The sequence below is a fragment of the Triticum aestivum genome, chromosome 1B, assembly GCF_018294505.1.
Source record: "Triticum aestivum cultivar Chinese Spring chromosome 1B, IWGSC CS RefSeq v2.1, whole genome shotgun sequence".
Classification (NCBI taxonomy): Eukaryota; Viridiplantae; Streptophyta; class Magnoliopsida; order Poales; family Poaceae; genus Triticum; species Triticum aestivum.
The window spans coordinates 613,754,008-613,825,951 of record NC_057795.1 but is presented as its reverse complement, the minus strand read 5'-3'; the positions used below and the strand labels follow the sequence as shown (position 1 = coordinate 613,825,951).

At 47.1% G+C, this 71,944-nt stretch overlaps 3 protein-coding genes and 1 pseudogene across 4 annotated transcripts; 3 read left to right on the top strand and 1 right to left on the bottom strand.

The window, feature by feature from the left end:
* The first annotated feature begins 4,279 nt into the window (after positions 1–4,279).
* On the top strand, positions 4,280–7,044 carry LOC123080573 (uncharacterized; annotated as a pseudogene).
* A 5,257-nt stretch (positions 7,045–12,301) lies between these two features.
* On the top strand, positions 12,302–54,567 carry LOC123080566 (BTB/POZ and MATH domain-containing protein 2-like). The gene is made up of 3 exons (XM_044503498.1): positions 12,302–13,178; positions 31,260–31,266; positions 54,301–54,567. The coding sequence occupies exons 1-3, from the start codon at positions 12,358–12,360 to the stop codon at positions 54,565–54,567; spliced, it is 1,095 nt and encodes a 364-aa protein (XP_044359433.1). The 5' UTR covers positions 12,302–12,357.
* A 1,358-nt stretch (positions 54,568–55,925) lies between these two features.
* LOC123142453 (BTB/POZ and MATH domain-containing protein 2-like) lies at positions 55,926–57,461 on the top strand. The gene has a single exon (XM_044561362.1). It carries the CDS (start codon positions 56,012–56,014, stop codon positions 57,107–57,109), a length of 1,098 nt encoding a protein of 365 aa, XP_044417297.1. The 5' UTR covers positions 55,926–56,011; the 3' UTR covers positions 57,110–57,461.
* A 456-nt stretch (positions 57,462–57,917) lies between these two features.
* On the bottom strand, positions 57,918–61,344 carry LOC123142436 (uncharacterized). Of its 2 annotated transcripts, none has more exons than XM_044561351.1 (7): positions 61,182–61,344; positions 60,536–60,654; positions 60,356–60,438; positions 59,957–60,078; positions 58,900–59,064; positions 58,328–58,421; positions 57,918–58,248 (listed from the first exon to the last, which is right to left on the bottom strand). In XM_044561351.1, exons 1-7 carry the CDS (start codon positions 61,210–61,212, stop codon positions 58,041–58,043), a joined length of 822 nt encoding a protein of 273 aa, XP_044417286.1. In that variant the 5' UTR covers positions 61,213–61,344; the 3' UTR covers positions 57,918–58,040. The 2 variants fall into 2 exon arrangements, with proteins under 2 accessions (XP_044417286.1, XP_044417292.1); XM_044561357.1 differs by having other exon boundaries at positions 58,900–58,983; positions 61,182–61,326.
* Positions 61,345–71,944: the final 10,600 nt, after the last annotated feature.

Genomic DNA, 71,944 nt, shown 5'->3' with positions numbered 1-71,944 from the left:
CCCGAAATGCGAAGAAGAATAATTCAGGTTGTGTGGAGGTGCCCGGTTAGGGATGACTTCGTTTGCCAAAGCGCGCCACCATGATGGTGTCGCCTGGGCAATCGCCGCCCTAGCTCTACCAGCTCAAGCCGTCCTTCTACTATGCCTCCCAGCACCTTGGTCTGGTCGACATGCAACAACCGTCGCAACAATTTGCGTCCTCCTTCACCTCCGCCCATTGAGTCTTGTTCACCGTCGACCTCAACGTCGGCTACTTCTTCACAGTCATGGTAACCGAGTCTTGTCCGGTCGCAGATGTCGGTTGTGGACCACTCGTCCGTTCGTGCCTGACCATTGTTTGTCAAAATGCCTCATTACGGTGTCATGGCTCAGATTCCCCGAGCTACCAGAAGCCAACCCATTAGGTCGGGCTACACCGGGAGCAGGCGTCCCGACAAATGGACCCTCTAGAAGGAAGAACCTGGAGTACTTGGAGTGTATCACAAGGAAGCCGATACCTAGCAGTAATCTTCCACCGTCTTAGGTAAGTTGGGATACTTGTAACCCTAGCCCTGGGAGCCCTTTATATAAGGTGGGGCAGGGTTGGTCAATAGACAACCTATCTCATGCCCCCTCGATCACCATTGTACCATGTACAACCATATTCATCAAATCTAACATGAGAAGGAGAGGGTATTACCAGATTACTGGTGGCTTATGGCCTTGAGGAGCCACCACAGCTTGCCGAAAACGGAAACCACTAACTTGCAAACAAACGAAACAAGTATCCAGTCGGTACACACGCGTCTTCTCTCCACCATGGTCTCCGGTCACTTCACTAAAGACCCAAGCAAAGAACGAAGCAACGTTGATCGCCCCAATCAGCTTTTCTCTTTGAAATAAACATGCATGCGTGCACGCATCTCCTCCCAAATTCTTGTGCGCCATGGCATCTGTACTATGTTTATATTGCTTGCTCTGTTCTATAATGTAGTGCGCATATATTTTGACCAAGTTAACAAAGTCTACGACCAAGTTTATTAAAGACTACATCTACTATATCTAAATAGCTAGCCCCCACTATTAGGAATTCTCTTGCTTCTCCTTAAGCCACGTCATCCAGATTAATTTAGCCGTTGGATATACTAAATCAATCAACAATATCCGTCCGATCTACACATTGAGGGCCGCTGCACCAACCACACATGTAGTAATTGACGCATATGCATGCATGTAGTAACTCCTGCCTATGAGTGTTTTAATCAAGAAAGAAGTTGACCCATGCATGCAACTCATACCCTCATACTTGAGTGTTGTATGAAAGAAAAGTGAGGCGTGCACGTGTATTTTATTTTGTTTTCGTCCAATTTTAAACTTATACATAGATATATGCATTTATTCATTTATTTGTAAAATATTGATCAATTGATTATCTTACTACAGGAGAAACTATAAATACACTAGCTAGGTTGATTAGTTCAATGCAAATTTTATTTCATACATAGTCTCGCCGCAACGCGCGGGCCATCGTCTAGTTATGAAAAAAAAGGAGTACGTACCTATACTCCCCGGTGTCTTTTTTACTCTGCATATGAAATCAAACTTCATAAAGTTTGACCATATTTATGAGGAAGAAATATGAACAGGTACAATACTTGTTCCGACCCATATTAATTGTCGCTGCTTTAGTACAAGTTTGTACTCAAAATGGACCGGAGGGAGTACTAAAGTTATACAGTATGAAAATTAAATTTAGGACACATCTAATGATAATGATTTCATATTGTGAATGTTGATATTATTTCAATAAAGTTGGTCAAAATTTACAAAGTTTAACTTTAGATAAATCTTATATCCGGAGTAAAAAGAACCGGCGGGAGTACTTATTTGAGGGAAAAGTTCCAATTTATTCATCAAATATCATGACAACACGTAGAACATCATAAGCAATATAAATAAATTACATCCATACCCGTAGGCTACCTTGGGCGACTACGCATGTGTTTGCTAACACGGCAAGCATGACAAGTATGGTTAGTGACCTTCTTACAAGTGAAAGAAAAAACTACGAAGAATATGACGAAGTGTGGCGTCATTAGGATGACCCAAACGAGCGTGCTAGAGGTCCACACCGGCGGAGAGGGCGATGGGAGCGGCGTCGGGGGAGGATGGTGGGTGGACCGGGTAGAGTTCATCCGGGCTGTCACATCGGTGAAGAACCATCCGGGAACGGGCGTCCTTTAGAGAAAAACCACAACTGTCAAATTCAACAGTAATTGGATTTTCACGAGTAAGACGGCGAACAGAGACTAGATTTTTGATTAAGTCAGGGAAAACTAAGATATTAGACATATGAATAGGTGTACTAGATGATGGAAAAGAGGTAGAACCAATATGTGTAATGGGAAGGGAAGAACCATCGCCAAGAGTGATGCGAGTGGAGGTGTTGGTGGGAGAGTAAGAGATTAGGTTACCCAGGTTAGAAGACATGTGAGCGGTTGCCCCGCAGTCCATGAACCAATCGCCACCACCGGTGTAAGAGTTAGGGGTGGGGCCGACTGCAGCGCAGCTAGGAGGGCCGGATCCCAAGGCAGCGGGGCGGGCGCCGTGTTGTAGTAGTCGGCGCCGGGCTACTGCGGCGCAGGGGCCGGCACCGGCGGGTAGGCCGGGTATGACCCGGGCTGCGGGGACGCCGCGAATGCCGCAGGTGGCTGTTGGATGGCGTGGTAGGCTTGGTGCTGCGCCGGTCGAGGGCCCAAGATGCCGCGAACGGTCGAGCGAAGGACCGGCATAGAGTATGCATGGACTACGCCGGTCCAAGGGTTGTGCCCGTAGGCCCACGGCGCGACGGGCTGTTGCTGCTGCTGGACCCGGGGTGGCCCGGCGGGGTTGGCCGCCCGCTGCTAGCCCTTGCGCCCCCTTGCCGCGGCGACCGCTGCGTTCGTTGGGGGCAGCAGGCGTCAGCGCTCCCTGTTGAGGAAACGGGAAGGGCGGCTGGACCGGCTGGAACGGGCCCGCCAGCTGTTGTTGAAGAGGTGCGTCGTGCGATGTGCCGTCGGCGAGGGCAGTGTGGACTGCCCGTGCCCTTATCTTCTTCATCCTGCATTTCTCCAAACGTGGGTAGGCGACGACCTTGGGGAAGGTCGGGTTGGTGATGAGTGTAAGGTTGGCAGCCGTGTGAGTGAACTCCTTGTTGAGGCCGCGACGAGGGTGCTAAGAAGAAGATCGTCGGAGACTTTCTCGCCAATGTCGCGGAGCTCGTCGCAAAGACGCTTTAGGTGCAAGCAAAAATCATCCACAGAGGAATTATTTTGATGGCACCCAAAGAATTCTTGCTGAAGGAAGACGAGCCGCTGGAGCCGATTGTCGGTGAAGAGACTATTGAGCTTCGTCAAGACAGCATGTTCATCATCATCATCCTGCACCACCGTGTAGAATAAGTCCTTGGAGATGGTTAAGAGAAGCCAGCGGATGATTGTCACCTCGACGGCCGACCACTCGGCGTCGAACGCCATGGTCTTGGAGTCAACGGTGCCATCGATGTGCTCCTGGAGATGAAACTCACGAAAAACAAGATGAAATTATGTCTTTCATGCATAGTAAGAGGAGTCCTCCTGGGAGAGACGGATGGGCACATGGGCGAGGATGTCGGCATTGCGGATGTCTTCGGTGGGGATGGAGTTGGGGCCAGTGAACGGGTTGGAGTGTTTCGTGGCGTCGGACAAGGGGGAGGAAGAGGAGTCGTAGGAGGCGAACGACATGGTGTTGAAGGGAGGTTAGGGCTAGGGTTGGTTCGGGTAGAGGGAAAAGGAGGGGTGTGTGGCGGCGGTAGGAGAAGGCAGCGGCCGGGATGGGGTGCGACGGCAGGGTGGGCGGGGGCGGCAAGGAGGCAGCGGCGGCGCAGGTGCAGTGGCAGCGACGGAAGTGGTAGGAAAGTTACGCGGTATCTGATACCATGCGGTATATAGAGTACAAGGGCAAGAATATCTCAACCGTATCCGCTATATATGGAAAGGACCGGGAAATACCGTAGACTAGGAAACAATAAAAGAAGATCCTAGCTGCCTAATGTACATGTGATCATGAGTATCTCAACACTTCCGTCTAGTCACGCCCTTAGTTTAGAAGTTTGAGACGAGACTGGCCTGTAACTTGACAAAACCTGACCGCCCCAAGCTAGCTTAACTAGACCACGGTTTGCAAGCTGAATCCAACACAAACTCCTGCAAATAACACGGACACGCGCTGCTACAAATATTTATGCCCTGCAGCTGATAGAACGGACGGAATCGATCAGGGCTGCCGCAGGGTTCGTCCGATAGTCGCCATGTCTTTCGCAGGCGGCAAACTATGCCCCTCCCGGTCGGTCATCAACGACGCCGGCGCCGCCAGCGGGTACCACCTGTTCGTGGTAGAAGGCTACTCGCGCAGCAAGGACATGGGTGACATCAAGTCTCGCCGTTTCAGAGTTGGAGGGCATCTCTGGTTTCTCGAGTACTGGCCCAGCTGTTGTCGGACAGATGGGAGCGCCATATCTGATGCCATTCGCCTTCATCAGGACGTTGCAGGGCCTGTAAAGGCGCAGTTCAGGTTTAGTTTCATTGACCAGCCCGACAAGCACAAGTCAAAATACAAACCTTACTTCCCTGGCAAGTATGGTATGAGCTTCTCTGATCTTCTAGAGAGGGATGACTTGGAACAGTCAAAACATGTCGAGGATGACGGTTTCACCATCCGGTGTGATATCATCGTCGAGGACGTCATCGACGCTGGGGCCGAGGGCACCGGTACCGCTTCACCGTTCATTACGGTGCCGCCGCCAGACATGCAGCAGCACTTTACCGATCTCCTGGCCGCCAAGGAAGGCATCGACGTGAAGTTCGAGGTTGGTGGTGAGATATTCAACGCACACCGGTGCATCCTTGCGGCCCGGTCTAGAGTCTTCAAGGCCGAGCTCTTGGGCCCGATGAAGGAGGGCACGGCCACTGCAGACGCCATACATGTAGAGGACGTGGAGGCTCCAGCATTCAGGGCAATGCTCAAATTCATCTACAGTGACTTGGAGCCGGAGATGGAGAAGGAAGATGGTGAAGACCCAGTATGGCAGTGGCAGAACCTGCTCGTGGCGGCTGATAGGTACGATCTCCAGCGGCTGAAGCTCATGTGTGAAGATAAGCTGTGCGGGTTCGTCGACGTGAGCACCACGCCCAGCATCCTGGCGCTAGCTGAGCGCCACTGCTGTGACGGGCTGAAGACGGCATGCTACAACTTTCTCGGTGCATCGGGGAATCTGAGGGCTGTCGCGGCCAGTGATGGCTTTGACGATCTCATCACGAGCTGCCCCTTTGTTATGAAGGAGCTGATCAACATGTTTATGGCTTAGGTTTATGACTTCTAGACTTTATATAAGTATGCTCTCTGGTCCATCATGATGTTTTAGTTTCCCTGATGATAGGATGCTTTTGGAGTATGTTTGGTTTCCCTGATGATAGATGCTTTTGGAGTATGTTTTCTTGCAAATTTTGTAAAAAAATATTTAAAATAATTTTATAATTCTCTTTAAAGTTTGGGACCTGATAAATACTACACGTGTGGTACAAACACATGGCAACTTCGATTGTTTTTCATGACAAATTTAATGACGCAAGAATAACAATTTTTGTTGTCATGCATGAGAGTTTTTTTTGGTTAGTTTTCTCTTTTCGGATAGCAACTTTAGTTATAAATAAAACATCAGGGTCTCTGTGCTTCGTACCACCCGCGTGTCATATATCATTTGGATAAATTATGTTATTGTAAAGCTTGCAAACCATTCCCGTTTTCTCACAGGATGTTATAAATGAACGATGCTCATTTTACGGGAGGAAATCAAGCAGGATATTAACTCCGTAATTAACTCCATGCCTTCCTCCCGACTAAAATACCCAGCCATGAAGATCTTCCTCCTTCCATATCTCCAATCTTCCTCCTTCCACTAGCTCGTTCGTTCCCCAGCCGGGGCCATGTCTTTTGCAGGCGTATCCTTGATCCGCGACGGCAAACTATGCCTTTCCCGGTCGGCCATCAACGACGCCGGCGCCGCCAGTGGGTACCACCTGCTTGTGGTTGAAGGCTACTCGCGCACCAAGGCCGACGTCCCCAACGGCGATCACATCGAGTCTGCCCCTTTCAGAGTCGGAGGGTATCTCTGGCTTCTCAGGTATTTCCCTAATGGATCGGTGTCAGACAGGGCCCGCTATGTATCTGTTGCCCTCATCCTCGCTCAGGATATTGCCAAGCCTGTGAAGGTGCAGTATGGGTTCAGTTTCCTTGGCCAGTCGGACAAGCAGGACTCAACATACATCCGTTCCGCTCAAGTACGCCACTTCCCTCTCAAATCTCGTGGTTGGTCATGCACCACTTTCATAAGCAGAGATGACTTGGAAGACTCACGACATCTGAGGAACGATAGTTTCACCATCCGGTGCGATGTCGTCGTCATCGAGGCCGCCGTCGACACCAAGGGAACCGGCGCCGCCTTGCCGTTCGTTACGGTGCCGCCGCCCGACATGCACCGGCACTTCATCGATCTCCTCACGGCCAAGAATGGCACCGTCGTGAAGTTCAAGGTTGGCGGCCAGACATTCACCGCTCACCGGTGCGTCCTTGTGGCCCGGTCTAGGGTCTTCAAGGCCGAGCTTTTTGGCCCGATGAAGGAGGGCACGGCCACCGCCAGCGCCATACACATCGAGGACATGGAGCCTTGAGTTTTCAGGGCAATCCTTGCGGTCATTTACAGTGACTGAGCCGGAGATGGAGAGGGAAGATGGTGAAGATGCGATGTGGCAGTGGCCACAACTGCTCGTCGCGGCGGATAGGTATGATCTGCAGCGGCTGAAGCTCATGTGTGAAGCTAAGATATGCGGGTTCATTGGGGTCAACACCACGGCGACCATCCTGGAACTAGCTGAGAACCACCACTGTGACGGCAATCTGAGGGCTGTTGCGGCCACTGCCGGTTTCGACGATCTAATTACGAGCCACCCCTCCGTCATGAAGGAGCTGATTGCGATGCTTGCATCCTAGTTCATTGCTTCTAGATTTTAGTATCATCGATATGGTCTATGTGAATTGAAAGGAATGGAAAAAAAGAAATCATCTAGATTTCATTATCATTTGGTATCTTCCAGTTAAAAACGGAATACTGGACTTGCAAGTTGCAACTCTTATGGTCCTGATTTTTTTTTACTTTCTCATGCTAAAGTTCTTTTGCTTAAACTTCCTGTGCTGCAAGTCATCTTGCTTAGTTTCATTTCCCCTATGATAAGATGCAATGCAAGATAAGTTTTTGTCTTTACTTAGTGATAATGCAAATGAGGTGTGCTGTCAAATCTCAAATGTGTAGAATGTTCTTCACCCACTCGTAATTAAATGCAGCAACCCTGCAGCACAGATTATGCATGGTGCATTCGGCTAACGACCGCTGTGGCGCTTGAGCTTTCCTACTTGCGTGCTTTGTTGCCTCATCGCAAGCTTCTTACCCAAATTGGCAAACTATTTGGGACTCCAAGATGAATATCTTTGGGTGGCTACTCCATCTGAACAAGCTTATCACTAAAGTCAATCTCCTTCCCAAGAACCTGGTGAATGCGGCTGTTTGCCCGTGATGCATGCACGGTGAAGAGGAGTGGAAGCAATGGCGGAGCCAGAATTGAAGCAAACCCTAGGGAAAATGATAATTTCGTCAACATGGAAAACGTTGGAACTTATCACACCAAAAAATATCCCATAAGAGCTACTCTAGACGATCCCCTGTCCGTTAGAGCATCTCCAGCCGAGCCCCCAACACGGCCTCCCCATGCGATTTCTTCGCGCCCGCGCCCAAAAAACGGCCTAGTCGCGTCCCAGGAGCCCGTTTTTCGCCGGTTTGAGCCGAAATTAACGCCGGCAGACCCAGGCCGAACTTGGCGCGCTGGGGAGCACCTGGGGTGCCGGGGGACGTGATTTTGGTGCGAACGAGGATGGGCCCGCCGAGTCAGCGAGACGCTGCTTCGTCGCCCTCACCGCCTTGGTTCCCGCGGGAATCAATGCCAAGGCTGGCCAAGGCTGCCGCGCCGGTCAGCCTCCATTGATGCTCCATTGATGCCTCATGGGCGACGCAGTGAAGGCGTCGCCGACGCGCATCCCGCCTGCTCCCGCCACGTGTCGCACGGCATGCAGCCTCTCACCGCCCCGGTGGGGCTATAAAAGGCGACCCCTCCCCGCTGGTGAACGCCACAACCCCCCTGCATCCGCCTCGCAAAGCAGCCCTCTCCCCCCTTACCGCCGACGAGCAAAAATAGCCGAGAGATTTCCAGGCGACGGCGCGGCAGCGAATGGCTTCGGCCGCCGCCATCTCCAAGAGCCGGAGGCGCGCCTCCTCTACGTGTGCCGGGGGCGTGGAGGCTGAGCGCCGGCGGCGTCCCGGTGCCACCGGTGCCCGAAGGGGCGGCACGGTGGGCTGAGATCATCTGCATCCGCTTGTCCCTGACGGAGGAACAGTGGAAAGAGCCGAGGTACGCGCCTGACAGCGAAATGCTGTGGATGATGTACTTCGAGCGCCGCCGCGAAGAGCAGATCGCCTCCGTCAACGATGTCATTCCCCGCGACCTCCTCAACACCGAAGGACGGGCGCGAGTGGTGGGGCGTCCCAGGCCGCACCCTCGAGGCCGTCCTCGACCACATCAAGACCGGCAATGTGTCGCGCCTCGAGTACCCGGCGCGACCGTCCTTCTCTCGCCGCCGCGGCAGTTCCTGGACGCCGTGGCGAATGGAGTCGACGTCCTCCTTGTCGGGCTCCGGCTCGCCGGCTCTCCGTCCAGTCAAGCCAGAGCCGGAGGAGACACCGCACCCACAGTGGGCCCTCGTCATCAACGATGGTACTCGCCCCTCCCCACGCTCCCTTCGCCTGGTCCGGCCGAAGCCCGAGCCGGGCCTGCTCCCCGTGAAGCCGGAGCACGTCGACATGGTGGCCCCGACGACGAGGCCACCCTAAAATGGGCGAAGGAGGACTACATCCGCGAGCAGGTGCGCCGCCAGCGCCAGGCATATGCGGAGCTCTAGGCCCGGCGCCGCGGGCGCAAGGAGGGCGGCGTCATCGTCCTCGACGGCGACGAGAAGGACGAGGCCGGGCTGTCCAGTGCCCCACCGCGCGTTGGCGACCCTGGGCAGGGGTGCAACAGGGACGGCTGTGGCTCCGGCGGGGTGCGCGACGACGACGACGACAGCGGCGACAACTACACCCGTTTATACAGGCTTCACGGCATGTAGATGGTGGGCGGTGGACGCGGCGCAGTGGCTAGTGTGGCGTAGTTTGCCGTAGTTTGCATGTTTTTACTTTTTTTTTTCAAATTTCAATGAACACCGAGTTTGTACCAGATCGTCGAGTTTGCACAAGTTTGTACGTAATTTTGCCGACCTCGTGCGATATTGGCAGCGACCTGGTGGGCGACGACTGGGAACGAAGTCGTCCCCACGCGCCAAACTTGCGCCGGTTCGCCCCCGGCGGCTTTTTTTCGCCGCCCTGGGGGGCCGAACGGCTGGAGATGTTCTTAGAGGAGTAAATGGCCAACTATCTTTAGAGGATTATCCTCCTCTAACAGTGGTCGGACCTAACCGATCCTCTATATTTAGAAGAGGATATATTATTTTTATCATTTTTTTTGCCTAGACGCATAACTTCAAACAACTGCACATAATATCATCAACCATTTGAATATTTCAAAATAAACATGCAAAACATATAAATCATGAACAAGAATATAGTTGCATGGATTGAAAATTTCAAATTTAAACATGCAAATAGTTCATCTAAAAGGCATCATATTGATCAAGTTTGATCTAAAATCACCACAACATAGCATGTTTTATGTTGCGGATCAAGCCCAATCAAGGACACACATGAACTCAAACACAATCCTCGAAAAGAAATGACCAGCAACATGACCACCATCTCCACGGCCAACAACATCCACAACCACCACCATCACGACGACCACCACCACCACCATCCACACGGCCACCACTACCGGTTACATTGGTCCTGGATGGTACCCCAATGATGCCTAAGAGAGCCTTGGGTGCGGCTTCGTGTGACATCCACGATGTTGTTGTAGTACTCGGCAATTCTCCCCCAAAATTCTCCACCATCGACAAGGCCACCACTACCGGTTGCATTGATCTTGGAATTTTTAGGATGTAAGAAACACATAGGTCTTAAGGCAATTAATACCCGACACGCCAACGGTCATCAAGAACATCATCGATAGCCTAACTCTATAGTCAAGACTCTCGACGTTTGAGTGGTTCAAGGCAGGAGCTAAGTGCTTCGGCCTTTATTTGATTATTAGTCATGGTCTTCCCTTAGTTTTGTCTTATGTGTGTCTTCTCTTTTGTTTCTGGTCGATGAGAGTTGGTTCCCTTTGTGTTATTGTTGTATCTAAAGATTCTGTATTTCTTTTCTCGCCTTCTATCGAGAAAAGGCTTTCACCCTGTTTTATAAATAAAGTAACCACTAAATCCACAAGGTCCAACAAATTACAACAAGGTTCACGCCGCACACACACGCACATGCACACACAAGACGATTCTGCTGAGGGCACAACTCAACAAGCCCTGAAGGAAAAAAACGAAAAAACAACAGACGGACATGCGACACACATAAGGAGCATGCGACACATGCAGCTACATGGTTATTGATCTCATGCAGCTGCATGGTTAAAAAAAACATTGGCTAAAAAGTCTTGAGCGTTAAGGGTCATGTTGGCTTGTGGCGTGATTATCTCGTCTCTTGCGAAATGACTGCTAAACTTTGTGGGCATTACTGTTTGAATGAAGATTCAGGTGGGGTGCCTTTCCCCCTTGAAAATTCAAAATGCTTTTTATTGTAATAAAAATTGTTCTGTATTATTTTATCGGTACCGGTTTTATTTTGCCTCTCAAGGTTTTTTGTTTCTATTTTTTCTGTTATGGTATTTATAGTGGATACTTGGATTTTGATCTAAAGGTTCAAAAGTAACCAAGAATTAGTTGTTTTTACCCACTCCATGCATATGCAATTTATATACTTTGTGTGGTAAAAATGACATAGACAAGTCATCCGTGCTCGGCAGCAGCACCTCGCGTGTGCTCAAGGAGGTCCACGGCATCCGCCTCTTCGCTGGCTTCGTGGTTGGCATGAAGTTGATCACGCTGGCGTCCATTACCGTCCTGGAGCGCATGCTCAACTTATACACGGAGCCCACAATGAAAGATTCTCCGGCTATTACTCGAACAAGGTGAGATTGCACAAGAACATACCATCGTCAGAGTCATCGGAAGCTAGCCAATCGTAGTCGTATCCAAGATCACATGCCCTGTCTTCGTTCTCCTCAATTGAATTCCAATTAGGTGCTGGATGCAAGTCTAGATCAATCATTTCTTTTTGTTGGCCACGTACTGGAAGAAGGGGAAATGAAAAAAAAAAACAGGGGGAGTTGACTCATTTTATACACGAAACACAATTTAAAATCTTCATTGTGTTAGCGCCAAGCCACTTCGCTCCTTTTTTCTGATGGCCGCGTGCGTACATGGGTACTAATTTTTGTATAGGAGGCAAGACAGTTATTTGCATCCCTGATTTGTTGGGATACGCGGGTCAAATCAGTGGAGGCTCACTTCCAAAGTTAAACCAATATCAGGGGCAGTATTGTCCCAGATGCTCCAAATATTGCTGCCTTGGTCATCGAGCTGAAAATAATGCACCCTAGATAAAGAAATGGAGGTAGTACCTATTAACCAAGCTCGGAAAAAACAATGGCAAGCACGTGTCATGTAGAAAATGACATGGAAAGTTTAGCACTATGCATGATACATTTCCTAGGTTTAGCATCATATATACTTTAGCAATTTATTTCCTTATTTTTATAAAGGGAAAGTCCATATTAATCGTACATGATAGTTGTTCATATCTTAATGTCAAAAAACGTCTTACATTATAGGACGGAGGGAGTAGTATATAATGCATATTATTCCTTAATGCATAGTATTCCTTAATTGGGAACATCCTACATTTCTCATGTACTAATAACTTGACTAAACCCCCAGATTTTCTTGTAAACTCCTTAGTGAACGATGTAACAATTTTGCCAAATCAATAAAGCTAGCCATGCATGATGACATTTTCTTAAAAAAAAACTTGACTAAACCTTCCCTGATAAAAAAAAAACTTGACCAAACCTGATCCAAAGTCAAACTCAACTAATAAGAGGTAAACAAAAGTCAAACTCAACAAGGACCACGTACACATAAAACCCTAAGACGAAAAGCCAACCGCCGCCAGACGTATACGTACGTAACGACGGAGTTCATCGATCAGTCCCCATGTCGTTCGCTGGCGTATCCGTGATCCGCGACGGCAGACTCTGGCCTTCAGCATCGGTCTTCAACTGCACCAGCGCCGCCAGGGGGTACCATCTCCTTGTGGTCGAAGGCTACTCACGCACAAAGGCCGACGTCCCCAACGGCGATCACATCGAGTCTCGGCCTTTCAGAGTCGGAGGGTATCTCTGGCTTCTCAGGTGCCATCCCAACGGTTCGTCGTCGGCCAGGGCCGGCTATGTATCTGCTTCCCTCCTCATCGCTCAGGATGTTGCCAAGCCTGTAAAGGCGCAGTTCGAGATTAGCTTCATTAACCAGTTCGGCAGGCAGCGCTCAGCATACATCCGTTCGGGTTCAGTACGTCACTTCCGTGGCAAATCTTGTGGTACGTGCTACTCCAATTTCATAAGCAGGGATGACTTGGAAGACTCGGAGCATCTCAAGGACGATAGTTTCACCATCCGGTGTGACATCATCGTCATCGAGGACGACGATGCCAAGGGAACCGGCGCCACCTCATCGTTCGTTACGGTGCCACCGCCAGACGTGCAGCAGCACTTCACCGATCTCTTCATGGCCAAGGAAGGCAACGACGTGACGTTTGAGGTTGGTGGCGAGACAATTTCCGCGCACCGGCGTGTATTGGCGGCTAGGTCTAGAGTGTTCAAGGCCGAGCTCTTCGGCCCAATGAAGGAGGGCACATCTACCGCTAGTGCCATACACATAGATGACATGGAGCCTCGAGTTTTCAGGGCAATGCTTGCATTCATTTATTGTGACTCGGAGCCGGAGATGGAGAAGGAAGATGGTGAAGATGCGATATGGCAATGGCTGCACCTGCTCGTCGCGGCCGATAGGTACGATCTGCAGCGGTTAAAGCTCATATGTGAAGCTAAGATATGCGGGTTCATTGGCGTAACACCACGACAACCATCCTGGAACTTGCTGAGAACCACCAATGTGATGGGCTGAGGAAGGCCTGCTACAAATTTCTGGGCGCGCCCGGGAATCTGAGGGCTGTCGCGGCCATTGATGGTTTCGACGATCTAATTAGAAGCCAACCGTCCGTCGTGAAGGAACTGATCATGATGCTTGCGCCCTAGTTCATGGCTTCTACGGTAGATTTTAGTATCATCTATCCATTCGAATTGAAAGAAATGGAAAAGGCAATCGTCTTCATTGTCGTTTGGTCTCTGCAGGTTAAAAATTGGTTACTGGACTTGCAACTTCTCTGGTCCTGAATTTTTAGTTTCCTCGCGGTAGAGCTCTTTTGGTGGAAAGTTGAGTGTGGCACGTCATCTTGCTTGGTTTCGTTTCCCCTACTAGTAAGTATGCACGTGCAATGCACGTATAATCGTAGAAAAAATTCTCAGACATCCTAGTTAGGCCATAATTATCTCAATAGAATGAATGAGTGTAATAATGTAGCTCAAATCTTAATTTGAACTAAATATAGCTTTGTAGATATAGTTCTTTTCATACGAGCAACATATCTCATATCAAGCATGCACACACAATGGACTTCTAAACCCTGAACATACACAAAATGCGTAGTCAATTTCGTCCCACGGAGCATATTTCACCTATTCTCGTAACTCCATTCTTTACAAAAGCGACACCATGTGTATTTAAGTTTCTTATATAATCATTGTTCTTCTTATATCTTAAGCCTAATCATATCTTACTTGCTATTATGCACCTTCAATGTAAACCACTAAATTAGACACTGTCAAATCATCAATAAATGGGACACACAATTAACCTTGCAAAGATGCATCACCATGTATCACAAGCTATACATGCAACTTGTGCTACAATGACTTTGTGTAAAAGTGTTGGAAATATGCCCTAGAGGCAATAATAAAAGGATTATTATTATACTTCCTTGTTCATGATAATTGTCTTTTATTCATGCTATAATTGTATTATCCGGAAATCGTAATACACGTGTGAATACATAGACCACAATACGTCCTTAGTAAGCCTCTAGTTGACAAGCTCGTTGGTCAACAGATAGTCATGGTTTCCTGACTATGGACATTAGATGTCATTGACAACGGGATCACATCATTAGGAGAATGATGTGATGGACAAGACCCATTCCTAAGCATAGCACAAGATCGTGTAGTTCGTTTTGCTAGAGCTTTTCCAATGTCAAGTATCTCTTCCTTAGACCATGAGATCGTGTAACTCCCGGATACCGTAGGAGTGCTTTGGGTGTACCAAACGTCACAACGTAACTGGGTGACTATAAAGGTGCACTACAGGTATCTCCGAAAGTGTCTGTTGGGTTGACACGGATCGAGACTGGGATTTGTCACTCCGTGTTACGGAGAGGTATCACTGGGCCCACTCGGTAGTGCATCATCATAATGAGCTCAAAGTGACCAAGTGTCTGGTCACGGGATCATGCATTACGGTACGAGTAAAGTGACTTGCCGGTAACGAGACTGAACGAGGTATTGGGATACCGACGATCGAGTCTCGGGCAAGTAACATACCGTCTGACAAAGGGAATAGTATACGGGGTTGCTTGAACCCTCGACATCGTGGTTCATCCGATGAGATCATCGAGGAGTATGTGGGAACCAACATGGGTATCCAGATCCCACTGTTGGTTATTGACCGGAGAGCTATCTCGGTCATGTCTGCATGTTTCCCGAACCCGTAGGGTCTACACACTTAAGGTTCGCTGACGCTAGGGTTGTATGAATATGAGTATGCAGCAAACTGAATGTTGTTCGGAGTCCCGGATGAGATCCCGGACGTCACGAGGAGTTCCGGAATGGTCCGGAGGAAAAGAAAACTATATAGGAAGTGCTGTTTCGGCCATCGGGAAAGTTTCGGGGTTACCCGGTATTGTACCGGGACCACCGGAAGGGTCCCGGGGGTCCACCGGGTGGGGCCACCTATCCCGGAGGGCCCCATGGGCTGAAGTGGGAGGGGAACCAGCCCCTAGTGGGCTGGTGCGCCCCCCTTGCCCCCCCTGCGCCTAGGGTTGGAAACCCTAGGTGGGGGGGGCGCACCACTTGCCTTGGGGGGCACTCCACCCCCCCTGGCCGCCGCCCCCTTGGGAGATTGCATCTCCCAGGGCCGCCGCCCCCCTGGGGGCCTATATAAAGGAGGGCAGGGGGGAGGGCAGCCGCACCCTTGTGTCTTGGCGCCTCCCTCCCCTGCTACACCTCGTCCTCCTCCCGCAGCAGCTTGGCGAAGCCCTGCCGGAGTTCTGCTGCATCCACCACCACGCCGTCGTGCTGCTGGATCATCATCAACCTCGCCTTCCCCCTTGCTGGATCAATACGGAGGAGACGTCACGCTGACCGTACGTGTGTTGAACGCGGAGGTGCCGTCCGTTCGGCGCTAGGATCTCCGGTGATAGGATCACGACGAGAACGACTACCTCAACCCCGTTCTTTTGAACGCTTCCGCACGCGATCTACAAAGTGGTATGTAGATGCATCTCTCCTTTCACTCTTTGCTTAGATGAACTCATAGATGGATCTTGGTGAAACCGTAGGAATTTTTTTTATTTTCTGCAACGTTCCCCAACAGTGGCATCATGAGTCAGGTCTATGCGTAGTTCTCTATTGCACGAGTAGAACACAAATTTGTTGTGGGCGTAGATCTTGTCAACTTGCTTGCCGCTACTAGTCTTTTCTTGCTTCAGCGGTATTGTGGGATGAAGCGGCCCGGACCGACCTTACACGTACGCTTACGTGAGACAGGTTCCACCGACTGACATGCACTAGTTGCATAAGGTGGCTAGCGGGTGTCTGTCTCTCCTACTTTAGTTGGAGCGGATTAGATGAAAAGGGTCCTTATGAAGAGTAAATAGAAGTTGACAAAATCACGTTGTGGTTATTCGTAGGTAAGAAAACATTCTTGCTAGAACCCAATTGCAGCCACGTAAAAGATGCAACAACAATTAGAGGACGTCTAACTTGTTTTTGCAGCAATTGTCATGTGATGTGATATGGCCAGAAGTTGTGATGAATGATGAATGATATATTGTGATGTATGAGATTATGTTCTTGTAATAGGAATCACGACTTGCATGTCGATGAGTATGACAACTGGCAGGAGCCATAAGAGTTGTCTTTATTTTTGTATGACCCGCGTGTCATTGAAGAACGCCATGTAAATTACTTTACTTTATTGCTAAACGCGTTAGCCATAGAAGTAGAAGTAGTCGTTGGCGTGACAACTTCATGAAGACACGATGATGGAGATCATGGTGTCATGCCGGTGACGAAGATGATCATGGAGCCCCGAAGATGGAGATCGAAGGAGCTATATGATATTGGCCATATCATGTCACTACTATATAATTGCATGTGATGTTTATTATGTTTTATGCATCTTGTTTACTTAGAACGGCGGTAGTAAATAAGATGATCCCTTATAATAATTTCAAGAAAGTGTTCCCCCTAACTGTGCACCGTTGCTAAAGTTCGTCGTTTCGAAGCACCACGTGATGATCAGGTGTGATAGATCCTTACGTTCACATACAACGGGTGTAAGACAGTTTTACACATGCAGAAACACTTAGGGTTAACTTGACGAGCCTAGCATGTACAGACATGGCCTCGGAACACAAGAGACCAAAAGGTCGAACATGAGTCGTATGGAAGATACGATCAACATGGAGATGTTCACCGATGATGACTAGTCCGTCTCACGTGATGATCGGACATGGCCTAGTCGACTCGGATCGTGTAAACACTTAGATGACTAGAGGGATGTCAATCTGAGTGGGAGTTCATTAAATAATTTGTTTAGATCAACTTCATTATCATGAACTTAGTCTAAAACTTTTGCAAAATATGTCTTGTAGATCAAATGGCCAACGCTCATGTCAACATGAACTTCAACGCATTCCTAGAGAAAACCAAGCTGAAAGATGATGGCAGCAACTATTCGGACTGGGTCCGGAACCTGAGGATCATCCTCATAGCAGCCAAGAAAGATTATGTCCTAGATGCACCGCTAGGTGAAGCACCCATCCCAGAGAACCAAGACGTTATGAACACTTTGCAATCACGTGCTGATGATTACTCCCTCGTTCAGTGCGGCATGCTTTACAGCTTAGAACCGGGGCTCCAAAAGCGTTTTGAGAAACACGGAGCATATGAGATGTTCGAGGAGCTGAAAATGGTTTTCCAAGCTCATGCCCGGGTCGAGAGATATGAAGTCTCCGACAAGTTCTATAGTTGTAAGATGGAGGAAAACAGTTCTGTCAGTGAGCACATACTCAAAATGTCTGGGTTGCACAACCGCCTGTCCCAGCTAGAGATCAACCTCCCGGACGAGGCGGTCATTGATAGAATCCTTCAGTCGCTCCCACCAAGCTACAAGAGCTTTGTGCTGAACTACAATATGCAGGGGATGGTGAAGACCATTCCTGAAGTATTTTCAATGCTGAAATCAGCAGAGGTTGAAATCAAGAAAGAACATCAAGTATTGATGGTCAATAAGACCACTAAGTTCAAAAAGGGCAAGGGTAAGAAGAACTTCAAGAAGGACGGCAAAGATGTTGCCGCGCCCGGTAAGCCAGTTGCTGGGAAGAAGTCAAAAAATGGACCCAAGCCTGAGACTGGGTGTTTTTATTGCAAAGGAAAGGGTCACTGGAAGCGGAACTGCCCCAAATACTTAGCGGACAAGAAGGCCGGCAACACTAAAGGTATATGTGATATACATGTAATTGATGTGTACCTTACCAGCACTCGTAGTAACTCCTGGGTATTTGATACCGGTGCCGTTGCTCATATTTGTAACTCATAGCAGGAGCTGCGGAATAAGCAGAGACTGGCGAAGGACGAGGTGACGATGCGCGTCGGGAATGGTTCCAAGGTCGATGTGATCGCTGTCGGCATGCTACCTCTACATTTACCTACGGGATTAGTTTTAAAACTCAATAATTGTTATTTAGTGCCAAGTTTGAGCATGAACATTGTATCTGCATCTCGTTTGATGCGAGATGGCTACTCATTTAAATCCGAGAATAATGGTTGTTCTATTTATATGAGAGATATGTTTTATGGTCATGCCCCGATGGTCAGTGGTTTATTCTTAATGAATCTCGAACGTAATGTTACACATATTCATAGTGTGAATACCAAAAGATGTAAAGTTGATAACGATAGTCCTACATACTTGTGGCACTGCCGCCTTGGTCACATTGGTGTCAAGCGCATGAAGAAGCTCCATGCTGATGGACTTTTAGAGTCTCTCGATTATGAATCATTTGACACATGCGAACCATGCCTCATGGGCAAAATGACCAAGACTCCGTTCTCCGGAACTATGGAGCGAGCAACCAACTTATTGGAAATCATACATAATGATGTGTGTGGTCCAATGAGCGTTGAGGCTCGCGGAGGATATCGTTATGTTCTCACTCTCACTGATGACTTAAGTAGATATGGGTATGTCTACTTGATGAAACACAAGTCTGAGACCTTTGAAAAGTTCAAGGAATTTCAGAATGAAGTAGAGAATCAACGTGACCGAAAGATAAAATTCTTACAATCGGATCGTGGAGGAGAATATTGAAGTCACGAATTTGGTACACACTTAAGAAAATGTGGAATCGTTTCACAACTCACGCCGCCTGGAACACCTCAGCGTAACGGTGTGTCCGAACGTCGTAATCGCACTCTATTGGATATGGTGCGATCTATGATGTCTCTTACCGATTTACCGCTATCATTTTGGGGATACGCTCTAGAGACAGCTACATTCACTTTAAATAGGGCACCGTCTAAATCCGTTGAGACGACACCATATGAATTATGGTTTGGGAAGAAACCCAAGCTGTCATTTCTAAAAGTTTGGGGATGCGATGCTTATGTCAAGAAACTTCAACCTGAAAAGCTTGAACCCAAGTCGGAAAAATGCGTCTTCATATGATACCCCAAAGAAACCATTGGGTATACCTTCTACCTTAGATACGAAGGCAAGATCTTTGTTGCCAAGAATGGATCCTTTCTGGAAAAAGAGTTTCTCTCGAAAGGAGTAAGTGGGAGGAAAGTAGAACTCGATGAAGTACTACCTCTTGAACCGGAAAGTAGTGCAGCTCAGGAAAACGTTCCTGTGGTGCCTACACCGACTGGAGAGGAAATTAATGATGATGATCAAGGTACTTCTGATCAAGTTGCTACTGAACTTCGTAGGTCCACAAGGACACGTTCCACACCAGAGTGGTATGGCAAACCTGTCCTGGAAATCATGTTGTTAGACAATGGTGAACCTTCGAACTATGAAGAAGCGATGGCGGGCCCAGATTCCAACAAATGGCTAGAAGCCAAGCAATCCGAGATAGAATCCATGTATGAAAACAAAGTATGGACTTTGACTGACCTGCCCGATGATCGGCGAGCGATAGAAAACAAATGGATCTTTAAGAAGAAGACGGACGCGGATGGTAATGTCACCATCTATAAAGCTCGACTTGTTGCTAAGGTTTATCGACAAGTTCAAGGGGTTTACTACGATGAGACTTTCTCTCCCGTAGCGAAGCTTAAGTCCGTCCAAATCATGTTAGCAATTGCCGCATACTATGATTATGAGATATGGCAGATGGACGTCAAAACGGCATTCCTTAACGGCTATCTTAAGGAAGAGCTATATATGTTGCAGCCGGAAGGTTTTGTCGATCCTAAGAATGCTAACAAAGTATGCAAGCTCCAGCGATCCATTTATGGGCTGGTGCAAGCATCTCGGAGTTGGAACATTCGCTTTGATGAGATGATCAAAGCGTTTGGGTTTATGCAGACTTATGGAGAAGCCTGCGTTTACAAGAAAGTGAGTGGGAGCCCTGTAGCATTTCTCATATTATATGTAGATGACATACTTTTGATGGGAAATGATATAGAATTCTTGGACAGAATTAAGGCCTACTTGAATAAGTGTTTTTCAATGAAGGACCTTGGAGAAGCTGCTTACATATTAGGCATCAAGATCTATAGGGATAGATCGAGACGCCTCATAGGTCTTTCATAAAGCACATACCTTGATAAGATTTTGAAGAAGTTCAAAATGGATCAATCCAAGAAAGGGTTCTTGCCTGTACTGCAAGGTGTGAGATTGAGCTCGGCTCAATGCCCGACCACGGCAAAAGATAAAGAAGAGATGAGCGTCATCCCCTATGCCTCAGCCATAGGATCTATTATGTATGCCATGCTGTGTACCAGACCTGATGTAAACCTTGCCGTAAGTTTGGTAGGAAGGTACCAAAGTAGTCCCGGCAAGGAACACTGGACAGGGGTCAAGAATATCCTGAAGTACCTGAAAAGGACAAAGGACATGTTTCTCGTTTATGGAGGTGACGAAGAGCTCGTCGTAAAGGGTTACGTCGACGCTAGCTTCTACACAGATCTGGATGACTCTAAGTCACAAACCGGATACGTGTATATGTTGAATGGTGGAGCAGTAAGCTGGTGCAGCTGCAAGCAGAGCGTCGTGGCGGGATCTACATGTGAAGCGGAGTACATGGCAGCCTCGGAGGCAGCGCATGAAGCAATTTGGGTGAAGGAGTTCATCACCGACCTAGGAGTCATACCCAATGCGTCGGGGCCGATCAAACTCTTCTGTGACAACACTGGAGCTATTGCCCTTGCCAAGGAGCCCAGGTTTCACAAGAAGACCAGGCACATCAAGCGTCGTTTCAACTCCATCCGTGAAAATGTTCAAGATAGAGACATAGAAATTTGCAAAGTACATATGGATCCGAATGTTGCAGATCCGTTGACTAAACCTCTTCCGCGAGCAAAACATGATCAACACCAGAACTCTATGGGTGTTCGATTCATCACAATGTAACTAGATTATGTAACTAGATTATTGACTCTAGTGCAAGTGGGAGACTGTTGGAAATATGCCCTAGAGGCAATAATAAAAGGATTATTATTATATTTCCTTGTTCATGATAATGGTCTTTTATTCATGCTATAATTGTATTATCCGGAAATCGTAATACACATGTGAATACATAGACCACAATACGTCCCTAGTAAGCCTCTAGTTGACTAGCTCGTTGGTCAACAGATAGTCATGGTTTCCTGACTATGGACATTAAATGTCATTGACAATGGGATCACATCATTAGGAGAATGATGTGATGGACAAGACCCTTTCCTAAGCATAGCACAAGATCGTGTAGTTCGTTTTGCTAGAGCTTTTCCAATGTCAAGTATCTCTTCCTTAGACCATGAGATCGTGTAACTCCCGGATACCGTAGGAGTGCTTTGGGTGTACCAAACGTCACAACGTAACTGGGTGACTACAAAGGTGCACTACAGGTATCTCCAAAAGTGTCTGTTGGGTTGACACGGATCGAGACTGGGATTTGTCACTCCGTGTTACGGAGAGGTATCATTGGGCCCACTCGGTAGTGCATCATCATAATGAGCTCAAAGTGACCAAGTGTCTGGTCACGGGATCATGCATTACGGTACGAGTAAAGTGACTTGCCGGTAACGAGACTGAACGAGGTATTGGGATACCGACGATCGAGTCTCGGGCAAGTAACATACCGTCTGATAAAGGGAATAGTATACGGGGTTGCTTGAACCCTCGACATCGTGGTTCATCCAATGAGATCATCGAGGAGTATGTGGGAACCAACATGGGTATCCAGATCCCGCTGTTGGTTATTGACCGGAGAGCTATCTCGGTCATGTCTGCATGTCTCCCGAACCCGTAGGGTCTACACACTTAAGGTTCGCTGATGCTAGGGTTGTATGAATATGAGTATGCAGCAAACTGAATGTTGTTCGGAGTCCCCGATGAGATCCCGGACGTCACGAGGAGTTCCGGAATGGTCCGGAGGTAAAGAAAACTATATAGGAAGTGCTGTTTCGGCCATCGGGAAAGTTTCGGGGTTACCCGGTATTGTACCGGGACCACCGGAAGGGTCCCGGGGGTCCACCGGGTGGGGCCACCTATCCCGGAGGGCCCCATGGGCTGAAGTGGGAGGGGAACCAGCCCCTAGTGGGCTGGTGTGCCCCCCTTGGGCCCCCTTGCGCCTAGGGTTGGAAACCCTAGGTGGGGGGGGGGGGAGGGCGCACCACTTGCCTTGGGGGGCACTCCACCCCCCTGGCCGCCGCCCCCATGGGAGATTACATCTCCCAGGGCCGGCCCCCCTGGGGGCCTATATAAAGGAGGGCAGGGGGGAGGGCAGCCGCACCCTTGTGTCTTGGCGCCTCCCTCCCCTGCTACACCTCGTCCTCCTCCCGCAGCAGCTTGGCGAAGCCCTGCCGGAGTTCTGCTGCCTCCACCACCACGCCGTCATGCTGCTGGATCATCATCAACCTCTCCTTCCCCCTTGCTGGATCAAGACGGAGGAGAAGTCACGCTGACCGTACGTGTGTTGAACGCGGAGGTGCCGTCCGTTCGGCGCTAGGATCTCCGGTGATAGGATCACGACGAGAACGACTACCTCAACCCCGTTCTTTTGAACGCTTGCACACGCGATCTACAAAGTGGTATGTAGATGCATCTCTCCTTTCACTCGTTGCTTAGATGAACTCATAGATGGATCTTGGTGAAACCGTAGGAATATTTTTATTTTCTGCAACGTTCCCCAACAAAAAGTAACCAGAACAATCGTGAAGCTCCCAATGCGCTATAATCCACGAATCACTCAAGTCCTTATTAGGTCGAAAATGTACATTAACAAAATGAAAATGAAAATAGAAGAACCGGAAGTAGCCTTCAACATGGTGAGACCTTGTACCTGCTGCACAAACATGAGAGGTAAATCTGAAAGAAAAATTGTCAAACACATTAGACCATAAGAAACAAGGGATAAATTTGGAAGTAGCCTCAAACATTTTTATCCATCAGAAATGGAATAGAATATTAAACCCAATAGCGGAAAAATGTTCTGAAATACTTATTATAGCATTTATATAGGATAAATTAATTTCATTCTTGCAGTGGTGCAGACTGCAATAGAGGCTACAAAAAAAGAAATATCCAGGGAACACTAAGATAAGATTATCTCTGCAACATAGTATATGCCTAATTTGACTTCTTATATGTGGCTTGTTAGTGAAATATAATTTGGGATAATTTATTATGCTGGTACATGATTCCCCTGCAACCGCACAAGAACAATAGAGGTTTATTATCCTGGGTAAAAAAGTCTCACCAGGATCAAGTCTACATCAAGTTTAGTCACATATCCAAAAAACTGGTTCTATATACAAATACAATATATAAACAAGATATGCTTTCGAAATGACATGTACTTGATTCTTAAAAGGGAATCAAATATCATAGAATATGATGTATGTGTTTTCTTCTAACTCCACACCATTACTTTCAACTTAAAAAGAATCATACCAACTGCCTACATATAGTATGACACAACATAAATCTGTCCTATGATACCATGATTCCATCGAACGCACAATGAACTTGTTAACTAACATTTTAATATGGTTTGAAAATTGTGCAATGAAAACGGGTAAGTTAATCTTAAAGCCCATAAAAAAATTCATAAGTGAATTAACCTGCAAGATAGGTTTGGCCGTCGCACTATAGGTGATCCCCCTGGCTCGAGCATGATGGATTGGTGCAGACTCGAGCATGATGGATGGGTGCAGACTCGAGCATGGTGGATTGGTGCAGACTCGCCCTCGAGCCAGAAAAACTGCATTCAATTTCAGTAAGGACATAGATTAATGGAGGATCAAATACTCACCTCTATGCTTTTTTGGCATGGCCGACATGGAAGGAAAAGAGCATTGCTATCGAGGATCAGATATTAGCAATGTAAGCCGCAAATTCCAGGAAGAGAAGAAGAATTTAGTGGCCCCACAAAATAAATACTAATTCTTAGAGATAGTGAATTCGAATTTCTATGCAACCTACCAAATTTAACTATTTAAGCATGAGGTCACAATCAAGAAATATGATGCTAGTCAACTAAAAAGATTAAATTCAGAATTGTGAGACTATAGTGCAAATAATAAGCAGTACATGACAACTGTCAAAGCAACATCCCAATAACTTGAAAGAAAACGGGATATGTTAAAATCATGTGCGGACACCAATAACTTGAAAGGTTAAAATCATGAAATTTAACTATACATTCAGAATCTGAGACATAGTAAATAAACTGCACTAGATAGTACAGACCTCGCATTAAAAGATGGGTGTTGATCTGTAGAGTATGTTTACATTCAGTACAAAGGCTCGTGGCTTTATTTTGTCTGCATCTCTGTTAGCAAGTGCAGACCCAAGATCAAGTGTTACAGAAATAAATCGTGTTATATCAGTGCCTTCTCTAATTAAGACAATCACACCTGCAAGAACTTTAATAGGCAGCATGTTTGTTTGTGGTCACACTGAACATACAGAAACAGTAGGCATAAAAATCTCCTTTGAAAGGATAATTTACTCACTTCAATAGCTACCATCCTTAATCACAAATGAAGTACAACTGCTGCTACCTGGAAGATGGCTTTCCCATACATGAAGTACGAATGCAGACGAAGAAAGCTCCCGATGCCAGATCTTGAGGTCCCTTACTCCAGGAAAAGAAGAGGAGACATTCGGCACAACGCCACCATATCCTTTGTCTGTCTAAGATCTCTGAAGCTATGGGGAGAAGGAGTGAGATCGAGGCCTGCAAAAGTTTCCTAGGGTCAGATGGGATCAAGAAGGGAGACTGTTGGGGATATAACTATTAGGTATGACCCGCTCAGTAGGGCCGGGTTATACCTATGGCGAGTCAAGATATGAAGCCCAAGACGACACGTGAAGATGGCGGTTCAGTTAAGGGACCAAGCCCAAAGGCGACTCAAGGCCCGTAGAGATAAACCACCATATGTATGTAACTTGTGTTGTAAGGCTAGAATAGACAGAGACCGAGCCGGACACTGTTTATGAGCCGGCCGGGACTCTGAAAGCCGCTGGACATCGACCTCTGTATATAAAGGGACGACCCGGCGGCGGTTCAGGGCAAGTAACATCAGATCGAGAGCTAGGTCAAGCGATTTCGCTCCCTTGTAACCGAGACATAAGCAATCCCACTCAAAACTGGATCATAGGCTTTTACCTTCCCCGTAAGGGGCCGAACCAGTATAAACCCCATGTCCTTTGTCCCGATTAACCCCTTTAAGCTTCCTAGTTGCGATGGCTCCACGACTAAGTCCTTTCACTAGGACATCTGATGTGACAATTCCACGACAGTTGGCGCCCACCGTGGGGCCAGCGCATGGTGGATTTCAGTTCTTGAAGGGAACTTCGAAGGGCTCAAGGGATACGCTGTGGATGACCAAGAGTCGTCACGGCAAGCTCTACATTGACGATGCAGGCTGGGGCCCCGACGTTGGCTCAATTGAGTACGGGTACCGGGTCCCCTTCGGTGGAATCCATGTCTTCATCGGCAAGATCGGCGAGCCGGGCCCTGAGCCGGACATCTGCACCGACCTCGTCGAGACGGCTCAGCATGCGAGACCCGCCCGAGCTCAGCCTGCCATGAAGCGTGCCTTCGTGGGATGCATCCACGGAGGGGACCTTTCTGAAGGATCTGTGTTTGGCGGTGAGACGGCCATCTATTCTGATGGTGAGTCATCCACGGGTGAGACAAATTCATTGTATCAATTGCAAGACGGCGGACTTGGGGGCTGTTCCGATGGCAGTAGTATTCCGGACCTCCTTGAGCCGCCGAGCAGAGTTGGGATCTTCATGGCTGGCACGCAGCCCGTTCAGAACTCTACGGCTGCGGCAGTGATAACCTCCAGGTCAGCGGCAGCCGGGGTAGGAGGCCATGTGCGCCCGCTGGCTCAGGTGCTGATGGGTCTCATGGATAAGATGATAGCTCTATTAACCATCGTGGTTAACCCGGCGGATCAAGCTCAACATGATGCGGAAGTGGTGCAGCTAAAACAGGATATAGTGCAGGCTAAAGAAGACCTGGCGGCGGAAGACGTCAGGATGACCGCAGAGCGGGTGGCTCTGGACGCTCAGGCTCAGCGGATTCAGTCGCAGGCTTTCCAGCTCATGTTGGATCAGAATGCGTCAAATGAGGTCATGAGGAGGAGGTACCAGAAGACTCAATCCCGTCTGCCTCCGGTTTATGATCTTTGAAATCCCTTCCGTATACCCGGTTTAGGGCCGAGTAACCTGCCGGAGGTAAACTAGGTCGCAACACCCGAGGCTGGGACGCCGGTTCAGCCACGTGTAATGGAACCTCCTCAGATGAATACTGCTCCACCTCATTATGTACCAACAGGAGAACATGATTGCGGCGGCGACACGATTGGCGACTCTCCCGGTGGAGGGCGACTCTCCGAGAACGGTTGAAACTCGGAGGGTCAGAGAACTTCTTCAGACGGCTTTGGCGCAGCAAGAGGCATACTCGTATTGCCGAGACAGGATTCATTCAACCCCTCGCCCAAGCTGGATCCCGAGTTATAGCAGGCACATGGATTCAGCGGCCGTCTCAAGCAACACCTGGCGTCGTGACCAGCCGTGCGGGCATGACCCGGCGCGTGATGGAGCTCTTAACTTAGTTGATCAGGACAGGATACGTCAAGAGGCTGAGTGGGCGGCTCAGCAGGTGGCTGAGCAGGCGGCTCAACGGGTGGCTTACCAGTCTTTTCCAGTTTATCCGATGACTTCTATTGAGACAGGCCTGACCACTAGGACCGGAGGTGTCCCTTGTCTGGTGCCGGCTTTGAGTAACGAGCGTTTGCCCAAGGATTTCAAGGGGCCTCGAAAGGTGCCTAATTATACGGCCGACTTACAGCCTGGGGCATGGATTGAAAGCTATGAGCTACTGGAAGTCAGTGATGCTGCGATGGCCAAATACTTCACCATTATGTATGATGGGACGGCCCACACTTGGTTGAAGGGGATGCCGCCTAATTCCATCGGGTCATGGGCAGAGTTAAAGGCCTGGTTTATTCAGAACTTCAAAGATATGTGCAAGCAGCCCATGTCTATTATGGATTTGACTAATTGCAAGCAAGAGGAGGGTGAGTCCACGACCCAGTGGGTGCCGGGTCAAAGCCATAATACATTTGTCTGATAAGATGGATGCCGGTTCTGCAGTCTTAATGTTGGAGAAAAATTGCCGTTTTATGCCTCTGAAGATGAAGCTGGGGCGGCTCAAGCGCGATTGTAATGACATGGGCCAGCTGATGGCTGCTCTAGTCAAATATGCTGACTCTGATAGTACCAAGGATCCCGAGTCTGATGATGAGAAGACAGGGAAGGGAAAGAAGAACGGTAACTCCAAGGTTCCTCAGCATAACCCGACAAATCAAGGAGGTAATAATAAATGTAAGGCTAATGGTAGCTTGGAGTTTGTGGCTAACACCGATTCGTAGGGCAACAATCAACAACGTAAGGGGAGACCACCTCCTCGGTCTGGCGGGTCAAGCCCCACGCTTGATTAGTTGCTAAATAAGCCCTGTCCAAGGCACGGTACTCCACAGAAACCGGCCACTCACCTATGGAAGGACTGGACGATCATGAAGGCTTTCAAGAATTCCAACATGTTCGACGGTAATCATGGGCTAGGCGGCGGCTCGGGTGGCGGCGGCTTTCATGGCCCGGGCGGCGGTTCAAATTTCAATTTTCAAGGCTCTGAAGGTAATCAAGGTGGTTATAATCACCAATCTGGCCAGGGAGGTCAGCAGCAGCAGCAAGGTGGATATCAGAGTAATCCAAAGCAGCTGAATAGTGGTCAATATCATCTTTTTACCACCATTTTGTGCAAATGGGATCAGAAGCTTCATAAGAGGGCTGTGAACGCTGTTGAACCGGCAGTTCCTCGTTACTTGAGATGGTCTGAGAAGCCTATTCTATGGAGTAGGGAAGATCATCCTCCCCGGGTTGACAATCTGGGTCACTTGGCCTTGGTGGTGGCACCTCAGGTTGGCGGATATAAGTTCACTAAGGTGCTCATGGATGGAGGCAGTAGCATCAATATCCTTTATTATGAGACTTTTCGTTGCATGGGGTTGACCAATAAAAATCTCAAGACTTCCAACACTGTTTTTCATGGGGTTGTCCCTGGTAAGTCGGCGTACCCAGTGGGTAAGATTGAACTGGAAGTGGCCTTTGGAGATGAGGTGGTCAAAATCAAGAGCCCGTATCACGCCCTGTTTGGATGGCCGGCTTATGCCAAGTTCATGGCACGACCGTGTTATGTTTATTTGCAGCTCAAGATGCTAGGTCATAAGGGCACCATCACAGTGCATGGGAGTCAGAAGATAGCCTTGGAATGTGAGGAAGGCGATGCTGCTTACGCTGAATCTATTTGTGCGACAGAAGAGTTGAAGCTCTACAAGGGCAATGTTGACCCAGCGGACATGACGTCTTTGAAGAAGCCAACCACAGAGCATGAGCCGGTGATGAAGTTTAAGTCGGCCGATGACACCAAGCTTGTTGATTTTGTTCCAGGCAACTCGTCCAAGCAGTTCAGTATCAGTGCTAATCTGGATCCCAAATAGGAAAGCGCGCTCATTGAGTTCATCCATGAGAACAGGGACATCTTTGCATGGAAACCTTCTGACATGTCGGGTGTACCGAGAGAACTCGCTGAGCACACTCTCACTATTGATCCAAAATTTAAGCTGGTCAAGCAGTTTCTTCGGCAGTTCAATGAGGAGAGGCGTAAGGCCACTGGTGAGGAAGTGGCCCGGCTCTTGGCGGTCGGGTTCATTGTTGAAATTTTTTATCCAGAGTGGTTAGCTAACCTGGTGCTTGTGCTTAAGAAGAACGGCACGTGGCGTATGTGTGTGGATTACACGGACTTAAACAAGGCTTGCCCGGCTGATCCTTTCGCTCTCGCTCATATTGATCAAATCATTGATGCTACGGGGGGTTGTGAGTGTTTGAGCTTTTTGGATGCTTATTCTGGTTATCATCAGATCAAGATGGCAGTTAAGGACCAGGAGAAGACGGCTTTTATTACTCCGTTTGGAGCCTTCTGCTATGTGTCTATGCCTTTTGGGCTTAAGAGTGCCCAGGCGACTTATCAACGGTGTGTACAAACCTACCTTCACAATCAGATTGGGCGCAATGTTCATGATTATGTGGATGACATTGTGGTGAAGTCCAGAGAGAAGGAGACCTTGATAGATAACCTGAAGGAGACCTTTGATAATCTCCGGGTCTACAAGATGATGCTTAATCCGGCCAAGTGCGTTTTTGGTGTGCCAGCAGGCAAGCTTTTGGGTTTTCTGGTTTCTAATAGAGGCATTGAGGCTAACCCGGAGAAGATCAAGGCAATCACCTCTTTGGCTAAGCCGGTGTGTATCAATGATGTTCAACATTTGGCGGGTCATATTGCTGCTTTAAGCCGGTTCATAAGCCGGTTAGGTGAGAAGGCCATACCGCTGTATCAGATGATGAAAAAGACAGACGACTTCGTCTGGAGTGATGTTGCTAATGTTGCCTTTGAAGATTTTAAGAGACAACTAGCTGAGCCGCCGGTCCTTGCTGCTCCCATTGATAAGGAGCCATTATTGTTATATGTGACTGCTAACACACATGCTGTCAGTGTGGCCATTGTGGTGGAGCGCAAGGAGGCCGGCAAGGAACATCCGGTTCAACGGTTGGTTTATTACATCAGTGAGGTGCTTATTGAATCCAAGCAAAGGTATCCACGTTGGCAGAAGCTCGTTTATGGGGTGTTTATGGCAAGTCGGAAGCTTAAGCAATATTTGCTAGGTCATCCCATCACTGTGGTCAGTTCTGCTCCTTTAGGAGATATCATTCAAAACAGAGAAGCCACAGGACGAGTCGCCAAGTGGGCCATTAAACTTGGGCCTCATGGTTTAAAGTATGTGCCACTCACTGCTATCAAGTCTCAAGCACTGGTGGACTTCATCAATGACTGGACAAAGCTGCAGATTCCTGAAGAGAAGCCAGACAACACATATTGGACTATTCATTTTTATGGGTCCAGGCAATTGGAGGGCTCGGGGGCTGGAGTTGTTTTAGCTTCCCCTCGAGGTGACAAATTTTGTTATGTGCTACGGTTGATGTTTCCCTGTACTAACAATGCAGCTGAGTATGAGGCCTTGCTCCATGGTCTTCGGATGGCTAAGGAGATGAGCTTAAGCCGGGTAAGGTGCTTTGGTGACTCAGATCTATTGGCTCAACAAGTATCAGGCAAGTGGGATTCCAAGGATCCTCTCATGGCGGCTTATCACCGTGAAGTTGATGTCATTGCTGGACATTTCAAGGGTTACCAAGTGGAGCACATTGATCGTAGAAAGAACGAGGCGGCTGATGCCTTAAGCCGGCTGGGGTCTCACCGTAAGCCGGTGCCGCCTAACACTTTCTTGAATATTCTACATAACCCTTTTGTCAAGTTACGTACAGAGGAAGACTTGGTTGTTCCTGACCCGGAAGCACAATTGGTGGCGGCTCTTCATGTCATCCCAGATTGGACAGTACCATACTTGTCTTACATGACCCAGGGCGAGTTGCCTGAGGATGAAACCTTGGCCAGGCAGATAACCCAGTGGTCTAAGTCAATGACAATTGCCAATGGCGAGTTGCATTATCGCAGTGTCACTGGGGCGTTTCAGCGTTGTGTTTCTCCTGAGGAAGGTCAAGAAATTCTTCGTGAGTTTCATGAAGGAGATTGTGGCCATCATGTCGGGTCAAAGTCCCTTGTGGCCAAGGCTTTCCGTCATGGATTTTATTGGCTGACGACTCACGCTGATGCAGAGGATCTGGTCAGTAAATGTGACGGTTGTCAGAAGTTCTCGAGACGTGCTCATGTGTCGTCTCAAGAGTTGAGGATGATTCCAATTACTTGGCTGTTTGTAGTCTGGGGGCTTGACATGGTTGGGCCTTTCAAGAGGTCCAAAGATAAAAAGACCCACCTCTTGGTGGCGGTTGATAAGTTCACAAAGTGGGTTGAGGCAGAGCCAGTTAGTAAGTGTGACGCAGCCACGACAGTTCAATTCATGAAGAAGGTGATATTTCACTTTGGCTTTCCACACAACATTATAACTGACAATGGTACTAATCTGTCTAAAGGCGCCATGGAAGGGTTTTGTCAACGTGAGCATATTCGGCTTGATGTTTCATCAGTGGCTCATCCCCAATCCAATGGTCAAGCTAAAAGATCCAATCAGGAAATTTTGAAAGGAATCAAGCCCCGGCTGTTGGTTCCTTTGCAATGGACACCGGGTTGTTGGGTCGAGGAGTTACCCTCTGTAATATGGAGCATCAATACTACTCCTAACAGGTCTATGGGTTATACGCCTTTCTTCATGGTTTACGGAGCCGAGGCGGTTCTCCCTAGTGACATCCGTCATGACTCGCCCTGCGTGGCGGCTTATGTTGAGGCTAATAATGAACAAGCGCGTCAGGATGCACTTGACCTATTAGATGAAAAGCGTGACCTGGCAGCAGCTCGATCGGCGATTTACCAGCAGGACCTGCATCGTTATCACAGCCGCCGGGTTAAGTCCATAACCTTTCAAGAAGGTGATTTGGTGCTCCGGCTCATCCAGGATCAAACTGATGCGCATAACATATCCCCACCTTGGGAAGGGCCCTTTGTGGTCAGCAAGAACTTAAACAATGGGTCATACTACCTTATTGATGTTCGAGAGCACAAAGACTCACGTAATTCGGAGGAGGAGACCCGCCGGCCGTGGAATATCGCTCATCTGCGGCATTACTACACTTGAGCCACCGAGTCTCATGATGTACATATTTTGACGATGTACATATTATGATAAGCAATAAAGCAGGACCTCTGTCCTTTTCATCCTCAATGATCATATGTCTTCATCATTGTCATTTCACATGACCAATTGGGGGCTGGTCGTATTCGAATCTAGCCTAACCCTCTTGGTCCCGCTCATGATCGTATTCGAATCTAGCCGTTAAACCTCATGATCATTAGGGGGCTTCCTGTTCAAACATAGGTCGTATTCGAACCAAAGAGAACATAGCTGTCGGTACCCTCTTGATCGGCACAATGCCAAGCTCACCAGGGGGATTCTTGATCATAGCTTAACCCCTTTTGGGTCCGACTTTGATCGTATTCGAATTAGAGTCGTTAAAAAACTCTCAAGGTCATTAGGGGGCTTTTGGTTCAAACATAGGTCATACTCGAACCAAAGAGAACATAGTTGTCTGTACCCTCTTGATCGGCGCAACGCCAAAGCCACTGGGGGCTACATGATCGTATTCAAATCCTAGCTTAATCCCTTTGGAATGGTTTACTGATCGTATTCGAATTAGAATCCTCAATTTTTTCTTTTTATCTGGTTTAAGTTTTTTGAAAACAATTTTTGGATTTTTTCTTGAGACTTTTTTGTTCAGATCTAAGTTTAAGTGTGGTTTAAATTTAACCCGGCTTGGCTTTGGACGATAAGTCGCCAGCATATGATAATCATCATACATTTTGGAAGTATTGGCTTCTAAGGATTGGGTTATCACCCTTACTGTTCAGGTTACATAAACCGGCAGTGCAAACTCAAAATCACAGGTATGATATTATAGTTGTGTCTCCAAGATATAATTCATAATAGGCTTATCTGTGACTCCTTTTTCCATATTAATGGTTATATATAAAGATACTATGACCCGCCCTGCGATAAGCCGCCAAGGGTTCTTGTGATCTCTTTTTGTGTGCAGGACAGTTGAAAGGTTTTCTTTGGCATAAGGAAACAGCTGATAAGTGTAATATGGGTGAATATAAGATGGCGGCTTAACATTGTTGAGCACCAAAACATGCATGATGGCACGACAAAACAAAGTTATTTCTACCCTATTACATGACTCCACAAGTCCAAATGATTAAAATTGTTTTTTCAGCAGACCACAGATATGAGCCGCCCGGCGGATCAATTCTCTTGTTGACCTAAAGCTTCCGGGTCAGCCGTCTCCGCTTCTTCGCCCTGTTCCCTGTCCTGGAAGGTTGATGATGACCAGTCAATGCCATTCAAAGCTTCAAATTCAGCTTCATCGTCAATTAGTCCGGCCGGGTCAACTTCAGGGGCGAAGGTATGCTTACGGATTGGTGGAATTAGGCTGATCACTTTATAATGCGGTGTTGGAATCCTCCGGTTCTCCGCGTCATAGCCTGGCTGGTACTTGGCGAGACCTGCTTCATCAGCTATCAGGGTAGCCACGGGGCGTATCTCCTTCACACAAGTGGCGAAGTCTTCCTGTTCAAAAGGAGTGCCATCCTCCTTAAGGCTTGGATAACCAATGGCGATGTCGGCCGGGTCTAATTCTGGTAGCCAAGCTTTGGCCCGGCTTAAGGCAGCCATGGCTCCGGCTCTTGCAGATGATCGCCTTAGTTCATTGAACCACTGGGGCAGCACAGAAAGCTTCCTTAGTACATCCACCAAGAGTGTGGGAACTTCATTTGACAGGGCCACTGTGGTTAAGGCACGCTGAGATCCGGTGTAGAGTTATTCCACCAGCATGTAAACCACCATCAGCTTTATCAGCATGTCTTGGTAAAGATTTGAACTCCTGGGGCCTGCATCACAATGTCAGGTGAGTAAATGATAGTTTATATGCTCATTAGAAAGATTCAAGTATTTAACACTTGTAGGGTGACTTACCAAAGATTGCTGAGACCATCTGAGATACATGGCGTTTTAAGCCGAATAATTCGACGGTCGCCTCTTCAAGAGCTGCCTCTGCCTTTTTAGCTTGATTGATCAAAGCAATCTTTTCTTCATCCCAGGCCCTTTTCTCCATTTCAAAGTCTTTTTCAGTTTCTCTTGTTCAGATACACTAAATTCAAATTTGGAGTTGGCCCTTTGGGTTTCCGTCTCTTGTTCTTCCAGGCGGTTCTTCAAGTCAGACACTTCTGATTGAAATTGAGTGGTGGTGGCCTGTATAAATACCGGGTCAAAATCATGACTGTTATCATACAATATTAAGTCCCAAGCCTTTTGCAAGCAACAACGCTTGGCACTTGGGGGCTACTGTCTACCGAAGAATTTTACCTAAGTGGTGGTTCATAAGAGTAAGTCCCAAGCACCTTGCAAGCAAGAGTACTTGGCACTTGGGGGCTAATGAATATTGCTGTTAAAATTTTAAAAGTATTTTATTCTATACAAGCATGTGAAGGACCGTCTCAAACATGCTGCTTAAACCGGCCCTTGGGGACTACGGAGTAAGCCGGATTTCTTACATGTTTTGTCCAAATATATCACTAATGTTCATAAGTTTGTTTCTAAGTCTACAACATATTCATCATAAGCAATAGACTTGCGGGCTGGCATAAGCAAGGATAATTCAGTGAAGGGAAGAATTTATACCTCAAATTTCTGGTGCATTTGCTTCACCATGTCAACTTCGACGTCGGCTACTATGTACTTGGCTAAGTTAGCCAGAGAAAACTTCCCCAATACTCATGTGAGTATAACCAGCAACACCAAACCTGACCTTGCAGCATTCCAGGTGCTCCTCCTTGGCAGAACACTTGGCCAGCACAGTAGGTCTTCCAGGCTCAATATAGCCGGTCTTGGTAATCTCAACATCAGTGTCTTGGGGATTGTCCGTCTTGGCTGGGCTAGAAACTTCAGAGTTTTCAGAGCCATCGGCGGCTTGCTCGGCAGGCGGGTCAGCGGTCGGCGTTGCGTGCCATGAGCTAGTTCAGGTGGCAGCTCATGAGCAGAGGCCTCAGGCGCGGCCGTCCCAAGTTTCGGCTCGTTAAAGATCGGCTCTTCGGCCGGCTTGTTCTTCTTCACCTTCTTGCTAGGCTTTGCTTTTCCGATGCATAAAGTCAAAAGATCAGTACAAATATAAAGAATTGAAATGAATACAGGATAAGTCAATCATCATTACCCTAGAGCGGTCTTGAAAGGTGGCAAATTGGACTGCATTGAGTCGCCGGAGGAAGGTGAAGTTTCTTGATAATTCGAGTCAGAAGAGTTGAGTGCTTGACGAGTGAGACCCGCCAAAGGATAAAAGGGATTTAAATCGGAGGTGACCTCTTTCCGGTGCTTCCTTGGGGTATTTGGTAAGCCGGAGGAGAGTTCCGCGTCTTTGTTGGTTTAGGTCTGCCTCCGGCTCTCATGAATCTGTCGCTTCAAAAGAAATTAAGGATCTTGATAAGTTAAGGGATGTGAAAATCTTACTTTCCGGGTTACTCTTCGGATTTTTTTATCTTGGAAAAGGCTCTGAGTCGGAGGAAATAATAGTTACCTCTTCATCTACCCCATGACTCGTTCCCGTGTCATCTTGATCATAATCGGTATCAATAAGGTGATTAAAGAATGAGCCAAGAGAGTCAAGGGCTGCCTCTGACTCAGAAGAGTCCTCCAGTTGAAACTGCTCAGAAGTGCTGGACTTCTTTCCTCTTTTCTTCGCGGCTTCTTTCTTGTCAGCTCTTTTGGCCTTCCTGGCTCTTTTTGCGGCCTCATGATCATATTTTGCCTTCCAAAATCTATCATCAGCCTGTGAAAATCAGCTAAGGTTGAGTACAGACAAACATCAAGATTAATTATTCAGATTGGCGGCTTACCACTGGAGCCGAGTTGGAAATATGCCCCAGATTATTGACTCTAGTGCAAGTGGGAGACTGTTGGAAATATGCCCTAGATGCAATAATAAAAGGATTATTATTATATTTCCTTGTTCATGATAATTGTCTATTATTCATGCTATAATTGTGTTATCCAGAAATCGTAATACATGTGTGAATACATAGACCACAACATGTCCCTAGTGAGCCTCTAGTTGACTAGCTCCTTGATTAACTGATAGTCATGGTTTCCTGACTATGGACATTAGATGTCGTTGATAACGGGATCACATCATTAGGAGAATGATGTGATGGACAAGACCCAATCCTAAGCATAGCACAAGATTGTGTAGTTCGTTTGCTAGAGCTTTTCCAATGTCAAGTATCATTTCCTTAGACCATGAGATCGTGTAACTCCTGCATACCATAGGAGTGCTTTGGGTGTACCAAACGTCACAACGTAACTGGGTGACTATAAAGGTATACTACGGGTATCCCCGAAAGTATCTGTTGGGTTGACACGGATCGAGACTGGGATTTGTCACTCTGTATGACGGAGAGGTATCTCTGGGCCCACTCGGTAATGCATCATCATAATGAGCTCAATGTGACCAAGTGTTTGGTCATGGGATCATGCATTACGGTACGAGTAAATGACTTGCCGGTAACAAGATTGAACGAGGTATTGGGATACCGACGATCGAATCTCGGGCAAGTAACATACCGATTGACAAAGGGAATTGTATACGGGATTACTCGAATTCTCAACATCGTGGTTCATCCAATGAGATCATCGTGGAACATGTGGGAGCTGACATGGGTATCTAGATCCCGCTATTGGTTATTGGCCGGAGAGCTGTCTCGGTCATGTCTACGTGATTCCCGAACCCGTAGGGTCTACACACTTAAGGTTCGGTGATGCTAGGGTTGTAGAGATATTAGTATGCGGTAACCCGAGAGTTGTTCGGAGTCCCGTATGAGATCTCGGACGTCACGAGGAGTTCCGGAATGGTCCGGAGGTGAAGAATTGTATATAGGAAGTCCAGTTTCGGCCACCGGGAAAGTTTCGGGGGGTCACCGGTATTGTACCAGGACCACCGGAAGGGTCCCAGGGGACCACCGGGTGGGGCCACCTATCCCGGAGGGCAACGTGGGCTAAAGAGGGAAGGGAACCAGCCCTGGTGGGCTGGTGCGCCCCCCTTGGGCCTCCCCTGCGCCTAGGGTTGGAAACCCTAGGGGTGGGGGGGCGCCCCACTTGACTTGGGGGGCAAGTCCCCCCCTAGGCTACCGCCCCCCCTTGAGATGGGATCTCTAGGGGTCGGAGCACCCCCTAGGCCCCCTATATAAAGAGGGGCTGTCAGGACCCCGACTCAGTGCCACACCGATCTAGCATGTAACACCTCGTATCACTTTGCGGCCTCACGCACGGTATTCCCACGGGTGTCGCCTTACCAGGCCCGAGACCGTTTGCGCCTTTTGGCACACGTATATGATAGTGTCGCTAGCATCCATATGACAAGGAGCCCGGGCTGACATGGCTAGTCGTGAACCATAGTGGCACTAACTTACAGGGACAGGCATACATGACCCAGCAACGAGCGTGTCGGTCATCAGCGAGTGAATCCGGGCTGTAGCAGCTGGGCTAGCAGGACTCCGGTAAACCGGGCTGTAGCAGGCTAACAGGACTCCGGTGGACACCGCGTGACATTTCCCTGAAGGGACAGACACAGGAACGAAGAAGGACACATGCCGACCATCCTAAGTGTTCCGGAGTAGTAGCAAGCTACCATGGCTCAGTGAAAGCACTAGGAGACATTTCCCGGTAAGTGAGGCTACCAAGGATAAACAACTAGGTTGTCAGATCCCACACATACCAAGCATTTCAATAACATACACACAATATGCTCGATATGTGCAAATACAACATGGCATCACAACATGACTCTACGACTCAAGTATTTTATTCAATAGGCTCCGAGGAGCGAGATATTACAAACTTGGGTCTCATGACCCAACATTCAGAGCATACAAGTCAAAGCACAAGCGGAAGCTGAACATGTCTGAGTACAGACATCTAGAAATGAAAAAGGCTGGGAAGCCTGACTATCTAACAGATCCTGCCGAGGGCACAAGATCGTAGCTGAGGTATCAAGCTAAACATCGAAGTCCACGTGGAACTACTAGCGAGACTGAAGTCTCTCTGCAAAAACATAAATTAAGCAACGTGAGTACAAATGTACCCAGCAAGACTTACATCAGAACTAACTACATATGCACCATTATCAACAAAGGGGGTGGTGGGGTTTAACTACAGCAAGCCATCTTTGACTCAGTGGCTACCCTGAACTACGACTACAAGTAACTCTTTTGAGGTGCCGCACACGAGTCCACATATTCACCATATCAATACACCACTATGGATCCGCTCCCGTCTCCCTACGAGAACGCCATCCATAGCACTCATGCTTATCTTGCGTATTTTAGAGTATCCACTTTCACTTGTCTATGAACTGTACAGACAACCAAGAACTCCTTTACCGCGGACACGGCTATTCGAATAGATCATATTAACCCTATAGGGGTGTACTTCTTCACACACGCTCTCACCACTTATCGCCGTTTACACGACATGTACTCGGCAACCTTCAAGCGGAAGCCCAGCGAGGGTGTCGGCCATGACCTGACTAACCACACAAGTCTCTTGTCCAGGTTTATCGCCTATTCGGGTTCCATCCGCAAGGAGATCCAGCCGGGGTGTCGCTCACGGCCCCAAACGATGTGTGCAGGGTTCCCAAGCCCACCTCGACGGGTGGATCTACGCTTGGTACACCGTGCCACTGTGCCTAGTCTGTCCCAAGCCCACCTGTACCGGGTGCCACTTGGTAGACTACTAACACTACCTACAAACACCAGAAACTAGTTGCAACTCCTGGACAAAGATTAGGTTGATTAATAAGTCGAGAGGGGCACTTAAGCATTCCAATGTATGGTAGTAGCTATTCATGGATCACAAACACAGAACTCAGTTCCTGAGGACGGCTGCAATGAGACAACCCACCATGTACTCCTACATGGCCTCTCACCGCTACCTTTACCAAATCGCATTCACACACTTAGACCACACACAGTAGGACTTGTTCACACACCTCCAATTCATCCTCGATGAATCAGACCTGACTCAACTCTAAGCAGTAGCAGGCATGACAAACAAGCATGAATGAGTAGGCACATCAGGGCTCAAACAACTCCTACTCATGCTAGTGGGTTTCGTCTATTTACTGTGGCAATGACAGGTCATGCAAAGGAAAGGGGTTCAACTACCGCAACATGTAATAGTTGAATCGTTGTTGTCCTAATGCAGTAAAAGAGAGCAGGAGGGAGCGAGTGGGATTGTATCAGAATGAACAAGGGGGGTTTGCTTGCCTGGCACTTCTGAAGATAGCATTGAGTCTTCATCAGTGTTAACGATCACAACATCAGAACATCGTCTACCGAGAGGGGACAAGCACCGACAAACAAAGAAGAAACACAATCAATGCAATGCACAATATGATGCATGATCATGACATGGCAATATGCTGTGGTTTGGGCTAATGCAACTAGCAGCAAGTTAAATGGAGTTGGTTTGAACCCTAGGTTCAAATTTAAGCTCCATATGTGGATATTCATATGCCATTTATTTGATTTGCCCTAACATGCATGAAAATGGTACAGATGGATAGATTGGATTTTTCTGATCATTTTTCATATATAACTTATTTCATTTGGAGTTGCGGTTGATTTTATATGAATTTTAGAAATTTTAGGTATTTTCTAGAATTTCTGAATTATTTTAAATACAGAAATTGTTTACTGCGTCAGCATGACAACAACATGACGTCAGCAGGTCAACGGGGCTAGTCCAGGTCAAACCTGACGCGTGGGGTCCACACGTCACTGATTAACTAACTAATCTAACTTAATTAGTGTTAAACTACTACTAACTAAAAATGTCAGTGGAGTTAATTAACCTTAATTAAAAACTAAACTAAGATTAGCTGGGGCCTAGGCCCACTTGTCAGCGACCCATGGGAGGTCAAACCCCTGGTCAACAGGGCCTAACCAGCCGGCGGCTTGTCGCCGGTGGCAACAGGCGCGACGGAGGGCTCGGGGTCGCTCTCCCGAAGCCCAAACGAGCGGCGGAGGGCACCCGCGGGGAGCTGGAGCTCTCCCGCATCCAGTGCAGCAAGAGGCAGCAGCTGGGGTGGACGGAGTTGAGCGCGGCAAGGTCATCCGCGGCGGCCGGAATTCGGCCGGGTGCGGGGACGCAGCTGCGGTGCGCTGGGAAAGCAACTGGTGGTGGCGTTGGCTTCCTGCGGAGCTTCTGAGCATGGTGACACGCGCAGGTGCGGGCTGTGGTGGCTTAGACCACGGTGGCGCCATGGCCGGAGGCGGAGGGCTCTCGGGCTCGATGGGAACGACGACTATGCGGCGCAATCGAGCAAGGGGAGAGAGGGGGACGAAGGAGGAGCTCACGGTGGGTCAGACGAGCGGCTCGGTGGCCTCGGGGGAGGCTTGGAAGTGATGGGCGACGATGGTGATCTTCGGCGGCCATGTAGAGAAGAAGAGCTCGATGACGAGGCTTCAAGGCGTCCGGGGTCGTGTGGTTCGGCGTAGAGGTGCGCGGCAGTGAGGTGGAGCTCGTGAGCGGGATGGCTGGCCGTGGGGAGGTCGGCGGTAGCGGCGAATGGCGACGGTGGCGGCGGCTCCGTTCGGTGGTGAGAGAGAGGGGTCCAAGGGAGAGGATGAGGGTGAGGGAGAGAGCAGAGAGTGAGGGGAAAGTGAGAGGGGGGCCTCGGGCATCTCCAGACGCGGATTAGGACGAATGAGAGGCCTCCAGCGCGAAGTAGGAGGTGGCCGGCGTTGATGCGTGTGCGTCCAGCACGCAGCTGCTTCACGGCGAGGGGAAGGAAGACGAGTGGCAGCTGGGCTGCACAGTAACGGGCCGCGCAGGTGGGCTGGTATCCCTGGTGGGCCTCAAGGTAAGTCCAGGTAAGGTTGCTCTGTTTTATTTCCTGTTTTCTATTTTCTGTAAAATTTAGGGCTTTTCTAAAAATACTAAAATGTTTCCAAAAAATCTGCAAATAATTGTGGGCTCTGTTGGGATTATTCCTAACAGCCCACACTTAAGTTCAGAATTGATTGAGCACATTAAATAATATATAGCATTTAAATGCCCAATTGCAAATACTATATGATTTAATTCAGTGACCAAATATGTCATGGAAAAATGTGCAACACCTCTGATTACTGTTTATAGTATTAACCAGAAATGATGAACATTTTTGAAAGCCATTTGGACTTACTGAGAATATTTTAGGTGAACCTAGTGAATTCCTTTTTATGCTAGGGTTTGAACATCCCCCATTTCAAGTTCATTTGGAAATTAAACATGATGCACACATGAAGGGCTAGCCTACTACATACCAGGACTAGGGATGTGACAGGGGGGGGAGGGAGGGCAGCCGCACCCTAGTCCCTGGCGCCTCCCTCTCCCCCCGTACCACCTCTCCTTCTCGCTGTGCTTGGTGAAGCCCTGCCGAGATCGCCGCTGCTTCCACCACCACGCCGTCGTGCTGCTGGATCTCCATCAACCTCTCCTTCCCCCTTGCTGGATCAATAAGGAGGAGACGTCTTCCCCAACCATACGTGTGTTGAACGCGGAGGTGTTGTCCGTTCAGCACTAGGATCTTCGGTGATTTGGATCACGACGAGTACGACTCCCTCAACCCCATTCTCTTGAACACTTCCGCTCGCGATCTACAAGGGTATGTAGATGCACTCCTCTCTCTCGTTGCTAGATGACTCCATAGATTGATCTTGGTGAAGCGTATAATTTTTTTTATTTTCTGCAACGTTGCCCAACAGTGGTATCAGAGCTAGGTCTATGCGTAGTTTCTTTGCACGAGTAGAACACAAATTTATTGTGGGCGTAGATGTTCTCAATTTTCTTGCCACTACTAGTCTTATCTTGTTTCGGCGGCATCGTAGGATGAAGCGGCCCAGACCGACCTTACAGTACGCTTACGTGAGACAGGTTCCACCGACTGACATGCACTACTTGCATAAGGTGGCTAGCGGGTGTCTGTCTCTCCCACTTTAGTCGGATCGGATTCGATGAAAAGGGTCCTTACGAAGGGTAAATAGAAATTGGCATATCACGTTGTGGCTTTCACGTAGGTAAGAAACGTTCTTGCTAGAACCCTATTGCAGCCACGTAAAAAACATGCAACAACAATTAGAGGACGTCTAACTTGTTTTTGCAGCATATGCCTTGTGATGTGATATGGCCAAAAGTTGTGATGAATGATATATATGTGATGTATGAGATCATGTTCTTGTAATAGGAATCACGACTTGCATGTCGATGAGTATGACAACTGGCAGGAGCCATAGGAGTTGTCTTAATTATAGTATGAATTGCGTGTCAATGATTAAATGCCATGTAATTACTTTACTTTATTGCTAAACCATTAGCCACAGTAGTAGAAGTAATAGTTGGCGAGCAACTTCATGGAAACACGATGATGGAGATCATGGTGTCATGCCGGTGACGAAGATGATCATGGCGCCCCGAAGATGGAGATCAAAGGAGCTATATGATATTGGCCATATCATGTCACTATATGATTGCATGTGATGTTTATCATGTTTTTGCATCTTATTTGCTTAGAACAACGGTAGTACGTAAGATGATCCCTCATAATAATTTCAAGAAAGTGTTCCCCCTAACTGTGCGCCGTTGCGAAAGTTCGTTGTTTCGAAGCACCACGTGATGATCGGGTGTGATAGATTCTAACGTTCACATACAACGGGTGTAAGACAGATTTACACATGCATAAACACTTAGGTTAACTTGACGAGCCTAGCATGTACAGACATGGCCTCGGAACACAAGAGACCGAAAGGTCGAACATGAGTCGTATGGAAGATACGACCAACATGGAGATGTTCACCGATGATGACTAGTCCGTCTCACGTGATGATCGGACACGGCCTAGTTGACTCAGATCATGTATCACTTAAATGACTAGAGGGATGTCTAATCTGAGTGGGAGTTCATTAAATAATTTGATTAGGTGAACTTAATTATCATGAACTTAGTCTAAAAACCTTTGCAAAATGTCTTGTAGATCAAATGGACAACGCTCATGTCAACCTCAACTTCAACGCGTTCCTAGAGAAAACCAAGCTGAAAGATGATGGTAGCAACTATACGGACTGGGTCCGGAACCTGAGGATCATCCTCATAGCTGCCAAGAAAGCATATGTCCTAGAAGCACCGCTAGGTGAAGCACCCATCCCAGAGAACCAAGACGTTATGAACGCTTGGCAGTCACGTGCTGATGATTACTCCCTCGTTTAGTGCGGCATGCTTTACATCTTAGAACCGGGGCTCCAAAAGCGTTTTGAGAAACACGGAGCATATGAGATGTTCGAAGAGCTGAAAATGATTTTCCAAGTTCATGACCGGGTCGAGAGATATGAAGTCTCCGACAAGTTCTATAGTTGTAAGATGGAGGACAATAGTTCTGTCAGTGAGCACATACTCAAAATGTCTGGGTTGCACAACCGCTTGTCCCAGCTGGACTTTAACCTCCCGGACGAGGCGGTCATAAACAGAATCCTTCAGTCGCTCCCACCTAGCTACAAGAGCTTTGTGATGAACTACAATATGCAGGGGGTGGTGAAAACTATTCCTGAAGTATTTTCGATGCTGAAATCAGCGGAGGTGGAAATCAAAAAGGAACATCAAGTGTTGATGGTCAATAAAACGACTAGTTTCAAGAAAGGCAAGGGTAAGAAGAACTTCAAGAAGGACGGCAAGGGAGTTGCCGCGCCCGGTAAGCCAGTTGCCGGGAAGAAGCCAAAGAATGGACCCAAGCCTGAGACTGAGTGCTTTTATTGCAAAGGGAAGGGTCACTGGAAGCGGAACTGCCCCAAATACTTAGCGGACAAGAAGGCCGGCAACACTAAAGGTATATGTGATATACATGTAATTGATGTGTACCTTACCAGTACTCGTAGTAGCTCCTGGGTATTTTATACCGGTGCCGTTGCTCATATTTGTAACTCAAAGCAGGAGCTGCGGAATAAGCGGAGACTGGCGAAGGACGAGGTGACGATGCGCGTCGGGAATGGTTCCAAGGTCGATGTGATCGCCGTCGGCACGCTACCTGTACATTTACCTACGGGGTTAGTTTTAAACCTCAATAATTGTTATTTAGTGCCAGCTTTGAGCATGAACATTGTATCTGGATCTCGTTTAATACGAGATGGCTACTCATTTAAATCCGAGAATAATGGTTGTTCTATTTATATGAGAGATATGTTTTATGGTCATGCCCCGCTGGTCAATGTTTTATTCTTAATGAATCTCGAATGTGATGTTACACATATTCATAGTGTGAATACCAAAAGATGTAAGATTGATAATGATAGTCCCACATACCTGTGGCACTGCCACCTTGGTCACATTGGCGTCAAACGCATGAAGAAGCTCCATACAGATGGAATTTTGGAATCTCTTGATTTCGAATCATTTGACACGTGCGAACCATGCCTCATGGGTAAAATGACCAAGACTCCGTTCTCCGGAACAATGGAGCGAGCAACCAACTTATTGGAAATTATACATACTGATGTGTGCGGTCCAATGAGCGTTGAGGCTCGTGGTGGCTATTGTTATGTTCTCACTCTCACTGATGACTTAAGTAGATATGGGTATGTCTACTTGATGAAACACAAGTCTGAGACCTTTGAAAGGTTCAAGGAATTTCAGAATGAGGTAGAAAATCAACGTGACCGAAAAATAAAGTTCTTATGATCAGATCGTGGAGGAGAATATTTAAGTCACGAATTTGGTACGCACTTAAGGAAATGTGGAATCGTTTCACAACTCATGCCGCCTGGAACACCTCAGCGTAACGGTATGTCCGAACATCGTAATTGCACTTTATTGGATATGGTGCGGTCTATGATGTCTCTTACCGATTTACCGCTATCATTTTGGGGATACGCTTTAGAGACAGCTACATTCACTTTAAATAGGGTACCGTCTAAATCCGTTGAGACGACACCGTATGAATTATGGTTTGGGAAGAAACCTAAGCTGTCGTTTCTAAAAGTTTGGGGATGCGATGCTTATGTCAAGAAACTTCAACCTGAAAAGCTCGAACCCAAGTCGGAAAAATGCGTCTTCATAGGATACCCTAAGGAAACCATTGGGTATAGCTTATACCTTAGATCCGAAGGCAAGATCTTTGTTGCCAAGAACGGGTCCTTTCTGGAGAAAGAGTTTCTCTCAAAAGAAGTAAGTGGGAGGAAAGTGGAACTTGATGAAGTACTACCTCTTGAACCGGTAAGTAGCGCAGCTCAGGAAGATGTTCCTGTGGTGCCTACACCGACTGGAGAGGAAATTAATGATGATGATCAAGGTACTTCGGATCAAGTTACTACTAAACTTCGTAGGTCTACAAGGACACGTTCCACACCAGAGTGGTATGGCAACCCTGTCCTGGAAATCATGTTGTTAGACAACGGTGAACCTTCGAACTATGAAGAAGCGATGGCGGGCCCAGATTCCAACAAATGGCTTGAAGCCATCCAATCTGAGATAGGATCCATGTATGAAAACAAAGTATGGACTTTGACAGACTTGCCAGATATCGGCGAGCGATAGAAAACAAATGGATCTTTAAGAAGAAGACGGACGCGGATGGTAATGTTACCATCTATAAAGTTCGACTTGTTGGTAAGGGTTATCGACAAGTTCAAGGGGTTGACTACGATGAGACTTTCTCTCCCGTAGCGAAGCTGAAGTCCGTCCGAATCTTGTTAGCAATTGCCGCATACTATGATTATGAGATATGGCAAGTGGACGTCAAAACGGCATTCCTTAACGGCTATCTTAAGGAAGAACTGTATATGATGCAGCCGGAAGGTTTTGTCGATCCTGAGAATGCTAACAAGGTATGCAAACTCCAGCGATCCATTTATGGGTTGGTGCAAGCATCTCGGAGTTGGAACATTCGCTTTGATGAGATGATCAAAGCGTTTGGGTTTATGCAGACTTATGGAGAAGCCTGCGTTTACAAGAAAGTGAGTGGGAGCTCTGTAGCATTTCTCATATTATATGTAGATGACATACTTTTGATGGGAAATGATATAGAACTTTTGAACAGCATTAAGGCCTACTTGAATAAGTGTTTTTCAATGAAGGACCTTGGAGAAGCTGCTTACATATTAGGCATCAAGATCTATAGGGATAGATCGAGACGCCTCATAGGTCTTTCACAAAGCACATACCTTGATAAGATATTGAAGAAGTTCAATATGGATCAGTCCAAGAAGGGGTTCTTGCCTGTGTTGCAAGGTGTGAAATTGAGCTCGGCTCAATGCCCGACCACGGCAGAAGATAGAGAAAATATAAGTGTCATCCCCTATGCCTCGGCTATAGGGTCTATTATGTATGCCATGCTGTGTACCAAACCTGATGTAAACCTTGCCGTAAGTTTGGTAGGTAGGTACCAAAGTAATCCCGGCATGGAACACTGGACAACGGTCAAGAATATCCTGAAGTACCTGAAAAGGACTAAGGACATGTTTCTCGTTTATGGACGTGACGAAGAGCTCATCATAAAGGGTTACGTCGACGCTAGCTTCGACACAGATCTAGATGACTCTTAGTCACAAACTGGATACGTGTATGTTTTGAATGGTGGGGCAGTAAGCTGGTGCAGTTGCAAGCAGAGCGCCGTGCTGGGATCTACATGTGAAGCGGAGTACATGGCAGCCTTGGAGGTAGCGCATGAAGCAATATGGATGAAGGAGTTCATCACCGACCTAGGAGTCATACCCAATGCGTCGGGGCCGATCACTCTCTTCTGTGACAACACTAGAGCTATTGCCCTTGCCTAGGAGACCAGGTTTCACAAGAAGACCAGGCACATCAAGCGTCGCTTCAACTCCATTGGTGAAAATGTTCAAGATGGAGACATAGATATTTGCAAAGTGCATACGGATCTGAATGTCGCAGATCCGTTGACTAAACCTCTTTCGCGAGCAAAACATGATCAACACCAGAACTCTATGGGTGTTCGATTCATCACAATGTAACTAGATTATTGACTCTAGTGCAAGTGGGAGACTGTTGGAAATATGCCCTAGATGCAATAATAAAAGGATTATTATTATATTTCCTTGTTCATGATAATTGTCTATTATTCATGCTATAATTGTGTTATCCGGAAATCGTAATACATGTGTGAATACATAGACCACAACATGTCCCTAGTGAGCCTCTAGTTGACTAGCTCGTTGATTAACTGATAGTCATGGTTTCCTGACTATGGACATTGGATGTCGTTGATAACGGGATCACATCATTAGGAGAATGATGTGATGGACAAGACCCAATCCTAAGCATAGCACAAGATCGTGTAGTTCGTTTGCTAGAGCTTTTCCAATGTCAAGTATCATTTCCTTAGACCATGAGATCGTGTAACTCCCGGATACCGTAGGAGTGCTTTGGGTGTACCAAACGTCACAACGTAACTGGGTGACTATAAAGGTGTACTACGGGTATCCCCGAAAGTATCTGTTGGGTTGACACGGATTGAGACTGGGATTTGTCACTCCGTATGACGGAGAGGTATCTCTTGGGCCACTCGGTAATGCATCATCATAATGAGCTCAATGTGACCAAGTGTTTGGTCACGGGATCATGCATTACGGTACGAGTAAAGTGACTTGCCGGTAACAAGATTGAACGAGGTATTGGGATACCGATGATCGAATCTCGGGTAAGTAACGTACCGATTGACAAAGGGAATTGTATACGGGATTACTCGAATTCTCGACATTGTGGTTCATCCGATGAGATCATCTTGGAACATGTGGGAGCCGACATGGGTATCCAGATCCCGCTGTTGGTTATTGGTCGGAGAGCTGTCTCGGTCATGTCTACATGATTCGCGAACCCGTAGGGTCTACACACTTAAGGTTCAGTGACGCTAGGGTTGTAGAGATATTAGTATGCGGTAACCCGAAAGTAGTTCGGAGTCCCGGATGAGATTCCGGACATCACGAGGAGTTCCGGAATGGTCCGGAGGTGAAGAATTGTATATAGGAAGTCCAGTTTCGGCCACCGGGAAAGTTCTGGGGGGTCACCGGTATTGTACCGGGACCACCGGAAGGGTCCCGGGGGTCCATCGGGTGGGGCCACCTATCCCGGAGGGGCACGTGGGCTGAAGAGGGAAGGGAACCAGCCCCTGGTGGGCTGGTGCGCCCCCCTTGGGCCTCCCCTGCGCCTAGGGTTGGAAACCCTAGGGGTGGGGGCGCCCCACTTGACTTGGGGGGCAAGTCCCCCCCCCCCATAGGCCGCCGCCCCCCTTGAGATGGGATCTCTAGGGGTTGGAGCACCCCCTAGGCCCCCTATATAAAGAGGGGGGAGGGAGGGCAGCCGCACCGTAGTCCCTGGCGCCTCCCTCTCCCCCCGTACCACGTCTCCCTCCTGCTGTGCTTGGTGAAGCCCTGCCGAGATCGCCGCTGCTTCCACCACCACACCGTCGTGCTGCTGGATCTCCATCAACGTCTCCTTCCCCCTTGCTGGATCAAGAAGGAGGAGACGTCTTCCCCAACCATACGTGTGTTGAACGCGGAGGTGCTGTCTGTTCAGCACTAGGATCTTGGTGATTTGGATCACGACGAGTACGACTCCCTCAACCCCGTTCTCTTGAACGCTTCCGCTTGCGATCTACAAGGGTATGTAGATGCACTCCTCTCTCTCGTTGCTAGATGACTCCATAGATTGATCTTGGTGAAGCATATAATTTTTTTATTTTCTGCAACGTTCCCCAACACCATGTCTGGTTCCAGTCTTTGGGGTGACTTGGTGGATTCGCATAAGGAAAAATGACGTCTCTCCGTCGTTGAATTGAGACGCCGCCAAGAATTGAGACCTCGCCAAGCTCCAAGCTAGGTCCATTGGCACATTCATTCTGGCGGTTCAAATAAAATAACTCTCTGAAGAGTAGTAAGTTGGGTTCTTCTCCAAGATACACCTCATTGAACACTTGAAAGTTGCAAATATTTGACACGGAATTGGGTCCGATGTCTTGAGGACGGAGGTCAAAAAAGTGCAGGACGTCTCTGAAGAACTTTGAGCCGGGTGGTGAAAAACCCCGGTTCATATGATCAGTGAAGACGATGACCTCCCCCTCCTTGGGCTTAGGCTTTTCCTCTGTTGGGTTAGGAGCATGATATGACATAACTTCCTTCTTTGGGAGATAGCCAGTCTTCACAAAGTCATCAAGCGTACTATCTGTGACGATGGACTTGACCCAATGGCATGAAGTGGGTGGTTTGAGCGGCATTGTGATGGAAGCCTAACAAAGAGTAAATTCCCGGTTCAAATTTAAGCTGGAGAGAAATATTATAGTGCATATTCAAGATGGCGGCTTATAAAGGGACCTAATGGTATATGGCTAATTATGTCAGATTATTTAAGCCGCCATGAGCGCCATAAGCAGTCAAGTTATCTAAGCCACCATGAGTGGTTAAGATTATCAATTGAGCATTGCAATTTTAAACTGGTGATAAGAGTCGCCATGGCTAGGTGGATCTAACAAAATGCAGTATTTGCCTAAGTGTTGCACAAACAAGTTTCACAGGTTGCAACTATTATTTTGGATCAACGGTTGTTCAGAAATGAAAATATTCTAGACCTAAAAACCTAGTACAGATGAGTTCGTGAGTTCTAATGAGGCCTCTTTACAGAAAAAAGGGATCCACTAGTATAAAAAATGGACGCAAAACAACTACCGCATGAGTTCTATATTACTTTTGGATCAAAGGAGGTTGCAATGGAAGAACTACGAATAAACCGTGATGAACTATGAAGAACACAGAGGAAACTCGCAAACGCGGATATGAGGTGTGGGAAAGCAGGAACTTACAGCGGTAGATCTACTACGGAGGGTCGCCGCCGTTTCTCTGGATCGATTCAGGTTGATGCAACGGCCTGGACAAGGACGCCGGTGCGCTCTGCGGTGGCGGCGGAGCTCGAGTAACAGAAGGGTGGAGAGGTGGAAGACGATGGAAAGGGGGAGAATGAGGAAAGACCAGTCATGCCTATTTATAAGGAAAGGCTCGTAAGTGGGCACGAAAAACGAGGAGGCCAAAAACATGGTTATCCAGCTACAAGGACGCCTCAATTCTCGGGATGGTCATTAAGATAAAGATCTGTTGAGATATGTTGGACAAAGTGCAAATTAAAGACAGATGATGTCATGGCGGGTTACCACAAATCCAAAGGATGATGTCATGGCGGGTTATAAACCTTCTGTACAAACGAAGAGCAGAAGGGTTTTTCTAAGTGTTAAAGATTGACATGAACCAGTTCAAATCAATCTGGGGCCTAATGTTGGGGATATAACTATTAGGTATGACCCGCTCAGGAGGGCCGGGTTATACCTATGGCGATTCAACATATGAAGCCCACGATAACACGTGAAGATGGCGGTTCAGTTAAGGGCCCAAGCCCAAAGGCGACTCAAGGCCCGTAGAGATAAACTGCCATATGTATGTAACTTGTGTTGTAAGGCACGAATAGACAGAGACCGAGCCGGACACTATTTATGAGTCGGCCGGGACTCTGAGAGCCGATGGGCGTCGACCTCTATATATAAAGGGACGACCCGGCGGTGGTTCAGGGCAAGTAACATCAGATCGAGAGCTAGGTCAAGCAATTTCGCTCCCTGGTAATCGAGACATAAGCAATCCCACTCAAAACTGGATCATAGGCTTTTGCCTTCACCGTAAGGGCCGAACCAGTATAAACCCTGTGTCCTTTGTCCCGATTAACCCCTTTAAGCTTGCTAGTTGCGATGGCTCCATGACTAAGTACTTTCACTAGGACATCTGACATGACAATTCCATGATAGAGACGATGGGGAGCATGGTTGGAGGAGATGGCCACCATGGTGGGCATGTGGTCGGAGGAGATGACCTGCACCAGCGTTGGACGGAGGACAGAGGCGACGCCGAGATGCGCTGGCTCGATGCGCCTGGTGCGTTGTCCCTCCCGCAAAGGCCGCTTGGAGATGTGCGCTCTTGGGGCAAGCGAGGTCCATGGGGAGAAGCAGCGTCGCATGGGTAGGAGGGGCGGGCTGGGCGGTGTCGCCTCAGCTGGCGGCATCGCAAGGATGGTCACGGCTAGTTCACGAGACACGGCTGGTGGCATCGCAAGGACGATCGCGGCTAGTTCACGAGACGCGGCTGGCGCAGGCGCTGGGGTAGTGCGGACACGGACGCGGCCGCACGGATGCCGGGGCAGGCTCTATCTCCTGGATATCCCAGGACGGATGCCATGCTGTGAGCATCAACAATCGGCGATGGCGATCGTGCACAGAGGCGATGGAGCGATGCAGTGCGGCGAGGTTGTCGTGCATGGAGGAGACGCAGTTGGTTGGTTGCGTCTGGATACAAGGCCGCCGCCGTGACAGACAGTGAGGTCGAGGTCAAGGGCGTTGAATTTCCTTAATTTTCTATCAAACTTCCATGATTGTAGGGACCGGTTGTTGGAGTACTCCTCACCTGGTGAAGTACGGTCAGTCATTGGAAATTGCTAAGTGCACACCATAAAGAGATTAGATTAATGATGTCTGTTAGATTGAGAATTGTGGGCCTAATCGTGTGGTGCCGATTGGTTCATGCGGTGTTGTGGGACTAATTATGGGGTGCACCTAAAAAAGTTCCTGTTTGATTGTTAATAGTAGTGAAGATGATGTGATGCGAGATAAGTTTTTGGCTCTTTTTAGATGAAAGGCATCAGCCTGACTTTATAAATAAAGCCACCAGGCAGTGTTCAGCAGCCAAACTTACAAGTAGCCAAAGCCCAAAGACGCACAAAATAAACATAGTACTGATACATGGCTCCCAAACCAAAGATGGCATGCAGGCCAGACTACGAAGAACACAGCACCAAGGGACCTCCAAGTTCCATTAAACTCCAGGTTGCATGCACGACAGGGAAGAAGCAGTAGCCCGAATCTTTGAAGTCATCATATCAAAAGCCTCGTGGTCAACGTCCCTAGTCAATGATCTCCACTGGTTCAAGAATATGCAAGATTTAAATAAGCAGTCAACAGGTTTAGCCGGGAAGGAGTGTTGATAGTAAACTTGTTTCTAGTATTTCACAGCGACCAACAAATCGCCACAAACCCCACCCAAAAAACCTGTTTAGAGGTTCCAAACAGGCCATTGGTCAAGACCCTAAGGTCAGCAAAGGATGATGGGCTCCAAGATACGTGAAGCCATGATCTGATGCAGCACCACACGAATTTGGCCAGGGAGCACTGGAAGAAGATATACTCCGTATCTTCGAGCACACCACACAAAGTACACCTATCTAAACCAGGTCTGTTTCGTTTGCAAATCTGGTCAGCAGAAGGCAACCTTCCACAAAACGCTTGCCATAGGAAGATTTTAATCTTAGGAGGGACCCATGTGTGCTAGATGATCTTAAACTTAGAGGTAGGAGACCCTGAGATTAGTTTGGCGTATAGAGACTTAACAGAGTAGCGACCAGAGGTAGAATGGGGCCAGACTACCGAGTCCTCCCCCTCCGAGAGCAAGTGAATGCAGGCAATGAGTCGCTGCCAGTCATCCAACTCTTCAGGAGACAGAGTCCTACGAAGGTTTAAGTCCTAGTTATTCACAGAGAGCTCAGAGATAGAGATCTCTGGGACCGGACAGTAAGAGAAAAGCACTGGAAAAGCCACTGCAAGAGTGGAATCCCCACGCCACCAATCCAACCATAAACGAGTAGACTTGCCATTCCGGACCACAAATTTAACCAAGGATTGAAACATCGGGCGGACTTTGATGAGATCTTTTCAAAATTGGGAGCCGGCCATCGATGGAGCAAACATGGGGCTAGATAAAGGAATTTTTTTAGCTTTAAGGATGCTAAGCCATAACGGGGGCTCCGGGGCAAACATGATTTTCCATCACCATTTGATGATGAGGCATTTGTTCATAACAGAGGTGTCAATGATGCCCAACCCCCAAGGTTCTTAGGTCTGCAAATTAGCTTCCACTTCACCATCATATATTTACGTTTGTTATCAGCCGAATTCCAATAGAAGGCACCCCTATGCTTGTCAAAACTTGCATGAATCCCTCCAGAAAGAAGGTAGAATCCCATCAAAAACATGGGAAGGGAGGAGAGGCAGGCATTGATAAGGGCAACCTTGCCTGCTTGAGTGTTGTACCGACCTCTCCAAGGCATAACCCGATTGCCCACCTTCGTGACAGCCGGGGCGAAATCTCTCGCCAATAGTTTTTCAGGAGATATAGGGAGACCAAGATACTTGAAAGGGAAAGAGCCAATAAAGCAGTTTAAGAGTTTCGCGACCCTAAGGGCCTCGGCATCCGAGACCCCAGTAACAATAACTTCACTCTTGGAAAAAATGATCTTGAGCCCAGATAAGGCTTCGAAGCATAACAGTAGGAACTTCAAATGAGCAACACTCTCATCATTGAGTTCAACCACAATAATGGTGTCGTCCGCGTACTGTAGGTGAGTTATGCCATTAGGAACGAGGTGAGAACTAACCGGGGTAATATGTCCAGCCACCGCCGCCTGCGACATGATGTGAGACAGGGAATCATCAACGAAGTTGAATAACAGAGGGGAGACCGGGTCGCCCTGCCTCAGGCCCCTACCGTTGGCGAAGAATTTGCTGATTTTCCCATTGACCGAAACCGCAGTGTGGCCGCCCGTGACCAACTGCATGAGCCTGTGAACTACGGCCCCATCAAAGCCCTTGGCTAGCAACACATGCCGTCAGAAATTCCAGCTAACTGAATCATAGGCCTTCTCAAAATCTAGCTTGAGAATAATCGCCTTAGTGCCTTGTGTGCGAATATCATGAACAATCTCGTGAAGGCACAGAATGCCATCCAGGATGAACCGGCCCTTAACAAAAGCCTACTGAAAAGGACTGAGGGTCCGATGCGCGGGGGAGACGAGTGGCAAAGCCTTTTGCCGGGAATTTAGCAAAGTTGTTAACGATTGGTCTAAACTGCATGATCTTGTCAGCCCATTTGACTTTAGTAATGAGAGTAAGAACAATATAGTTCAGCCGTGAGATGACAACAGTCCCCAAGCAGAAACCCTGGATGATCGCATGAACGAGGCCACGAAGCTGTGGCCAAATTGGCTCTCTTGATCTGCGGGCTGATGGCCTTGGCCTCTCTGACCACGAATGGCAGGTGTGATATTCCCTTGAAGAGGCCTTGATGCAGTTGCATCGTCGGGCCGAGGTTTACTGGAGGCAGAGAGGCACTATTAACTGGACCCTAAAAGGCGACCCTCCCACGGCTTACTTCTTTGCCATTGCTAACGGTAGTGGCCGCAGCTGCTCGTCGCGGCGGATAGGTACGATCTGCAGCGGCTGAAGCTCATATGTGAAGCTAAGATATGCGGGTTCATTGGTGTGAACACCACGACGACCATCCTGGAATTAGCTGAGAACCACCACTGTGACGGGCTGAGGAAGGCCTGCTATAATTTTCTGGGCGCGCCCGGCAATCTCAGGGCTGTCACAACCACTGATGGGTTCGACAATTTGATTACGAGCCACCCCTCCGTCATGAAGGAGCTGATCGCCATGCTTGCGCCCTAGTTCATGGCTTCTTGGTTTAGTATCATCTATACATTCGAATGTAAAGGAACGGAAAAAAGCAATCGTCTAGATTTCATTATGTTTGGTCTCTGCCGGTTAGAAATGGGTTACTGGACTTGCAACTTCTCTGGTCCTGTTTTTCTTTTTCTCATGATAGAGTTCTTTTGGTGAAACATTGTGTGCGGCAAGTCATCTTGCTTAGTTTCTTTTGCCCTATATAATGAGATGCAACATAAGTTTTCGGCTCTATTCAGAGAAAATGCAAAGAATGATGTGTGCTGCCAAACGTGTAGAATGTTATTCACCAATTCGTAAATGCAGTAACCTTGCGGCACACATATTTGAAGCAGTGCATAGATATAAGTTAAACCCTTCATGCCTAGCTACTAGGATTATACATAAACACATACACGGTCTTAGGCTGATTTCACAATGCAAGCTTGGTTGGGCCGATGGATCCTCCTTCAACCATTAGAGCATCTCCGGCCGCGTCCCCAACAGGACCCCTAGGGTGTTTTTTTACGCGCCGGCGCCGGAAAAAAAAACCACTCACGCCCCCAAGACGTCGAAATCCGTCGGCTCGGTCCGTTTTTGGGCCCGATGATCGCTGGCCGAACCCAACGCACTGGGGGCGCTCGGGGGCTCCGGCGCTAGGGAAAAACACGACTGCCCACACCCCCCCCCCCCCCGGCGCTCGCCACCACCCTGCCTATCCCGGCGCCGCCCACCGCCCATCACCGCTAGATAGGACATTCCCCACCGGAAAAGAGTGATGAAATATGAGTTTTTATTTGTTGACTATATTATTTGTATTGAACTATTTGTTGTTGAGCTATTCAATTTCTATTGCTTTTCTGTGATGAACTATGTGATAAAAAAGATTACATATGCTGAATTCAAGCTGAACCACGGTGAATATGAGCCGATTTGCGTAGATATCGGGCAAATTTTTCACCAAAAGTGGGCCAAAAAGCGGCCACATTTGCACAAAAAATGGACCGATATCGGCGCCTGGGGGCGACGGTTGGGTACCCAATCACCCCCAGAGCCGATTATATGCCAGTTCGTCCTTAGGCGGCGATTTTTATGCCTCCTGGGAGGCTAACGGCTAGAGATGCTCTTAATGGCAGCATTGCCAGCTCTGTTTTCACACTGAAATGCAGCGGCCGATTAGAGGCACCAACCGGCGGACGACGGCAGGCGGACGCTCGTGTCTTTTTGCCGATCCAAACGGACGTCCGTTTGGTTCGAGTTGGTCTTAATTTATTTATATAAAAAATGTCTAATTGTCGATTTACCTACTACTTTTCCAGTTTTACGAGAACTAGGCGTTGCAGTGCTTTAGCAAAACTGTTTGTTAACCGTAAACGTGGTTTAGCAAAACTCCCGGATCCAAACAACCGCCGCCAGAACGTACATAGTGGCGGAATAGATCAGAGTCGCCATGTCATTCGCCGGCGTATCCTTGATCCGCGACGGCAGACTATGCCCTTCCGCGGCGGCCATCAACGACGCCGGCGCCGCGGGCGGGTACCACCTGCTCGTGGTGGAAGGCTACTCGCGCACAAAGGCCGACGCCCCCCACGGCCATCACGTCGAGTCTGGCCCCTTCAGAGTCGGAGGGTATCTCTGGTTCCTCAAGTACTACCCCAACGGCTCGTCGTCGGCCAGGCCCGGCAGTACGTCTGCCTCCCTCATCCTCGCCCAGGATGTTGAGAAGCCTGTCAAGGCGCAGTTCGTGTTGAGCTTCATTGGCCAGTCCGACAAGCAGGAGTCAACATACATTGGCTTGACTGAAGTATGCGAGTTCCCTTGCAAATCTGCCGGTATGTCCTACCTGAATTTCATGAGCAGGGACGAGTTCGAATACTCGGAACATCTCAAGGACGATGGTTTCACCCTCCGATGCGATGTGCTTGTCCTCGACGCCAAGGTTACTGGCGCCGCCTCACCGTTCGTTACGGTGCCACCGCCCGACATGCAGAGGCACTTCACCGATCTCCTCAAGGACGAGGAAGGCGCCGACGTGACGTTCGAGGTTGGTGGCGAGACGATTGCCGCACACCGGTGTGTCTTGGCGGCTCGGTCTAGGGTCTTCAAGGCCGAGCTCTTTGGCCCCATGAAGGAGAGCACGGCAGCTGGCCACACCATACATGTGGAGGACATGGAGCCTCAAGTTTTCAGGGCGATGCTTGAGTTCATCTACAATGACTCTGAGCCGGAGATAGATCACAAGGACGACGATGAGGACGCGATGTGGCAGTGGCAGCACCTGCTCGCCGCGGCGGATAGGTACGATATGCAGCGGCTGAAGCTCATTTGTGAAGATAAGCTGTGCGGGTTCATCGAGGTGAACAGCACGGCCGCCATCCTGTCACTAGCTGAGCAACACTGCTGTGACGGCCTGAAGAAAGCGTGCTACGCTTTCCTGGGCACGCTGGGAAACCTGAGGGCTGTCGCCGCCACGGATGGCTTCGACGATCTCATCAGGAACCACCCCTCCGTTATGAAGGAGCTGATTGCCATGCTTGCGCCTTTTTGAGTGTCATCTATCCATCCGAATTGAGAGGAATGGAAAAGTAACGTCTAGATTTCGGAATCATTTGGTCTCTATCAGTTAATAATGGGTTTCCGGATTTTTAGGTTCTTTTGGTCCTGATTTTTGAGTTTTGCTCATGATAAAATTATTTTTTAGATGAAACAGTGGGTGATACAAGTCATCTGGCTTAGTTTCTTTTCCTCTATGAGATGCAAGATAAGTTTTGTCCCAGTTTATTTCTTCAAAATTCAGAAAGAATGCGACAACAGGCAAAAGGAGGCCGAGAGTGTTAAAAGACTAAAACAGACTTGGCGTCGCGAAAACCATCATGTATTCATGTCTCATAACCTTTTCAGTCTTTTTATTTGCTCTTTTAAGATGCATCATAGTCTTTACTAGAAGTTCTTCAGATGAAAGTCTTTCCTAGAATTGCATGGATTTTTTCCCCTTGGTTCGTCCTGCAGAATGGTTGAAGTGCAGAAGAAAAAGAGAGCCTATTATCGAGGGTTGCAAGTTCATCGCAGCCATGTCAGGTCCCTGCTTTGTTAGTCCCGGAGTTTATTGATAATGCCAATGTCTTGTGCTGCCGAATGTGCAGAATGTTCTTCACCAATTCGCAAATGCAGCAACCCTACAGCACACATATTAGATGAACTTTCATTACAAGCCTGTAAGAAGATGGCTTCAGTGCTGCTTTCACCTTAGCAATCAATTTCACATGACTACTAATTTTGCGATATTGCCCAATTCGCACATTTCCTATTTTTAGAAATGATAACTAGTTCGAGCTTCTTTCTGCGTTCAGAAGATGTAAGATGAAGAAATCTTACTGAAATTAGTGCAGCACAACACAACGACTATACACAGGCCTTTTGTCATCCGGTAATGTAACAAGTAAATGGTACATCAATCAAGCCCCACAATGGTCAGATGATCACAATTTCGGACGCAAGGACGATGATTTTCGAGGACGGGGCTTGATGAAATCCAGTACAAGTGATGTCAGCTCTTGCTCGTGGCCTGTGTACCGATGGTTGGCTCCCACGACTATGTGCAAGTCATGGTTTGGGATGTGCGCAGCAAACATCAGGGCGTCTCTCGCTGGGACTGTTTCATCTTCAGAGCCGTGAACCGTGAGAACCCTGCAGATCGGTGCATATTTTTCTCAATGATTGGGTTGTTCACGTGAGTTGGTTCAGGTGCAAGAGAGCAGCTTAGAACCTGCAGTCTTTGCTTATGGAGCGGCTCGATAGCAGGGTGTCAGTACTCAGACGATCTCGCAGACTTTCTTCTGTCACCCGGTACTCAAACTTCCCTGCACAAAGGCATAGAAATGATAATATTGCAATAAAGTAAGTAAGCATAACACTGGGGCTGTCATTTTCAGAATAAATCTTTCAGTTACAATATTTTGCACATTCAGTCTATGGATATAAGCAGAGAAACAAAATAATTATACCGCCTATGGTTGACATAAGGATGACGAAGCTTACAAATAACTGACTAAACTGTCCAATTCAATGGATTCTCATGTATTGTAAGTCATCCCATACCACAGGTCATAACCTGATCTTGTTAACTGGTTTCACCAGATAAACTGAAAAAGCTTGTGATATACACTACCAGAATCAGCACAAAAACATTTTACTTGGAAAACTCGGGAAAAGTTTGTTTGATTCATAAACATGTGCTAGGCTTCAGATCTGTAGTATTTTATAAAAATAAATACCATGTGAGGCTTAATTTTTAGTACTTAACAAAATAATGACATGTTAAATGCAGCAAACTTACACCTTTTTTATTTCTGACGTCTATGTATCCATCTTTCTTTATCCTCTGCAGGAAATTCTTCCCCAGCCGCCCTTCCATACCTTGCTCTAAAGCAAAGCGGCCAGAAATATTCACAATGACAGTAACATCATGGTACATGGAAGCATATAAAAGCACAGCATTTCCTCCTAAAAGCAAGAAACAGAAGTGGTGAAATATAGAAGTATACTGTATAAAGTACTCCCTCTGTAAACTAATATAAGAGCGTTTAGATCACTAAAGTAGTGTTCTAAATGCTCTTATATTAGTTTACGGAGGGAGTAACATACATGTAAAGCATAGGAGGCAGGTACATTTACACGACAAAGCAAGGAGATCAGGATATAATGCATGGCACATGTAAATATTCTGTGATTACATTCAGTTATACATGACTACATTGTAGAGGTCCATTCAGAAGGCAGCAAACACAGAAAGCAGTACACCAATTATGAGTTCCTACCACCTATTTATGTCGACTATGCATTCTAATGCAGCTAGCGCTTGTGTGTGATATGTGCACACAGGGCCATTCCAATTTATATGACATCCTTCTATAATTTTCCTAAGGGAGTGGAAAAAGAGTTGAGCTACTTTATGAAGAAGCTTTTATAGCAGGAAGATCTTGGGTCCAGGAAACATCATTTGGTAAACTGGAAAACTATTTGTTTATCAAAGGATGGGAGGGCTGTGTGTTCTTAAATTGTAATTAATGTACATTAGACTGCTGGTTAATTGGCTTTGGAAGCTGGAACATGAGGATGGTGTGTGGCAGGGCTTACTGCAGAAAAAGTATCTCAGTAATCAAACTCTGTCGCAGGCCAAGAAAAAACCAGGACAATCTCAGTTCTGGGGCTCTGATGGATATGAAGGATCTATTATTTTCCATCTGTATTAGGGAAGTTGGGAATGGGCTATCTGATGAGCTGCATAACAATATTATTTTCCCTTCCAGTAAACCTTGTAATGAACTTCTATGCTTTCATTAATGAAATCAGGGTGCAGTCCTTTCAATAAAAAATATGACCGAAGATTATCTACCTTTGCTATGCCCAACAAGGGCAATTATGTCATACTTCTGTTCTGAGAAATAAGATACTACAGAGCGCAAGTCATCTGCCTCTTTTCGGTAGTTCCCATATTGGAATAGACCCTCACTTTCCCTGCGAGAGAGATAATAAGCAGCTAATTCAACAACAGTAGGCAAATCGAATGTGGCAGTCAGCAAGGAAGTACTCAAAGAACATTGTGTTATTAATTAAAAAAAAATTGGGGGGGGGGGGGGGGGCTGTGGCTGTTGCTATAGCTAAAGTGCATGAAAAATTCTAGTCCTAATTCCTAATTCAGAAACATTTTAATTCAACACCAAAAGGAAAGTCTGCATGATGAGTGGTATGATGCTATGCCATGACCACCACAATGTCGTTACAAGCAGCTTACCCATTTCCAGCAAAATCAAACCGAAAAGCATTAACTCCAACACTTCCTAGTGCAGCGGCAAGGTCGACCAAGATACTGTCGTCCTGGAAGCGATTACAGAGTAAGATGGCCATACAAAGATTGTGAACAAAAATAGTGAAGGTTCTTGGATTAATGGACATATGGATAGTACAGACTTGCCTTTGTAGCTCTGAATCCATGACAAAGTATCACAAGTTCCTTCGAGCATGCTTCATGTAATAAACCAACAAGCTTCTCCCCAAGTTTGTTCGAAATTAGAACTCTTTGTCCACAAGCCACTGTAACCCATAAATTCCGATCAAGTGTCATAAAGTATAAATTTATGTCTTTGCAATGAAATGAGTAAGGCAAGAAGATGCATATGATCCATATTATGATTGTCAGTAGATAATCCGCAAAATTATGTTGCAAACTTACAGGTGACCAACTTTGATACAAATGTTCAACTGAGTGAACTATAACTAGACAAGCTAAAGCCTTACAACAGCTCTCCACAAAATTTTCGAACCGGTGAGTAACCATTTCACATGATGGTCAGACTAAATCCACTGCACAACCTCGACCCGGATACCTGGCTAAATCACCACATAAACGTTTGGGTGCAAGCCAAGATAGCAACCCGAAAGGCTAGAATTAATCATGTAAACTCCGAATTTTGTACTGAGCGTGTGGAATTTTCCGATCTCATGCTGCATCATCCCGGTCGAAAGAAACCTAGCTGCTGGAGACCAGCACAGGAAGGATCCGCCCAAAACTCTATTCAAAGCGAGCGGGGGCGGGAGGGTGGGGGCTGCGGACGGCGCACCTGGGGACTGCGGCGATTTCTCCGGCGGCATGGACAGGCAGGGGGGCCGGGCGACGGCTAGGCCGGAGTCGAGCTGGACACTGAGCTTCCGAGCCTTTTTTTTTTTTTGAGCCAACTGAGCTTCCCCCGAGCGTGCTTGCCTCACGGGGTGCCGCGGTGGGCTTTCAGTAGGCCTCCTTATTTATTTATTTTGAAACCAATAGGGCCTCCTTAGCTTGCACACGGCCCAGTTTTCATCTGAATGGGGCACTAAGAGAGTAACTAGTTAACGAGCGCTCCTTCGGGAGTCTCACAACGATCAGCGTCACTTGCACACTCTCGCTCATTCGCCATGCGTCGCATTCTGGGCGTTCTCTCTGAAATATTTTTTTCGCACGCATTTTCGGCTTTTAAAACGGTTTCTTTCTGATTTTTTTGCCGTTTTGTTTTCCATCGGTCTTCCTTAGCTTTTCGATCAAAATCTTTTTTAAAAAACAATTGCGCGAAAAATATATTTTTTTTCGCGAGAGTCACGGTTTTGCTTCCACGAGAGGCATGGTTTTGCTTTTGCGAGAGTCACGGTCGTGCCTCTTGAAAACGAAAAAAAACTCGTTTTTTTTTCCTTTCACGAGAGTCACGCTTTTGCTTCCGTGAGAGGCACGGGTGTGCTTTTGCGAGAGCCACGGTCGTGCCTCTCGGAAACGGCAAAAAAAATGTTTTTTGTTTTTTTCTATCGCAAGAGTCACTTTTTTGCTTCCGCGAGAGGCACGGTTATGTTTTAGTGAGATTCAGGGCCGTGCCTCTCGAAAACAAAAAAAGGTGTTTTTTTGTTTTTTTTTCCTTTCCCGAGAGTCATGGTTTTGCTTCCGTGAGAGGCACGGTTGTGCTTTCGCGAGAGTCAAAGCCGTGCCTCGCGGAAACGAAAAATACGCGTTTTCTGTTTTTTTCCTTTCGCGAGAGTCACGGTTTTGCTTCCGCGAGAGGCACTGTTGTGCTTTCGGGAGAGTCACGACCATGCCTCTCAACAATGAAAAAAGCGTGTTTTCTTTTTTTCTTTCGCGAGAGTCATGGTTTTGCTTCCGCGAGAGGCAAGACTATGCTTTCGCGAGAGTCACGGTCATGCCTCTTCGGAAACGGAAAACGAATGTGTTTCCTCTTCTTTTTTTTCCTTCCGCGAGAGTCACGGTTTTGCTTCTGCAAGAGGTAGGGTTGTGATTTCGTGAGAAGCACGAGCGTGCCTCTTTCGGAAACGGAAAAAACCCGTGCTCCCAGTTTTTTTGCCCAGTTTTTTCATGAAAAAAAAGTTCGAAAAAACCTATCAACATGGGATCTAGTTTTGAAGATCTCGACGCGAGGAATCCAACGGTGAAAGCGACTCGAGATTTGGACGCACGGTTTGAGAGATAAAATGTTTTGAATAAACGGATCTACGAAAAAGAGAAAACTCCCAGGTTGCGACAAGTGGCGTGCTGCATGTGCGCCACTTGTCGCAACCTGGGGAGTTAAAGTGATCTTTGCAATGAGTACTCCTCAACTAGTGATTTTGGGGTATGAACCCCCAAAAAACTCTGAATGGGGTAATAGAATAGATATGGGGCGTGCTAAGAGATTTGCCGCCTCGCGAGCCGTGTGTTCCTCTTTCCTAATTTCATGCAACAGTACTCTTGGGTTCCCCTAACCAAGGTTTCCCTAGGTGACGAAGCGCGGTACGCCTGGCAACTCTCTGGCTCCGCCTTGCACTTGATGTGTTCGACGCATTGTCCGACCGGATGTTTTGTGATTTTATTAGGGGAAATGATGGATTCCGATCCTTAGTCAGACAAGGAGTATGGACCGATGAAGTTCGGTCAAATGATTCAAGATGATTTATTCTATTCATCGGATTCACATGAAGAAGTGAACATGATCATGCTCATGAGCATGCAAGAGAAAATGGACCGGGAAATGAAGCATATTCTCAACCTCAAGGGCTCAATCAAAGGGAGAAGAGTGATCAATCAGGATAGGGTGTCTGGAGCAAAGCTACTGCACAAGGACTACTTTGCTCCCAATCCTACTTTCCTGGATGATCCATGGTTTCCCCGCCATTTTCGCATGTGGAAACTATTGTTTTTGCGCATTATGGATGGAGTGGAGGTACACGACGACTACTTCAAGCTCACAAGGGATTGCCGCGGACAACTCTCTTTCTTTGACAAATAAAAGTGCACGACTGCTTTGAGGATACTTGCACTTGGTAGTGCTACAAATGCCGTTGGTGAGATGGTCAGCATGGGGGAGAGCACGTGCGTGAAGACTACGGTCAAGTTTTCCCACGTCGTGGTGGAGGTGTTTGGACCTGAGTATCTCAGAGAACCAAATGTGCAGAACACGAAGAAGTTGTTGGCTATTAGAGAGGCAAGGGGGTTTCCAGGAATGCTCGGATCAATTGATAACATTCATTGGCAATGGAAGAATTTCCCCAAAGGTTTGCGAAGAATGTATCAAGGTCACACCAGAGAGGCCACCATCATATTAGAGCGCTGGCATCACATGACTTATGGATTTGGCATGCTTTCTTTGAAATGTCGGTTTCTCACAACGACATCAATGTGCTTCAACAATCTCCGGTGTTTAGGAGGCTTTGTAATGGGGAATCACCACCGTGCAACTACACCATCAACGTCCGAGACTACAACATGGGATACTATCTTGCCAATGACATCTATCTTCAGTGGGCGACGTTTGGGAAGATCATATCCGAACTGCACATGGCAATAAACAGAATCACTTTGCAACAATGCATAAAGTGGCTAGAAAGGATGTGGAGAGTGCATTTGGTGTGCTTCAAGCTTGTTGGGGAATTGTGTGTAGGCTACAATGATGTCGAAATCAGAAACTTTGTGCCAGTTGATGACACGTTGTGTTATTTTGCACAATATGATTGTCAAGGACGAGAATGATGGTGTAGTCCAAACTAATGATTTTGAAGCACCCGGAGAACAAGTTGAAATCCCGGAATATCAAGATGCAGCTCAGCTTATGAACTTTCTGCAGATGCATCAGAATCTTCCAGATCATCAGGTGCACACGCAACTACTCAATGATCTTGTGGAGCACACATGTGGACCCACAGTGAAAACCAAAAAGCTAATGTTTGAGTTGTGCACTTAAAATAAATTTTATATGAACAATATCTATGCTTGGTACCAACATTTGTTATTTACGTGCGACATTGGCTTTTATGATCGACGTGCATGGATTTGAGAGTCTCGATTTGAGATATGTGGATGTCGGGAGAGAAATATGAGGGGTCGTCCGGATGCGTCCGCGGGCATGCCGGGCGCGTCCGCGGATGTATAGGGGGTCGGATTTGGCAAGTCCGACTATAGATGCTCTAACATGCATATATTACTAATCTATATTACTATCTTTATAGTGGGTAATGTTATAGATGTGATAACACAGAGAGTTTCATTTATTATTTTGTAGATTCATTTTACACCGCTATGTAATAATAACATATTATGTTACTCCATTTGCATCTTCTCTCATTAATTACTTGCCACGTCATTTTTTCCGATGTGCCATGTATGTATTTATGTTGCTCCCACTGTATTGTCATTAATTATTTACCACATCATATTTTTTGTCTATGTGCCATGCATGTACTTTTGTTACTCCAATTATGGGAAGCTTCAGAGCATCTATAGCCGGGTTCCCCAAACCGGCCTCAAGCGCCCTAGCCGTTCGCCCGGTCAATGACCGGTCACGATTTTTGACCCAGATGAACGTCTCAAACGGGCCTCAAACGCCTGGGCTAACCGACACCCCTCATATCTAGCCCAAATATGGGGAAAATATGGGGTGGACCAGGCATACTCGGCGCGTTCGACTAACAAGCCCGGCCTGAAGGAAATATGCCCTAGAGGCAATAATAAAGTTGTTATTTATATTTCTTTTATATCATGATAAATGTTTATTATTCATGCTAGAATTGTATTAACCGGAAACTAAGTACATGTGTGAATACATAGTGTTCCTAGTATGCCTCTACTTGATTAGCTCGTTAATCAAAGATGGTTATGTTTCCTAACCATAGGCATGTGTTGTCATTTGATGAACGGGATCACATCATTAGGAGAATGATTTGATGGACAAGAACCATCCATTAGCTTAGAATTATGATCGTTATAGTTTTATTGCTACTGCTTTCTTCATGACTTATACATGTTCCTCTGACTATGATATTATGCAACTCCCGAATACCGAAGGAACACCTTGTGCGCTATCAAACGTCACAACGTAACTGGGTGAAAGTGCAACTATCCCTAGGTGGTTTGGTAATTCATAACAACATATAGCTCATTGAGCTAATGCTATTCCAAGACATATATTTCAGGAAAGCTCAATGAATGGCATGGCATGGATGATGAAAGTGGATCCCTCGAAATACTAAGGACAAAGGATTGGCTCAAGCTCAATAGCTCAACACTCTTCATTTTATATTTTAGTGATCCAAGATCACATTGAGTCTATAGGAAAAGCTAATACTATCAAGGAGGGATGAGGTGTTGCTTAATGAGCCTCTTGCTTCATGTGCTTAGTGATATGCTCCAAAACCCTCAGCTACTTTCTCACATCCACAAATGACCTAAACCCAAAGCCAAAATCGGTCACACCGATTCTTCCTATCCGGCGCCACCGATTTCAAATGTCATAGCCACTGCCACAAACCCTAGGCAATCGGTTCTACCGATAGGGATCTCGGTCTCACCGAGATGGGATTGTAATCTCTCTGTTTCCCTTCGTAACGTTTCGGTCAAACCGAAGTGAGCGATCGGTCCCACCGAGATTGCAATGTAAACTCTCTGTTTCCCTTTTGTAACATTTCGGTCTCACCGAAAAGAGCAAATCGGTCCCACCGAGTTTACCTGACCAACTCTCTGGAAAGCTTATTACCAAAATCGGTCTCACCGAGTTTGTGTAATCGGTCTTACCGAGATTACGTTATGCCCTAACCCTAACCGAATCGGTCTTACCGAGTTGCATGTCGGTCCCACCGTAAATCACTAACGGTCACTAGGTTTACTAAATCGGTCCGACCGAGTCTGTTGAATCGGTCCCACCGAGTTTGGTAAATTGTGTGTAACGGTTAGATTTTGTGTGGAGGCTATATATACCCCTCCACCTCCTCTTCATTCGTGGAGAGAGCCATCAGACTAAACCTACACTTCCAACTTACCATTTCTGAGAAAGAACCACCTACTTATGTGTTGAGGCCAAGATATTCCATTCCTACCATATGAATCTTGATCTCTAGCCTTCCCCAAGATGCTTTTCACTCAAATCTTCTTCCCACCAGATCCAAATCCTATGAGAGAGAGTTGAGTGTTGGGGAGACTATCATTTGAAGCACAAGACCAAGAAGTTCATCATCAATGCACCATTTGTTACTTCTTGGAGAGTGGTGTCTCCTAGATTGGCTAGGTGTCACTTGGGAGCCTCCGACAAGATTGTGGAGTTGAACCAAGGAGTTTGTAAGGGCAAGGAGATCGCCTACTTCGTGAAGATCTACCGCTAGTGAGGCAAGTCCTTCATGGGCGACGGCCATGGTGGGATAGACAAGGTTGCTTCTTCGTGGACCCTTCTTGGGTGGAGCCTTCTGTGGACTCGCGCAACCGTTACCCTTCGTGGGTTGAAGTCTCCATCAACGTGGATGTACGATAGCACCACCTATCGGAACCACGCCAAAAACATCCGTGTCTCCAACTGCGTTTGAATCCTCCAAACCCTTCCCTTTACTTTCTTGCAAGTTGCATGCTTTAATTTCCGCTGCCTATATACTCTTTGCATGCTTGCTTGAATAGTGTGATGATTGCTTGACTTGTCCTAAGATAGCTAAAATCTGCCAAACTCTAAAATTGGGAAAAGGTTAAGTTTTTAATTGGTCAAGTAGTCTAATCACCCCCCTCTAGACATACTTCAAAGTCCTACAAGTGGTATCAGAGCTTTGGTCTCCATTTGCTTTGATTTCCATAGCTTTTGGCGGTCATAGCCTTGGTTTCACAAACTAGGAGAGTATGGCGTCTAGCGAGGGAAATTATCACCGTAGAGCTCCTTACTTTGATGGTACTAATTTTGCTAGTTGGAAGCATAAGATGAAAATGCATATTCTCGGACATAACCCCGCCGTTTGGGTTATTATTTGTATTGGCTTTCAAGGTGAATTCTTTGATGGCAGAGAGCCAAACCGTGAAGCTAATGCGGAAAAATTAAAGATGCTGCAATACAACGCTCAAGTTTGTGATATCATCTTCAACAGATTGTGCCCCGAAGAATTCAACAAAATCAGCCGTCTTGAGAATGCAAAGGAAATTTGGGACACTTTGATTGATATGCACGAAGGTACCGAATCCGTCAAGGAATCCAAGTTGGACGTGCTCCAAAGTCAGCTTGACAAGTTCAAAATGAAGGATGGTGAAGGTGTCGCTGAAATGTACTCTAGGCTTGCTCTTATTACAAATGAGATTGCCAGCTTAGGGAGTGAAGAGATGACCGACAGATTCATCATCAAGAAGATCCTAAGAGCATTGGATGGAAAGTGTGATACCGTGTGCACATTGATCCAAATGATGCCAAACTACAAAGATCTCAAGCCAACGGAAGTCATTGGAAGAATTGTTGCTCATGAGATGTCACTCAAGGATAAGGAGGAACTTCACAACAAGTCAAGTGGTGCTTACAAAGCCTCAAGTGAAGCCCCCACTTCATCAAGTGAGAAACAAACATTCAATGAAGAATTGAGCTTAATGGTGAAGAACTTCAACAAATTCTACAAGAGTAGAAGCAAAGAAAGAAGATCCAAGTCAAGGTCTTACCATGACAAAAGATCTTCCAGTCGAGAGCGCAATTGCTACAATTGTGGGAGTCCTGGACACTATTCCAATGAGTGTACGGCACCCTACAAAAGAAGAGAAGATTCTCCAAAAAGAAGAAGCAAAAGAGAAGAATCACCACCAAGAGAGAGAAGGAGTAGAGATGATCGTTATGAACGAAGATCCTCACGGAGAAGCAAAGATTCGGAAAGAAAGGACAAGTCATCAAGGAGCTACACAAAACGAAGACATCAAGCTCATGTTGGTGAATGGGTTTCCGGCTCCGACTCCGACAAACACTCTGAGAGAAGCTATCACTCTGACTCCGAATATACTCAAGATGAAGGTGTTGTCGGTCTAGCACTTGTGTCAACCAACTCCTACGACATATTTGATTCACCAAATGAAGGAATTGGAAGATGCTTCATGGCCAAAGGTCCAAAGGTAACACATCCTGAGTATGTTGATTTCAATAGTGATGAAGATGACTTGCTTATGGATGATGATTTACTTGTTGACAACTCTAGTAATGAATACTATGATGAAACGTCAATTAATCATGCTAATCAAGATAAAACGAATGACAATGATAAGGAGAAGATTGAGCTTCTAACTAAAGAACTAAACACTCTTAAGTTGGCTCATGAAACTATCTTCGAAGATCATCGAGAACTTTTAAGGGCTCATGAGAAGTTACGCTTTGAAAAGCTCAATCTTGAGTAAGAGCATGAGTTCTTAAAAGCAATCAATGATGATCTCCGTAAGAAAAGTTCTTCTTACATTGCCAAGCGTTTACTCCTATCTACTTACATGCCTCAAGTCAAGTCTAGTAACAAGTACAAGAAAGATACTTCCTCTAGTAGTAACAATAATAATGTCAAATCCAATATTGTTGCTTCTAGTAGTTCTCTTGATTCCACTAATGATTCTCTTAGCCAAGTTACACTTGAGCAAGAAAATAGCTTATTGAAGGGAATTATAGAGAAAGGTGTTTACAAGAGCCTTGCCGGGAGTAAGCAATTCGAGGAAATTGTACGCAAGCAAGGAAGGCACCGGAAGAATCAAGGTGTTGGTTTTGAACGAAAGTTCATTGCCAATGGAGTTGAGTGGGAAGAAGATCAATACCCCAAGACGAAGTTTATTCCTCAACAAGAGAAGTATGATCCTACTTCCTTCAAGGGAACACAAGCTCAAGATGATCTTCCACCACAAGACCATAAAGGCAAGGACAAGCTTCAAGAAGAGATTGATGCATTTGAAGAAGCACCTAAGGTCTCGGTCAAGTGGATTCCCAAGACTACGTCAAGTTCTACCTCATCAAGTACAACTACAACTCCAAGGATTCCCATCAAGATGATGTGGATCCCGAAGAAGAAGAACTAGAGAGTTCTCGAGGGTGACTCCGCCAACATTCTTCACTCATATTATTATGGCAAGGACAAGTGCAATCAACTTCCACATCTTGCACTAGTTCAAGGAGTCACAAACCCTCATGTTGGCAAGGCAAGGAACAAGGCAACCTAATGTTTTCATGGACATCATCTTGTGTGTGCATCACTCTATGTCTATGGATATTCTTGTTTGTTCCTTGTGGGACTAACCCATGTAGGTATGTTGAAAGTGCAACTCACTCCAACGGATTGCTCCAAATGATCTACATCAATATTGAGCATCCACATCTTCAACACCCACATGAAGTCATCATCGACAGAACCCAAGGTTAGTTCATCCCTCTAAAAGGGGATCTCACATCTAGGGGTAGCTTAACTCTAATACTTGAGCCAAAGCAACTCTAATGGTGTGAACACATCAATGCATTATGTAAAAGTGGAAACCCCACTTGGGCTTAAACAATGAGTATGACCTATGATCAAATGTTTATTATTTGACTCCTAAATCAATTTACTCATATATAGATGAGCTAGTCATCGCCAATTGTTTGATAGATGCTAGAATTGGTTGTGCATGCTTTGCCACATATTTCATTTGCCATCTTATTGTGTGAGCATGTTGGTGCATATTTTACTCATTCAAGGACATCCACTTGTTGTTTTGATTGTTTGGTTCTTCCTTCTTTTGGCCAAGTGGATGGACAAGAATGCCTAAGAACTTTCTCTAGCTATCTATGCTCTTCTCGTCTCAAACTCTATTCATGCTACATCACAAAATTTGATCAAGTCAGATTCGAACCACTCTGTGTGAGGAGCACTCGGAGTCCCCGATTCGTCATAGACTTAAACTTACAAAACTTCTTTGTGCTTCTCGGTCTGACCGATTCCTCCATTTCGGTCCTACCGAGATCACTAAGTCGATCTAGGTTTTCAATCTCGGTGCAACCGATTTGAACTTTTTGGTCACACCGAGTTGCTGTAACTGAACATAGTTATGCATCTCGATGCCACCGAGTTGTTCCACTCGGTCACACCGACAGGGTCGGGCTATATATAGTCACGGGCAAAATTTGGGAATTTCTCCGAACCCCTTCGCCCGTGCAATAGCTCGCTCTGCCTCCAAGGTCTCCGGATCGTCTCCTCGTTGCCAGGAGCCTCCTGTCACTGGTCTCCGCCGCCATCAATGGAATTCAACCCCGCTGTTGTCGCCGTAGTGAGTTCATCGCCAAGCTAGGGTATGGACTCGATCACAGTGCTATCCTCGTCCGATTCCTAGCACATTGTGTTCTTATTGATTCTTGCCACGATTGAAACACTCCTATCCAGTCAATGCAATCCGAAGATTAGATGAGATTTGAAAATTTAGGGTTAGGTTTCCGCCGAACCATCTCGGACCCACCGAGTTGGAAAGCTCGGTCCCACCGATTTGGCTTATGCCATTGCACTAGTGACTCTCGGTATGACCGAGAATTGCTAATCGGTGCGACCAATTTTAGGACTTTGTGAAACCCTAGCAGTCTCAGTGCCACCGAACTGTGACTCGGTCCAACCGAGTTCATCAGTTTAGGTTCCAAAACTACTTCGATATCACCGAGTTTGAAAATCACTTGATCCGAAATGCTTTCTGTGGAAAACTAAAACTGAATTTTTGAATCATTCTTTTGCAAAAATCTCTGCATTTTGTGATGCTCATCCACTCCATCTCATCTATAACTCTTCACAGGGTCCACAGTCAGAGTTTGCAGCATGTCAGACCAGAGTGATAGTCAGAACAGGTCAGAAGGGCAGATGCAAATGAGTGAGGGCACTAGTCCCTCCAGCACTTCAGATGAAGGCAGCAGGAGCACTCCTAGCAACCTGCCTAAGACTGCTACCAGGCAAAGGAAGAAGAGAACTTCAGATTCTGAAGATGAGGATTATAGAGCTGAAGAGGATGAAGCTACTTCCAAGAAAGTAGTACTCAAAAAGGAGTATGGCTCAGCAAAGCATACAAAGCCAAACATGAAGAATAAAAGGCCTGCAGGAAGACAACCAATTTCCAAAGCCAGAGCATCAACTCAACTGCCTGAAAAGCCTGATCCCAAAGAGCCAGCTACTGAAGGGAAGAAAAGGAAGGAAAGGGTCAAGAAGACCATGGCCAGAGTTGTTGGGCAACCTTCCATGATGGAAGAAGAAGAAGAGCTTGCTGCACCAGCACCAAAGGCACCAAAGCTTATGGGAGATGCTATTAGATCAGGGGCTGCAACATCTAAGCCCAAGGAAGCACCCAAAGCTGCCCCCAAGGCCAAGTCTGCACCAAAGAGGAATACCAGGAGTATTCCAGCTGCTGAGAAGAACAAGGCCCCAGTGCCTGAGGTTGCTGAGGAGGAAGATGAAGAAGGACAAGTTCTGAGGAAGGTCAAGCCCAAGATACCAGACCATAATGATGCCCATCCTATAGCTGAGGACATGAACATCAGAAAAGATTCAGGGTTGAGGCTATGGAGGATGGCAGATCCATATGCCACAAGGAGAAGAACTGTTGTTGATTACAGGT

Coding starts and splice junctions, on each gene's coding strand:
- LOC123142436 (XM_044561351.1), bottom strand. CDS start 61,212: ATGCCGCCGGAGAAATCGCCGCAGTCCCCAG. Junction 60,079..60,355: donor TTTGATTTTGCTGGAAATGG/GTAAGCTGCTTG, acceptor TCTCTCTCGCAG/GGAAAGTGAGGGTCTATTCC. Junction 59,065..59,956: donor CCTTGTTGGGCATAGCAAAG/GTAGATAATCTT, acceptor TCTTGCTTTTAG/GAGGAAATGCTGTGCTTTTA.
- LOC123142453 (XM_044561362.1), top strand. CDS start 56,012: ATGTCATTCGCCGGCGTATCCTTGATCCGCGACGGCAGACTATGCCCT.
- LOC123080566 (XM_044503498.1), top strand. CDS start 12,358: ATGTCGTTCGCTGGCGTATCCGTGATCCGCGACGGCAGACTCTGGCCT.